General features: G+C 41.7%; 19 protein-coding genes across 19 annotated transcripts; 9 read left to right on the top strand and 10 right to left on the bottom strand.

The window, feature by feature from the left end:
* Positions 1-669: 669 nt before the first annotated feature.
* Positions 670-1,732, top strand: HO173_012224 (uncharacterized protein; the record flags this gene model as incomplete). Its single annotated transcript, XM_037314096.1, has 2 exons — positions 670-926; positions 991-1,732. The coding sequence occupies 2 exons, from the start codon at positions 670-672 to the stop codon at positions 1,730-1,732; spliced, it is 999 nt and encodes a 332-aa protein (XP_037158975.1).
* A 33-nt stretch (positions 1,733-1,765) lies between these two features.
* On the top strand, positions 1,766-2,527 carry HO173_012225 (uncharacterized protein; the record flags this gene model as incomplete). The annotated part of the gene is made up of 1 exon (XM_037314097.1): positions 1,766-2,527. One exon carries the CDS (start codon positions 1,766-1,768, stop codon positions 2,525-2,527), a length of 762 nt encoding a protein of 253 aa, XP_037158976.1.
* A 2,007-nt stretch (positions 2,528-4,534) lies between these two features.
* On the top strand, positions 4,535-6,187 carry HO173_012226 (uncharacterized protein; the record flags this gene model as incomplete). Its single annotated transcript, XM_037314098.1, has 3 exons — positions 4,535-5,251; positions 5,301-5,898; positions 5,952-6,187. 3 exons carry the CDS (start codon positions 4,535-4,537, stop codon positions 6,185-6,187), a joined length of 1,551 nt encoding a protein of 516 aa, XP_037158977.1.
* Positions 6,188-7,028: 841 nt separating this feature from the next.
* On the top strand, positions 7,029-7,971 carry HO173_012227 (uncharacterized protein; the record flags this gene model as incomplete). The annotated part of the gene is made up of 3 exons (XM_037314099.1): positions 7,029-7,209; positions 7,278-7,723; positions 7,774-7,971. The coding sequence occupies 3 exons, from the start codon at positions 7,029-7,031 to the stop codon at positions 7,969-7,971; spliced, it is 825 nt and encodes a 274-aa protein (XP_037158978.1).
* Positions 7,972-9,955: 1,984 nt separating this feature from the next.
* On the bottom strand, positions 9,956-10,487 carry HO173_012228 (uncharacterized protein; the record flags this gene model as incomplete). Its single annotated transcript, XM_037314100.1, has 2 exons — positions 9,956-10,211; positions 10,270-10,487. The coding sequence occupies 2 exons, from the start codon at positions 10,485-10,487 to the stop codon at positions 9,956-9,958; spliced, it is 474 nt and encodes a 157-aa protein (XP_037158979.1).
* Positions 10,488-14,952: 4,465 nt separating this feature from the next.
* HO173_012229 (uncharacterized protein) lies at positions 14,953-15,228 on the bottom strand (the record flags this gene model as incomplete). The annotated part of the gene is made up of 1 exon (XM_037314101.1): positions 14,953-15,228. One exon carries the CDS (start codon positions 15,226-15,228, stop codon positions 14,953-14,955), a length of 276 nt encoding a protein of 91 aa, XP_037158980.1.
* Positions 15,229-15,602: 374 nt separating this feature from the next.
* HO173_012230 (uncharacterized protein) lies at positions 15,603-16,235 on the top strand (the record flags this gene model as incomplete). The annotated part of the gene is made up of 1 exon (XM_037314102.1): positions 15,603-16,235. The coding sequence occupies one exon, from the start codon at positions 15,603-15,605 to the stop codon at positions 16,233-16,235; it is 633 nt and encodes a 210-aa protein (XP_037158981.1).
* A 587-nt stretch (positions 16,236-16,822) lies between these two features.
* On the bottom strand, positions 16,823-17,122 carry HO173_012231 (uncharacterized protein; the record flags this gene model as incomplete). The annotated part of the gene is made up of 1 exon (XM_037314103.1): positions 16,823-17,122. One exon carries the CDS (start codon positions 17,120-17,122, stop codon positions 16,823-16,825), a length of 300 nt encoding a protein of 99 aa, XP_037158982.1.
* Positions 17,123-19,133: 2,011 nt separating this feature from the next.
* Positions 19,134-19,502, bottom strand: HO173_012232 (uncharacterized protein; the record flags this gene model as incomplete). The annotated part of the gene is made up of 1 exon (XM_037314104.1): positions 19,134-19,502. The coding sequence occupies one exon, from the start codon at positions 19,500-19,502 to the stop codon at positions 19,134-19,136; it is 369 nt and encodes a 122-aa protein (XP_037158983.1).
* Positions 19,503-19,612: 110 nt separating this feature from the next.
* Positions 19,613-20,425, bottom strand: HO173_012233 (uncharacterized protein; the record flags this gene model as incomplete). Its single annotated transcript, XM_037314105.1, has 1 exon — positions 19,613-20,425. One exon carries the CDS (start codon positions 20,423-20,425, stop codon positions 19,613-19,615), a length of 813 nt encoding a protein of 270 aa, XP_037158984.1.
* A 1,395-nt stretch (positions 20,426-21,820) lies between these two features.
* HO173_012234 (uncharacterized protein) lies at positions 21,821-22,878 on the top strand (the record flags this gene model as incomplete). Its single annotated transcript, XM_037314106.1, has 3 exons — positions 21,821-22,160; positions 22,212-22,526; positions 22,586-22,878. 3 exons carry the CDS (start codon positions 21,821-21,823, stop codon positions 22,876-22,878), a joined length of 948 nt encoding a protein of 315 aa, XP_037158985.1.
* A 528-nt stretch (positions 22,879-23,406) lies between these two features.
* On the bottom strand, positions 23,407-23,858 carry HO173_012235 (uncharacterized protein; the record flags this gene model as incomplete). Its single annotated transcript, XM_037314107.1, has 2 exons — positions 23,407-23,803; positions 23,851-23,858. 2 exons carry the CDS (start codon positions 23,856-23,858, stop codon positions 23,407-23,409), a joined length of 405 nt encoding a protein of 134 aa, XP_037158986.1.
* Positions 23,859-26,427: 2,569 nt separating this feature from the next.
* Positions 26,428-26,993, bottom strand: HO173_012236 (uncharacterized protein; the record flags this gene model as incomplete). The annotated part of the gene is made up of 3 exons (XM_037314108.1): positions 26,428-26,747; positions 26,789-26,891; positions 26,937-26,993. 3 exons carry the CDS (start codon positions 26,991-26,993, stop codon positions 26,428-26,430), a joined length of 480 nt encoding a protein of 159 aa, XP_037158987.1.
* Positions 26,994-28,306: 1,313 nt separating this feature from the next.
* HO173_012237 (uncharacterized protein) lies at positions 28,307-28,612 on the top strand (the record flags this gene model as incomplete). The annotated part of the gene is made up of 1 exon (XM_037314109.1): positions 28,307-28,612. One exon carries the CDS (start codon positions 28,307-28,309, stop codon positions 28,610-28,612), a length of 306 nt encoding a protein of 101 aa, XP_037158988.1.
* Positions 28,613-34,082: 5,470 nt separating this feature from the next.
* On the bottom strand, positions 34,083-34,772 carry HO173_012238 (uncharacterized protein; the record flags this gene model as incomplete). The annotated part of the gene is made up of 1 exon (XM_037314110.1): positions 34,083-34,772. One exon carries the CDS (start codon positions 34,770-34,772, stop codon positions 34,083-34,085), a length of 690 nt encoding a protein of 229 aa, XP_037158989.1.
* A 15,320-nt stretch (positions 34,773-50,092) lies between these two features.
* HO173_012239 (uncharacterized protein) lies at positions 50,093-50,329 on the top strand (the record flags this gene model as incomplete). Its single annotated transcript, XM_037314111.1, has 1 exon — positions 50,093-50,329. One exon carries the CDS (start codon positions 50,093-50,095, stop codon positions 50,327-50,329), a length of 237 nt encoding a protein of 78 aa, XP_037158990.1.
* A 3,492-nt stretch (positions 50,330-53,821) lies between these two features.
* HO173_012240 (uncharacterized protein) lies at positions 53,822-54,022 on the top strand (the record flags this gene model as incomplete). Its single annotated transcript, XM_037314112.1, has 1 exon — positions 53,822-54,022. The coding sequence occupies one exon, from the start codon at positions 53,822-53,824 to the stop codon at positions 54,020-54,022; it is 201 nt and encodes a 66-aa protein (XP_037158991.1).
* A 1,042-nt stretch (positions 54,023-55,064) lies between these two features.
* HO173_012241 (uncharacterized protein) lies at positions 55,065-55,893 on the bottom strand (the record flags this gene model as incomplete). The annotated part of the gene is made up of 2 exons (XM_037314113.1): positions 55,065-55,275; positions 55,325-55,893. The coding sequence occupies 2 exons, from the start codon at positions 55,891-55,893 to the stop codon at positions 55,065-55,067; spliced, it is 780 nt and encodes a 259-aa protein (XP_037158992.1).
* Positions 55,894-56,226: 333 nt separating this feature from the next.
* On the bottom strand, positions 56,227-57,080 carry HO173_012242 (uncharacterized protein; the record flags this gene model as incomplete). Its single annotated transcript, XM_037314114.1, has 2 exons — positions 56,227-56,654; positions 56,732-57,080. The coding sequence occupies 2 exons, from the start codon at positions 57,078-57,080 to the stop codon at positions 56,227-56,229; spliced, it is 777 nt and encodes a 258-aa protein (XP_037158993.1).
* Between the last annotated feature and the right edge of the window lie 6,142 nt (positions 57,081-63,222).

Below are 63,222 nucleotides of genomic sequence, written 5' to 3' on the forward strand. Positions count from 1 at the left end.
CTGGACCGCATTGCGAGGATTGTTCATCCATGACTCTGCGGTCATGCTCGTCACCGAGTACTACAAAGCGTAGAGTCGAACGGGAAAGCCTCGACTGATTGCAAGGTTCCTGCCGGCTTTGGTGGGCCAAATCATCATAGCATACGTCTGCGATGTGGAGCATTTCTTGTTATACCTGCAACAGAGGGTCGGTTTGACGGCCTACGACAGTTCACCATACCTGTTCGGATCAAAAAGTGATTCTGCCCCTACAGAGGAGCTTTCCAAGGCGCTGGCTCAAATCACAACGGATCACCTGGGCCTTGAGATCACCGTGCAACCCTGGAGACACATGGCAATCTCACTCAACCGAGATGTACTTTTGAGGGAAATCCCGTGGATCTCGACCTGAATGATGAATCAGCGAGTGACGCGTAGGCCGCCCACAGTGGCAACATCCAGAGGGTACATTATGGCATCCGATCTGACCTGATCTGTGGCATGCATGCGAGCACTGTACTGAAATTTCGGGGCGTTAGCTCAACCTGGAACAAGGGCATAGCCAAGATGGACATTTATACTCAGTAGGAGGTATCTGAACCACCAGCGAAGACTTCAGCAAACCCTAAGCAACACGGGGTGCTTATACCACGAAGCTCAAGCCTGACAATCACAACACCTAGCCACGGAATGAGACAATTACCGGAAACGCCTATCAGTCGCACGGAACCTGGCAACATTACCACAAGCTCAAGTCTGGGGAGCCACACGCGACCCCGACGCAACTCCAAACAAGACATCTTCGCAGACGATCTACCGGTACCTCGACCAGATACAGAGACAATAGTATTGGAAAAGTTGAAGTTGATGAGCCCTGACTATACAACATTTCGTACGGAAGGGCAACGCCGGGCTTTGTGTGCTGTGCAATATGAGACTTGTGACCTGTTTATAGTACTACCAACTGCCGGAGGAAAGAGTATGCTATTTACAATTCCCTGCCCCACCCAGCGAAGACCGTGGTCCGGTTAGCCCATCCGTGGCTTTACTGGAGAGAACGATGAGAAAATGCCAACAGCGAGGCATATCCTGCATTCAATTCATGAGAGGCGTTAGAGAAGCGCAAACCCTGGTTTTCGTATCTGTCAAGCTGGTATCGAGTGATGATTTTACGGAGTACGTCAACGTCCTGACGAGTAGGAACCTGCTAAGCATGGTGGTGTTTGACGAGGTCTATACCAGAATCCTGGATCGAGAGTATAGGGAAGCGATGGAGGAGGTGAACATCCTGGCCCGTCTAGCCCCCCGACGTGTGGCACTTACTGCATCCATGCCATCTTACATGGAAACAGAATCAAGATCTGAGCTGCATATGAACTCTGCTGCAATGATTCGAGAATCAACTACACGAGCCAATATCTCCTACAACGTCCGGCGGATCGAGGGGTCAAAGCCAATGGAGGAGGCCGTAGAGATCATGAAAGGACACCTGAAGAGCCTGCAACCTGGACACAAGGCAATAGTCTTCCCTCGAATAACGGAACAATGCAGGTGGTTTGCGACAAAACTGAACGCCAACTGCTACTACAACGATCTACCTGGTAAACAAAACCAGCTGGAAGCCTGGCTGATGAAGACCGAACCTGCTATAATGGTAGGTTCACCTGGACTAGGGACTGAACTAGACGAGAATGGCATTGCCGTGGTCTTCTTTTACGATGCATACTTTGACGCATCTGGCTTTATCCTGTAAAGTGGACGGGCAGGTCGAGAAGGATGGCCAACAATGGCGACCTGTTTGTGTCTAATTCCTGAACAGAAGTGGCAAGACCTTACGAACCTGACAACGCCACTCGACGAGACAAAAACAATGGCTTTTTTCCTGAAGACGTCGAAATGCAGGCGGCAACCACTGTCTGCATTCATGGACAACGACCCTGATACACCTACATGCATGCTTTCGGGTTATGCTTGCTGTGATAATTGTGCCTATGCCGGCGGAAGCGTCGCAGCTGGGGAGCAAAGCCGTGTCAGACCCAATGGATCCTTCGAAGTCCCTGTACTGAGGCCGCCACTGCCATCAAATTTTGGCAACCCTGAAAACGGGTCCCTTCAACGAAGATTTAATCCTGTTTTTGATGTTGCTAGTCGAACGGGTAGTGGGGAGCAACACCAATATGGAGATGATGACACTAGAATGAGCGACCTGCAAAATGAGGGGCGTCTGCCCGCTGAAGACACCGCGTTTACAAGATTCGGTTCCGACCTGGAGACGACTGATGTTGATAACGGGCTTTATCATCTGAACCCTCTCACCCGCAAGGATGAAGGAAGTTCTAAAACTCCTTTGAGAGAACCTGCTGTGGATACATCGAGATCACTACCTGTACTACGGAGTAACCTGTCCTATAGAGATGGTAACATCTTGCGACCAGGCTTTGGCATAGGCCAAATCCCACGAACAGCTGGTGACTGGTACGGCGACCGGTCGACTCCCAATCCGAGCATGGGCTTCACACCGGCAAGCCACATCTCGCCATCAACGTAGCTAGGGGCGTTTAGCGCAAGCTTTGGTGGATTGAGACAAGCTTCCACGCCACAAATTGGTGGTTCTGGTGGGGACACAGGAGGAAGACCTGCAGCTACAAATATACACAACTCGGGCAATCAGGTTCCAGCGCCTTGCCAATTAACCTGATAGAAGGCTTGAAAGACACAAATCACAGAATTCATCTGCGGACGGTCTTCAACATCCTGAAGGGCAGGTGCCCCGTCTGCTGGTTGCAGGATGGTCCTGACGGTGGGAAGCATCAGTTCGGGAGACACAGCTGCAGTAGCCCACTGCTTACGCATGACCAATTTATGGATTTTCGTCAAGGCCTGAAATATACGGGCGTTTGTACAATCAATCTTGCCTGCTCCTCACCGACATTCGTGTGTAATCGGTGGAGGGATTCACTGTGTGGGTACAGAGATATCCTGTTACCTGTATGTATTTCAGCTGCAAGGTTGGAGAGCTACCAGCCAATTGTGCAAAACCTGTGTCCGGTTTACACGGAGGATGCGGCGTTCCTGAAATGGTTATCATTGGGGATCTACGATGGTACTGGTCCTGAAAATCGAGGAGAAAGTCCGAAACTGGGATCTGATAAGGTCGTACATGTGACCATACTGTTCGAGAAGATTACGCGCGAATGGGTAAGGATCCACCTGCAGTGAGTCATGGAGATATGATCTAAAATACCTGAGAAGACCTGTGTATAAAACCGGCGTGATGCATTTCCGCTCAATAATGTGAATAAATTTTTGGACCATAAACGAGAACGTAACAGTAATCATGCATACATGAAATAAGTGAAAAAGCTTTATCAGCATTTAGCGTTGTACTGTGGATGTTCTATATATATGCCAAGCGCAACTAGCGCAAGGTGGAACGCATATATATTATTCCTGTCTATATACGCCTACCATAGTTATAGATATTGGATGAGGGTTGACTAGCTACAAGCTGTGCGGGATATGAACGTATCTCTCAGCAGAGATAAGTTCCAGTGGTAGACTGTATCAAATCCTGTATGTAACAGACGGCAATAAAGACTAGGGAACTGAGAGACTGTAGTTGAGAGAAAGTAGCCAAAGTGCATGGATGAAGTGAGCGAAAAGGCACGTCTTTGAAATGGATCGAGAGAGGACGTAGTAAGGCTTTCCGCCGCCGCTCACCACGATAAAATCAACAACGAGTATACTGATAGGTCAGTGCAAGAGTCTAGTACTAGCCCCTTTACGATTGATATAAAGATATTACGATACGAGAGAATATTAAGAGTCGAGTACGGAGGCAAAATTGGAATTAAAGTCCGTGATGAAGACTTCAAGTGAGGCTGGAACGAACGGATAACTGAGCATACAGTGCTAATGGAGGTTCGCGCCGCCGGGCTTGCTTGTAGCTCCTCCCCCTTACGGCGAAGACAGAGAGCCTCTTCCAAACCCGATTACAAGTTGTCCCACGACAGTGTCTTGGATAAAGCCTGTTAACCGAGAAGGTAAAGAAGTAAGCAGTTAGGAATGAGCTGGTACTATGTCAAGGTGGCGAGGTCGACGGTGCACCAAGCGGAGGAACGACGATGATGCCATCGATTATGCGACGACTGTCAATAACAGAAAAGGGCTCGTAGAGTGACATAGTACTTTAACATTAGAGCGGGAGCTAAGCCGTGAAGTCGACACTCGGAAGTGAAAGATTTCTCTAAGGCTTGTGCTTTACACATCACAAAACTCTCTCATCAACAACGAGATCATAAAACCCACAAACCCATATCTTCAAGAATAGCGCCACCCTAATCAGAAATTCTGTTCATAGCCAACTGTAAGTGAACACGCTTGCTATAAAGTCTTCCAAGTGTGTCACTCATACTCAGTGCGTGAGCACAGGGATTCGTGTGGTACAACAGCCAAAGACCTGTTAACAGCAACTTCGGTATGCTGGAACTCGCTGTGAGGCTACATGACTACATACAGTCAGCGACAAGCCAGACTGACAGATCGTCACAGGAGAATGATGTGCGACACCCCGCGACTGCGGATCGAGGACCTGTCTCAGCGGTTGGCCGCGGCTCAAAATTCTGATCGACAGCGGAGCTCTACAAACCCAAATGCAACTGTCTCTCCCTGCTCTCAGCCCACGGACGGCGTTTCAGCTGGGACAATCTATCAACTCATGCCTGCGGACGCTCGACTCGTCCAACACGCTTCCGTGAACCTGCAACCTGCTCCTCAACGGCCCCTAGCTACATACGGATATGGTGTACTATACCCACCAACGCAAGGCTATGCCCAAGCAACAAGCCACCAGACTGGTTGGTCTTACCACACTGTGCCGAGCACGCATACCATGCCCACCTTTCATACTGCTACGCCAACCCATGGCACGCCCGCCGTCCACATCCCTTGCAACACTGCATACACTGGGTACAACTCCATGCGGCTGCCTGAACAGAATCACAGCTTCATCATGCCATACACGGTTCAAACACCTTCATCACGTGCACATTCAGTGAGTACTCCAACAACGATGATGCGAGCGATTAGTAACCAAACGCAGGGCGGTGTGGCATATATGCTGATGTCAAACATCTCAAAAACTGCAGCTGCATCGCCTGCATCATCTCCCAACGTTATTACTCCTGGAAGACCCGCAACATCGCCCATCAAGATGGTCTGCATCCGAGGAAAGTGGTATAAGGAGACCTTGGAAGGGAAATTGGTACCGGCTGTAACGCTCAGGATCACCAGTACTAAGTTTTATGCTAACGGGTCTGAAGGACAAGAAACAAAGGCCACAGGACCTCCAGGATCGAGCTGAATCGAGTACCCCTATACCTGACTCGCGGCAACCAATAAGACCTAAGCCGATGTACGCATCTGGACGCCTAGACCGCGGGGGTCCACTGACGACTGTTGGGTTGGAGGCAGCGGTGAAGGCATGGATGGCAGGGTTCCCCGAAAGAGGATATCCAAAGCAGGGAGGTGCAGATTCTCAACAGGCCTGGAGACCTGCCACGCCGACATCAGGTTTAGTTGATCTGAATACGGAAGGGGACATTGACTTGAACTGGAAGACAGACACTGCCGGTTTTGACGAATACCAACCTGAAGGGCCGACAAGGGGCACGGAAACACCTGTAATGGCAAAACCACATGGACAGCGGCACTATAACATCCGGTTTGACCCAGAAGGCGGCGAGTCCAATCACGACGGCATTAAGACCGAGGACCAAGAGGAGAATGGCCCAAGGCTCAATTCGTGGATCACTAATCCGCCGAAAACCTCGAACGACGGACCTGATTTTGAGAAGCGGAAAGGAGGAGCTCTACGGAAGAAATTGCGCGGAAGAGGATCGAAAGATAGAAAATCGCCTGGTGAATACTGAGAAATGTCTCTTGGTGCACTGGGATCTAAAAATTGCGAATAGACTGTGACGATGGAGTGGAGAACCTGAACGACCTTCAGCCTGACTGGGATGACGTGCAAGGGCCTTTACAGCGACTTCATTCTGAGCGGAGCGGCTCAGAAGACTCTTTCAAAACTGCGGAAGAGGGTAGACCGGCCGCAGAGATGAGGGTTAAGGCTCAAGAGGGCATGGTAAAGCCTGAGGCTGGAGGACTGAGGCTAGCTCACGGTGACCGAGACTGGTCACAGGGAGAATGATAGTGATGCTGGAGGATGGGACTGTGACTTGGAGGGTTGGATGCGAGGATTGGCCGTGTCGATACTGAACTCTCCACAAACTCACAATCATGCGATGTGTCAAGATATCAGGTAACTATGGTAGAATAAGTAGTGTGTAGATTGCATGAATTATTCCATCTCAGGACTCCCCTGGGCCAGTATTTGTAACCCTCACAAATTAGGTGGTTGTTCCAACAGGTGGCTGAGAGGAGGCTGGGAACCTTATTTCGACACGATGCTTGATGGCGGACCTGGAACCTGCAAGAAGCGGGACGGGTTTTGCTGACCGTTACGACTAGACTTAAAAGGTAATCACTAGTAGTCCGTCACTAACCAGTAACTTATACTAGTTGTAGGCTTGAAAGCGTGCGACCGCTTTCCCACACATATCTCTGCAGAGACGTGCGGTAGGTAGTTGCATTCTAAGACATGAAAGCTCAACTACACGAAACTTCAATTCCAAATTGTGATAATCACCCAAATGTACGCGCTTCCCGACACTGGTCAGCGTACAGCGCCCGCTCCACACCCTCCACCAGTGACTACTTGCAATCTTGGCCTCGTGACCTTGACACCTTCAAACCATCAACAGAGCAGCAAGAAGACTTTCTAAGTTCGTCAAGCGGCTCAGCACAGCTTTCCCTCGCCAGAGCGCTGTCTCGAAAGCGAATGGGAAGATCGCTAACGTATGCGCAGGAATATGGCCCAGTACACTCATCTAAGTTCGGGCTATGCCTACTACGTGAACCCTGATTCAAGCCGATACCCTGAGCCGGTTGGGCCATAAGCGCAAGCGACACAGGCTCTCGCACCTGGAGCAATGTACCCTTCACAGCAATATCCGGACGGAGTACCTGCAAACGCCTACGACCACCGACCCTCGGTACCTGGAGCGCCATACCAGTATCAAGCTGTGTCACCTGCAGATGACTACCAGTATCAACCACTACCGACGCATGTGGCAGCTGGGGTCTTACCAATGACAACAACGAATGCCATGAGTATTCAACAAACAGTCAAACACCACGCGTGTTCCAGCCCCATCAAGCCTATCACCTGCGTGTACCAGCAAATTCACATCTGCCGCCTCCTGGCACGCCCCTGAATCAACCTGTACGCCATGTTCAACAGGGCGATATTATAGTGAACGTACCTGCTATTGAGGATCAACAACAGATTGTTCGAGGAACAAGCGTTAGGATCAACAGTTCAATAACCAGCCACGACCCTGCAACAGTCGTGACAGGGATCTTCAAAGCATATGACCTGGAGAAGACCCTACCTGATAACCAGTCGACGAAACATACGGCGGAAGCACCGGTGCCGAATAGCAACACTTCGGAGGCTGGGCAGAAACCTGAGGACCTGAGAGGAGCACCTGTGAAAAACTTCAACGGTGTGTGGTGTCTGGAGCCACCGCAGAAGGGATACAACTTGAGGAGGTTGGAGGAAGCCGACTCATGCTCCGAGTTTTATGTCGCGGACGGAAATGGGTATACAGCCTGGAGGACCTACGTAAGTCTCCCCATATGAAGGTGTATTGAAGACTGTCTGACATCAAATAGCTTCAAGAGTTAGGGAGTCCGGTGAAACAATCGGGCTTGCAAGAGAAGGAACCTAAACATGCAAAAGAGAGGAATACTGGGCTCAGATCGTCCAATCAGTACGATACCGATAACCCGGCTCTACCACCTGCAAAGGCTCTGCAAATGGAGAGGCCTGTAACCCTGTCTATACCTGAAACTACCCAATCGAGGGAGTAACCAGAGAGGCCCAGAGCCTGATAAAATGTGGCTATCGCAAGTGGGATTCCACCCATGATGAGGTCACGCGCCGGGAAGACAAAACGTGGGATTATTCATGGACAGCCGCGAATCTGTCAGAACGCTGAATGTGGGGGCAACCACGACCTGATTACTTGCAACAAGGCCAAGATTTGCTGGGGCTGTGGGGATGATGCTCACTGGCAACCCCAATGCGAGTGGACGTGCGATGACTGTGGCGCACTTGGCCATACGAATGAAATGTGCTTTTCGATTCCCGTCGGCCAAGGCCTAGAGTCCAGACGAAAACACCAACCTAGAAACCTAGAGAAGCAGGCAGAAACTGTTCATGACTCATGATCGGGATGAATGCGAACCTGCAGATATGAAGACTCAGGCCGATCAAGGGGATAAAAGCCAGAGGAGGGATGAGGTCGTCGGTCGGTCCGAAAAGCCTAAACAACCTGGGAAGATAAAAGATGAAAGCTCAGCGTCGTCGAAGTAACCTGTGAAGCAAGCTACAAACAGCGAAGCTGAAAAAAAACCTGTGGCATCCTCTACGATACTAGTAAGAGGAGAGAGTATGGTCCGCCGAAGCGAACAGCGGTGAAAGACAGTCTCTCGGAGAGTGAGAGGAAGTTTTTCACTACAAATTGGTGGGTATGCAAGCCTGGGAGCAAATGAGGAGCGACGACTGGTCCCTGGGTCAGTGTCTTTACCTCACTCCGTTAAGGTACATAATCATGACGAATGAGGACTGAGGCTGACAAGTATGATCGCAAATAGAAGACGAAATGAAAATCAGCGTGGGGGATTGCATGAAAAGATCTCCAAGGAATCGTAAGTCAGGGCTTGTACGCTCGAGAATGAATATGATACCGCCACGCTGTTCCTTCTCGTACTTGTTGTGGTTTCGGGGTGCTGATGGCATGTGGGCAGGTTCTCGAGGAGGCGTCACACAGGTCCGCGTCGAATTTATGGACGATACCACCCGCTCCATCATCCGCAACGTCAAGGGGGCCGGTACGCTTCCATTCTCCTCCTTATCGCGCTCGTGATGAGCTTGGCGGATGAGTGCTGATAGGTGGGATGTCTATAGTGCGTGAAGATGATATTCTATGCCTGCTTGAGTCGGAGAGAGAAGCTAGGAGGTTGAGATGATGGGGTGGTGGATGGGAGGATTTGGAATGTTGGTGGGGTTATATGTGGAGGAGAGATGGCTACGGTTGCGTGAATGAGATCAGAGGCGTTGGCTGTAGCTTTGATTCTTGCGGCTAGCTGAGAACTGAATATATGATATGCCTTTGAAAGAGCCTTCGCGAATGCTATGTGAATTGGTATAACGCTGGTGAACAATCCTTGCTGTAGCTCCTTTTCTTGGTAATAATACAGATGTGTGATAATGCCGGTCAAAGATCCTCCCTCTTTCTCGCTCTTCCTGCAGATGATGTATAGTTGTCGTATGGCACGTATGGCAAATCCTTGCACTAACTCTCCGCGACTGGGAATGATATATCGTTATGGTGAAGCTTGTTGTATGTAGAGTGTCTGTTGTACGCTGAGTGACTGTGATCTGAGATGAGGAAGGACTCCAAGCTGCTGAGGGTCTTAATCGAGGAGGATTGGGTTCTCGTTGTCATCGACGTAGTTTCACTCTCTCCTGCCAGAAGTCCACCGGATTATACATGGTCCGCTTTCCCTTCATTCCATAAAGCGTAAGCACTAATCCCTGCAAGAATCTCGGATGGTAAGAGCCATTATTTGCGAGGGCGTTCGAAAGATTGTATTCTGTAGCAAAGAGGTCGAGAAGGAATCTTCGAAGCCGGAGTACCTTTCCAGGGTATCTCCACAGTGTGTTGACCGCGCCCTGCGCGGGAAATAGTCCTCCATCCCTTCTCTTCTTGATAACCGTGTCTACGTAAGTGTTTTGTAAACCGGGTATCCTAGTCCGTTCGGCGAAAGAGTAGGTCTGGATGATGACTTCCTAAGGTAGAGTCTTGTAGTTCTCTGATTCTAAAATGACGGTTTTGGAATAGAGCCATGTTGTAAAACGGCGAAAGACGTCTGGATCTTCGTTCTTCATGAAAATACTTCGGGCAGCGATGCCGCCCTCCGTTGTCTCGCTAATAGAGAGCTTCTCTTTGAAGAACGACGACGTACGCCAGAGAAGTCCACGATGAATGCCAAAGCTAGTGAGACTCTCGCCAATCTTGAAGTCGATGATGGTATCGTAGATTGAGCTGTAGCGTAAGTGCCTCGTCAGTCTTTGCAGTAAGCGTAGGTAGGGGAAGGACTTACTCTGACACCTTGCCCACCGACTTCGCCACCTTAGGCTCGGTCGGAGCACTCGTTTCTGTCTTTATATTTATACGCTTGCTGCTGTTTGGCGGTGGACTCGCTGGAGTTGTCGAAGCTGTCGTCTTTCGTTTCCGAGATGACGCAGAAGAGGCGCCAGACCCTGCTGTGGACGTTGAGGTTGTAGATTTCCGCCTATGAGAGGGCAAAGTTTGCGGCATGGTTTGAGCCTGCGGATAGATCTCAGTTAGATTAGATTACAATGGGTGTTTAGTGCTCGCAAACAGTGAGGCCATACAGAAATGACGCCTGCACAAGTAGATATGTAGATTCATGATTGGGCATATCCAACACTGGGGCAGCTAAGACCTTTCTGGACATGCAGAAAGGCGCCCCAGCGCTAGAAAAACTCCCAAAACAACCCAAGACGTCATCTAAAGAGGGCGAAGGTCTCGAAGAGGACTCCTGACGGTACCTACTGCAGCAAGCAGGGGGTACTGACAGCACTAGTGCGGACGGGCGGGAAGGTACTGGTGCCGTAGTGATGCTCTGAGTATGTGGGCTGGGTGAGTGACGATGTAGAGGCGGTAGGAATCTGACTTCCAACGGCCTAGCAATTGGATCTCGTCATTGCTAAGGCCGGCGTCACGTGCTGACGTTGCAGCCCCTCTGCGGAAGGAATGGCCTGAATAATGGCCCTCAACACCAAGTGACGTCAGCACCTCGCGGAGGTTGCTGGTGACGGCCTTCCTAGTGAAGGAGGAGCCCCCCAGCTGGAACAGCGGCGCATCAGGTGGGGCTTCCCACCTGAAGAGGTGACGTATGGCTTTGATTGCGCATGCGTCATCGCCAGATGCGGCCACCGTGAGTGTGATCCCACGGCGAAATGGGTCCGTTTTGGACGCTGGAAGCGTGAGTTCCAGGTGATCGTCGAATAGCCTCACCGAGCGACGTGTGAGGAACCATTCGCCGAAGTCCTCCTGTTGAAGGTCCCGCTTGCTGTAAGTAAACTCACCTACGCGTAGGAATGCTGCGAAGGCGAGGCAAAAGGAGGCATGTAGAGTCGCCCCGGCGTGGGTCGACTTATCGAAATAAGGAAGGATTTGAAGCAATAGATCCTTGGTGATTGGACGTCTTTCTTTGGTGTCAGCTTCGCCACGAAGACGGCGACTACCTGCAAAAATGCGTTGTAACTGGGGGCGATGAAACACTGAAAGATCATCGAACCCCATATCCACATGGGCTGACCTAAGGCCGGTGAGGTATGCCTTCATAGACTTCGACTTGACGCGGTGAGTGCTCAAGTCAGCAATCCAGCCCGTGAGGGCATTCATAGTTGCTGGAAAGGGAGGTTGGACCCCCTAAGTGCGCAATAGCTAGTGTAGAATCTCGCTGGAGTCGCGTATGTCTTCCTGGTTTTGGTAGCAAGCCCCCACCAGAGAAGTCGTGCGGCCTCTCGCAGCAGTGCGGTCTGATTGTACCAATATCCTGGTGGGTCTCGCCCTATTTCAGCGGAGACACGAGACCTCTCAGCTGTAAATATGCGTCAGCGATTTTTCGGTACCGAAAACGTGAAAGATCATCGGCCAGCTGGTTAGCCTTCGTAGAGATCCAAGTAAGAACCCCTATGATGTCATGAGTAGCTGCCAGCATAGCTATATCGCGCAACTGGGCCATGGCTGGCCCATGCATGGAGGATTTACGTAGTCCATTGACGCATGCGTCGTTATCGTAGTAGAGAACCAAGCGAGATCCTCACTGATCTAGCCACAGCTCCATCGCGTGATGGACGGCCTTCATTTCTTTGAATTGTATGTCTTTGGAACGATGACGTGTGGCTGTTTTGATGCTGAAAACGTCCTTAGGTAGAACCGATTGGATGTGGTCGGGATGGTCTAGAACGTAGCCTCCCATACCGAATTTTCCAGACGCATCAGTCCATATGTGCCACGTGACCCGACTGTCGACGTGGCGTATCAAGGCGACGCCATCCCAGTGCTTCAGGAAGGTGTCCCACCATAGCAAGTCTGCCCTCATATTGCCTGTGATCCGCACGATCACCGCAGGCCTTCGAAGGGCATCAAAAAGTCGCCTCAAGAATGCTCTTCCTGGAATTACGACTTTGGCAGCGAAAGAGAGGAAGCCGACCGCTGACTCGAGCTCCTGATGTGAGATAGTTGTTCTTTTTAGGAGGTCTTCCAGCGTGGTTCTCGCCCTGGCCAGCTTGTCCGGGGGGAGTCTCGCCTGCATGCGAATACTATCAAATTCGATTCCTAGGAACTCGGCTATGAAACCCAAAACATCCTTCGTGTGATTGATCTGAAGGCCCAATCCGCCACATAGGTGGTTGAATTGCTGGGTGTATGCAGTTGCGTCATCGCCTGGTGAGAGGATTGCGAAGGAATCGTCCAAGTAGTGGAGCACTACTCCCCATAGAAAGATCGCGATCAAGATCCAAGTGAGGGCCTTTGCGAAGAGATCGAATAGGAACGGTGACATGCGTAGTCCGAATGGTAGATATCGTTCTTTCCAATAGCGTCCATCGCAGTTCAAACCAAATAGCCATTGATCAGATGTAGCGACCGGTATGTGCCTGAAGGCGTCTTTGAGGTCTCTTTTGACGAATTGGGCCCCTGGGCCTTTCTGTAGCAGTGCTCCTACTGCGCCATCGTATGTAGCATATTCCAGTGCGCCCCAATCCTCCTGGATACCGTCATTGACTGAGTGGCCGTGTGGGAATGAGAGGTCGTGAATTCGCCTCCAACCTCCATCGTGTTTCGGTACCAAACCGAGCGGCGACCGGACGTACTGGGGCTCGTTTTGAGGGACAAACGGGTCAGGCGATGCTGTTGTAGCTGTTTTTGGAGGTCCGCCGGTAGTATTTGGGGTGCTTGACGTGCTGATAGGTGATAGTGGTTGCGGTAGGCTGGGATATGGCCTCGAAAACCTATTTATGAATTGCAAATTAAATAAGAATGCTTGGCAAAGCTGATTTAGCTCCGCCTCCGACTTTTTGTTAGCGTCATTATAGAAAATTGTAGAGAACGTACTTACCACTCTTGTAAAGGTCATAGAGAAGGTGGAGGATTTTGACTGATATTACGTAGTATTTCATTGTAACTACTCTATTATCTCCATAGTTAAATGCTCCAAATCTCGTTCAAATATATCAACTTGGCCGTTAAATATGTAGCCTGCAGTGCTCTGCTTGAAACCATCGTAAATCTATCACAGCCACTAACATCGATTGTATACTTTAGAAATCCTTCAAAATCGTTCTGAAAGACCGTCAATTCGTCTTGATACAGCCACGGCTTTTAACGCTGATAGTCAAGAAGAGCGTTTAAAGCAGCAGGTGAGAGGCTGCGGCATCGCCCTTGTGTATAAATATACCTGTCACGAGAAATCACGGTGTCACCATAGATAGCAAGGTTCCGCTCCCATCGATACGCCGTCGATACACTGAAATAGGCATCCGCAGCTACGGCTTCAGGTCGCCAATGGGATTCGAGTAAGAGTTGGGCACGCTGGCGTATATAGGGATCCTTTCTAAATGGTGGCATCGCGTCCGGAGTAGATTAAGGGCTGGCGATGTGGCTATTACACGCCTAGGTCAGAGGCAAAATACCAGAAAAAGCGTGTATACCCACTAGCTTCGATATCACGAATATTCAACTGAGGTAGCAGACGACAGTGGCTATTGCAAGAGTGGCAATTACGTTCTCTACAATTTTCTATGAATGACGCTAACAAAAAGTCGGAGGCGGAGCTGAATCAGCTTTGCCAAGCATTCTTATTTAATTTGCAATCCATAAATCTTGGCGCCCTTCCGAAGAATAGCCGAAAGCGTCTTGGCAAAATTCAGGTCCGGATGATCCTTCAACCATTTGGACCAACCATTGACTATCAACGGTCCTTGATAGAGCAGACCCGGGTCCAGTGGATCGTACAGCGCGTATGGGAACCCCTCAGATATGCACTGCACTTGGAAACACGATTGCCCAGTGGCAATTGATTGGAGCTACTCACAGCTGAGTTTTGGGCCTTAGGGCACTTATCTGACGAGTGATTTTGCTGACAGATTCAACAGATATGTGAGTAGATGCAACGCTCGCGAAAACAGCTACCTCTATTGGAATTCTTGCAAATGCCAGTTCCTTCGGCTGCAGCGGGCTTGTTGGGGCCAGACCCACCGGAATTTGGCTTGCTATTGCCCGCATGAGTCCTTTTGGGCACGAGAAGGTCTCTGCAGCTCGGATCGTCCGCTTCCCAGGCCTTAGGATCGTCCTGGCCACCCTGAATTATTGGACTTTATGGAGGATGAAGGATTGATTGTCTATGGGGTGGTATGTAGGCTACTTATACAAGTATACCATGTGAAGCCTATGCTAATTTGCCACCTGATTGCCACCATGAGGGGTAGCTACAACACACTATGGTGCTGCAGCAGATTCCAACATTAATGCGCGCAGTAACAAAGGCGAGGTGAAGTTACGAGGATGGAGTCAAATGTATAGGTGTTTACAACCGCAATAGGCGAATAGCATACAAATGGTGACTTTGGTAGAAGGTATATCATGCAACCTCGGACGGAACCAAACGACACTTGACACTGTTAACTTAATAAGCTTAATAAGGTTAATAATGATCAGTGGTCCGGATGGGGGAGCTGGTTACAATTTGGACTCACGTCCGCTCATCCATGATGCTGCTCTTGGGCGGAAAACTAAACATCCGTGACGGTGATGGAAAACTGGTGTACTGTTGGCGGTCATCGATAACGCCGCAATCGATGCCTTTAGCTCCCATTCGAGGAAGAGCCGGTAGCTCTTCGTCCTCTTCATTGGGACCAGCCCTACGGACAGAGATGACCCAACCGGACTCTAGTCTTGCTGCTGCCCGAGCTATCCAGCCAAGGAAACATCGCAGTACCTCTGTCCGTACAGATGATACGAGTTGCATGTCCACTGGTGTGTCACCTTACTCAGGCTCATGTTTATGCAGTTGCTAAGACTTAGACGGTACCACCTGCAGCAACGCTGACTCTTAGCGGCAACTTCAGCTCTGATAGGTCGGATGCGCAACACAGTATCTATGATGACCCAATAGAAGCGGCCCGCTAAAAATCCCAGGGTCCTGTGAATGAGGAACTCGTTGTTAGATTTGGCAGGCATCTTCAAGAGTTGAAGCGAAAGCATAAATAGGCCGAGTTGCGGGAGCATAACCTCTGTCAGCAGTGCGGGGATGCACCCAGTGAGCCAGTGGTTGCCAATTGCCTTCATGTGTTTTGCAGGGAATGCTCAACTCATTTGCACCACAGGGCAGCCGAACAAGATATGGACGGGGTAGCTTGCCCAAAATGCGAGAAGACCATGACGGAGACACAGCCTTGGGAAGGTCTGAAAAAGTTCCGGCAGGTTGCTTTGTGGGAGGCTGGTCGCTACGTTGGTAGGAGAGATGACCGGAAGATTAAGAAAGACTACATTGACCTCGAGGACGAAGACACAGATCCACAAGCCTCAACATTCACGGTCGCCCAGAAGGAATTTCTCTTAAAGTCGATCAACAGCTTAATGAGGCACAGGTACGGCGAATGCTTTCGAAACTGTCTCAGTCCCACCTCGGAACTGAAAGCTCTCCGTACAATGAGGGAAAAACTTCAGGATGGTCTTTGTCCTTCCATTGAGGTCCTCAGAGCAGATTTTGATCGAATGGAGCAAACGTATCCACTTGGGGATGCTTACCACCACATACGTACCGAGCAGGCTCGAAGCCTTCGGACTGTTTTTGAGACATGCATGGGCGAATACCCTGGAAAGTGTGAGGACTTGGCCCCTCGAAAGAAAGCGAAGGCGAGGAAGCCTAAGGCCCCGTCTGCTGGAACCACTGCGCGAGCAGAGGCGTCTTCCCCGCCGCGAGCAGCAAAGACTGCGATGCAGGGTAAGAGATATCCCAGAGACCACTGGTGATTCCGGAAAGTATGGTTTTAGCCTTGAAGCGAACGGCATGTGTAGAGTACGCAATCAACTACAGAAGATAATCCTCTCTGGTAATTAGATTTGGAAGAATATAGAAGCCAAGCATTCAACATATAGTGGCGGAGCAGCGTAGACTTTGAAATATTACCACTGCGTATAAGATGGTGATAGTAGATACGGCAGGAAAAGCAGAAGCTGAGAAGGGTTTCAGCCCCGAACCCGTTGGCTTTTCGGAGCCGCATGCAGTAAGAAGCAATTATTCAGAGAGAGGCATCAGGTCAGTTTAGCAAAGTAGTCGATAGATTCTACCCTACACGGGCAGCCATCATGCCAGGTTCGTGAAATCCTAAGCCATCCCGATCTAACTCTTCTGAACCACTGCCGGCGGCTCACTTGCCGACACATCTCCAAGCTTCCTGTTGGTAAGTACTTGGTATTGCAGTTACTTGTATAATGAGACTTATCACTAGATATAGTATTCTTAATGATGTCTAAGGAAGAAGGATATCTATATACAGGAAACGCCTTCATATACCAATGACTAGGCCGAATGAGTACTAGCGTAAGCGAGTGTTGAGTTACCGACACTTTCCTTCCTCCGGAAACGCCCTCAAGAGATCCATGAATTTATCAATCGGAGCCGCCAGCATCGCCGCGAAGTTCTCGAAGTATGGCTTGTTTGGCGCCGATGGGTGAGATCGTGTAGGAAGTATAAGCTTCGTCTTCTCGAAGTAGTTGGCAAGACTTTTGCTCTCCTCCCTTGTCAAGATTTCTTCGAGCCTGGGCATATCCTCATTGCTTTCATGCTCAATGTGCTTGTGCAGGTCCGTCATGAGGATGTCGAGAAGTGGGAAGAAGTCTTTGTTGTCGGGGCTCATGTCTTGGAGTTTGTAGAGGTTTTTCTTCATCTAGTGGCGGTTAGATATAGCCTCATCCCTCTGAACCGATACCAGGGCTGGCAATGGTGGACCAAGTAACTGGTCCACTACCCGTGGAACCGTTAGTTTCTCGTAGTTGATGGTGCGGTTTAAGGTCTACCAGTTGGTAGTTGATGTAGTTCTAACCTTAAAACCAACTGGTTCAACTGAACTGATAGTGAAGTAGTTTATAATAATTTTTTAAAAAGTCGGTAATAGGCTGACATTTTATAGGGCTGAAGTAGGGCTGAAATGGGGATTTTTAGCGATTTCGAAATAGATAAGATTACTTAGCAAAAAAATCGCGCTCAGCCTCCGACTTTGCTATCGGGCTAATTACCGAATCATACCCCGAAACTATGAATCCTTACCGAATCATACCCCTAATTACTGAATCATACCCCTACACCAAAATTTGGGGTATGATTCGGTAAGGATTAATTGCTTGGGGTATGATTCGGTAATTTACCAAACTTGCTGTGTAGACTATTGGGAGTGAAGACTGTGTGTGAGAGTCACAGACTGGGTGTAGACAGGCTGGGGGGCCAAATTTAGCCTACTGTCTACTTAGGTTCAAATAGGGGTGTCTGGCTGTCAAGCGCAAAAAAGCCTGGTCCCGGGGGTGTCTGCGCTTGACAGCTAGATACCCCTATTTGAATCTAAATAGGGCCCCCGTAGGGCCCCCGTGAGGGCTGCTGCTAACACCCACTCGGCTTTCGTCTGATGTATTTAAGCTGGTAGGTCACGATCGGAGATATTTCCTCTTTTCTATGGTCGGATGGCCCAGGTCGCGAATTTTCTCCTTTGCGATTTTTATCATAAATGGCAAATTACCGAATCATACCCCAAGTAATGGCAAATTACTGAATCATACCCCTAGGGGTATGATTCAGTAATTAGGGGTATGATTCGGTAAGGATTCATAGTTTCGGGGTATGAATTAGTAATTAGCCCCTTTGCTACCAAAAATACATAAAAATTCAGGAGAAACCATGTTTTTCTTATCTAGATTCATGAATTTTTATTATTCATTAATCTTGTTTATATTAAAGTTATACTAATTTATTAATTCTATTACCTTTTTTTTCAGATTAATTTTAAGAGAATCTTTTTAATAACCTTGATATTGTATAGAAGAGTACGTTTACTTCGTCACTTTACTTAATAAAAATAAAAATTCAATTTAAAAAAACTTGATAAAAAAAATTAATAGAACTTGTTAAATAAACTAGATTTTATATAGAAAAGACTTCTTAATAATTAATATTCATAAATTTAGATAAGAAAAACATGATTTTTTTTTGGATTTTTTGGATTTTTGGTGGCAAAGCCGGAGGGGGGCGCGATTTTTTTCATTTCGAAATCGCTAATTAGCGTATTCAAAAACATCTGGAATGCTTGGCACCGGAGATCTTTCACACCACACACCCAAAATCGGACTGTAGCATAGAAATCTCTCCGCAAAATTATTCAATAACACTGCTATCGTTAGTATAGGTCCTAAATGAAAAAGAGTGAGCCTATACTGAAGTCTTGGCATGTTCCTTAGCCCCCCATTTATCTATTTTTAAGCTTCTTAAGCAGAGGCTATTTCAGTAGTTATGGGGATGTACTCTAGTTCTTGCTGCGACGGCGAGTGAGGGGCGGCGACGGCGGCGGTTCGATGGCTGCTGCGTTATTGATGCGTTTAGGAGGCATGGCTGAGGTTTATAGCTTCAAAATTGACCAAAGGCGACTATTTGCGATGTGACTACTTGATTTGAATGATTTTGCGGAGAGATTTCTATGCTACAGTACGAATTTGGGTGTGTGGTGTGAAAGATCTCCGGTGCCAAGCACTCCAGATGTTTTTGAATACGCTAATTTGTCACGGTACGCCAAGGCCTCCTCCAGAGCTACCACCCAATTGGGCCTAGCGTGGCTTGGCACCGCACATATCTGCCCCGCAGGCACATAGAATAATGAACATCTTTTACACCACACATGAATTCATGACCCAGTCATCCTTTCCCTTGACAGCTAATTGGTTTTCAATATATGGTAGTTGGTGCAACTTCGATTTCCAAAATTCTAACAGTTGGTGCAATTTGCCCTCCAAAACCAACCATTTCCACCGTTGCCAGCCCTGACCAATACACGCACCGCCATATGCTGCTCGCGGTCCACGTCGGCCATCTCCTTCCCCTTTTGACTCTGGCAAGGTGCTCGCAGTCTTGATGTTGTCGGAGTACATGTCGATGGCTCCGTGGTCAGCACCAATGGCTTCGGAGATGGTTCGTTGGTTCTCGTCATAGGCAGGGTCGCCTGCCAGCTTTGCTACGACAGGTTCCAGTGCTGACATGTTGATCGTAGGTCGTAGGTGCTATGAAGGTGTAGAGCGAAAATGGAGATCAGTCTATCTTGAAGTCTACGGGAACTGGACCCAGTCTATGATTTTGCCAGTCCCCGTCCTCAAGTACAAATTTGATCCTCATTGTGCCTATTACCATCACCACCGCCGCCTCTACCGCTTCCGCCATAATATCCACCGCCATTATCACCCCTGTCCCCGCCATAGCTATCTGCTATCTGCCCATCACTCCGTGAACCTCCTTCTTCTACCACTCTACCTTCTTTCTCGGTGCCATTCTCCTCCTGCTCAGCATACTCCTGAGATAACCAAACTCCCAAGCCGCCTTCGCCCACAGGAACTTGAGTGGCTGTGCCGCCATTATTTTCCTTAGGCGGCACTCGGAGTCCCTGCCGTCGCCGGCCTTCTTGGGCTCGTCGGGTTAGGTGTCTGCTCAATTGGTAGTCGGTTCCCTTAGTTTCGGGCTCGTCGCGCCATAAGCCGAAGAGGTTAAGCTTGGACAAGACGGTCGCACTCGGTATTTCGGACTCGTGTTCTGACTCGACAGAGAGCACGGTTGGATACACTGCCGCTGCGCCAGAGGAAGGTTTTGCTGTATTGCTTCGATCTTGTACAGCTCTGGTCGGAGCATGTGGCCATGAGCTTAAGGACCTTGGGCAGCGCAATGCTACGGTTGGCGGGATTTTCAAGACAACTCGACCAAGGGATGGTACTACCAACATTTCGTTCAATCTTTCGATATGGAACGCTTGCAGTGTTATAAAGATGTGGAAGTAAGGGTTCAAGCCTGCAAATTTATGCATTTTCGAAATTTCGTGGGCCACGATAATGAGTATTTCCGGGTCAGATCGGATTTCTGTGAGCAAGTCTTGAGGTAACCACAGCAACATCTCATGACCCAGAAGGTTCAACATCACTATTACTACTGCGTGTAACCAGGTTTTCTTTCTAGTGCCCTTTTAAGTACCAATTTTTGACAATATTCTTCCAATGTTATTAGCTGATCCTTTGCCTATCAACCCACCTTAAGGCTATTGATTACTCTTGCATCATGGCGGCATCACGGGCAGTTTTCCGTTTTCCCGGCAAATCACCAACGTTGACGCCCTTCTAATCTGTTCATTGAACAGTTCCTTCTACATTTTGATGCTGTCCTACCTACGCTACGCCTCAACAGCTCGTGCTAAGCCTGGTGCCTCACCTCCAAAAAGAAGCTCCTTCACGGTGATCGAATACTACAAAAGAGGAGTAGTCTTCCGTTCGGGAAAGTATTTTGGAGAGAAGGGTCCAGGACTTCGGTGGAGTTTTCCGGTCTTCAACGAGGTTCGCAATGTGGATATGAGGACTAGGACCATCCAAATTCCATCCCGGGAGCTTATGACTATACATGTGGTTGTTGCTGCTTCTTGTAAAGGTTGGAGGTCCTTTGAACGCGCTCTGCAGTATTGAGATATTGCGATGCCGCTGTCAATGGAGCCGCTCAGGGATTCGGATGGCCCATTCTCTCCTTCTTGCCTGGAAATCTGAGAGACTGATCTGCAGATTTACGATAGACGTCAGTGCGCGACCAACTTTCCCGTGCAGTATTCGACGAAGTGTTACACGATCGAAACTGACAGCCAAATGGTAAGCATATCTTGCTTTAACGTTCAATGGAAGTCGAATGCACCGAATGCTTAATTACCAACCTCACTGATCGGAGCTGTTGCAACGTCATGTCTGCCACTCGTCACGAGTAATCCCTGAGATTACATCCTCCCCTACTAGACTTTTTCGTACCAGCGAAGACACCACGACACCGTCAATTCTCGTAGCAAGATTGAAATCCAAGTGTCCTCCTAGATACCCCTTCTTCTGGTTCGTAGCGAACTCGCCCGCAGCTAATCGAAGCCTAGTAGGTCCAAAGCGGAGAAGGCGTAGCAGGCCGTCCCCACCGATAGAGAACCGTGAGTAGATACGTAAAGTGAGTATGGCGTGAAGTGAATGATTCTTACAGCAAGGTGGTGAGATCGTAAAAGGACTAGTGTAGTCAGGCAGCGGCGGGTATTTCACCGCCCTCTCGCTCCTCTTCTTTCTCCTTCAATCTTCTTCACCCTCGCTCCTCTAACGACAAGATCTTTACGAGCTCCAAACTCTGCATCACATCTTCGTACGACAGCGACATCACCAAATCATCATCATCAGTGCTTCCAGCAACTTCTCACTCCAAATCCCACTGTACCTCCCCCAACTCACTTTGTTCTTGCTTGCGAACCTTCAAATCTCTCACCAAGGCTCGTAACAGCTCCTCACGACCCTTTTTTCTCATCATGGCAACCTCCTCCACCTCCGCTACTCTGCGAGATCAGCTGGGTCAAGCTACCATCGGCGGCGGCGGTAAAGACCCTAGAGAACCTGGCAGCTTCGACCCGTTCCAGCCTTATGAGAAGGACTCGGCCAAGATGACTCCAGCCCAGAAAGAACGCCGCCGTCAGTCGAAGAAGCTTCGTCGTAAGCAGTCACGAGACCTACGTCAGTCCTCGGATGCTGCTACTACGACTTCGAGCAAAGCTCGCACGAAGCCACCACTTCCTCAGAAGTGGACCGGAGTGGACTCTGAACCTGAAGATTTCACGACTCCGCGTGCGGCCTTGGCCAAACCAGCTCGCGGTAAGTCTGCAACTCTGCTGCGAAGCCTTTGCTAACCCGATGTTACCGTAGCACCAATGCAACCGACCGCTTCCGAGGTGGCCCTGCTTCAGGCGGACACCAAAAAGCTTCGGTCCATCTACTCACTACCAGTCACGCAAACCCTCATTCGGTGGCGGGCCTCTCGCGGAATCACCGGCGGCAATCACCATAGCTATTCTGAAGCCATGACCGCACACATTCGTGGTTACCTTGCCGCGACCCCTTGCGAGAGCTGTCAGAGAGGCGGCGGCCCCTTCCTAGATTGCGTGTTGATTGATACGAGCGACCTGAATAGCGCATGTACCTGTTGTTATTGGGGTGGTCAAGGTAGTCGATGCACTTTCCGTAAGTCATCATTGTTTGTTCGACATAGCTCGCGGCGAGATTTATCTAACATGAGATAGACGAGCCTTCACGCGCTCCTGCGGTTCCGCAACAACACATGATGGAGGGCTTCGCGCTGCCTGTAGGCCGCGACTACGACAATTCCCTGGATATCCTGGAAGTGGCTGAGAGAGCTGCGCTTCTTACTGCGCGCCTTTGCAACAGAGCTCGTCGGCTTGCCCGCAACGAGCCTGTGTCTGCTTTGGCTGCTCGTGGCCGCGGTCGTCACTCGAGCCGTAGCAGCGCTCGCAACACCTCTTCCGGCAGTGCAGACCAGGGCGACGAAGACGAGGTTAAGGAGGAGTCGGAGTGAGCTGAGGTCTTGGTTCGATTTTCGGGTTCGTGGCGAGCAGTAGTGGATAGCAAGTGGTTTTATTTTTCTTCTCATGGCGAGCTTTAACAACAGCTCCACAAGACACTTTCCTTAGGTGCGATCATGTAACTAGAACTAGATAGCATCATGCTATCAAGGACTTTCCTTCTCCCAACTTCTTTCTAGTGCTCTCTTGCGGACCCTCTCGCAATTTATGATCTTTCGTACCCGCACGCTCTCGCACACTAACAGACTGATCCGTAACAGATAGGTTCTCTGCCGCTACCTTTCCCCCCCGAGCTTTACCTTTCCTCTTACGAGTCTTTCTCGACTTCGAAACAGATAGCTTCTCTGCAGGTATCCCTTTTCCTATCGCGCGAACTCTCTCTCGAAGCTTTCCACTCATCCCCAGCAGGTCTCACAACATCCCCACCAGTACTCTGGCGGTCTCACGATCATCTCGACTCACTCTCCTAAGCTCCCTAATCCATCTCAAACCCATCCCCAACATCTATCAAGCTCTCTCGGTCATCTCCCGAGTCTGTCATACCATCTCCCTTGCTCTCTACGAATCCCTTCGAAGGTGTTTGTAGAGTTGCCGGCAAGGGGGGTTGCAGTTTTGCTCAATCCCGCGACGAGATGGTTGGTATTGGTCCTCGGTATTGGTCCTCTCCAAGGCGGTGGTCTAGGTACCTGAATAGGTATCGCCAAAGTTGGTACCTTGTTAGCTGCGGGATTGCTGGCTGCCGGGGTAAGTCGTCGCGCAGTCTTTTTCACCACCTGGCGAGCTTGCACGGCCTTCTTTCGGCCTCGTATGATAGTGTCTCGCTGAAGACTATTGTTAATATCCTCCCCTACTAGCGGTCTTTGTACACCGATACGATCAGTTCGTTCTGCCAATTCATTGTACGTGGGAATGTTGTCGCTATTTTCCAGGTTCAACTCGGCTTCGATTTCTGGTGATTCCAGTACCTTAGCATTTTCGCGGCCTAGTGCTGTCTCGCGTAACGTCCCATGAAAACTACACGCACAAATGAGTTCTAAATGATGATTGGCTGGGTCCTAAGGCCCAGCCGCACGCAGACAGCGGTCCACTATGCAGCTCAGCCCTAGGAAAACTCCCTCTACGTAAGGTAGAAGACCTGGAGTCTAAGTACAAGAAAACGCTAAAAAACAAGGCGCGGGTGGGTGGGAAAAGTGTAAAAACCTCTTCTTGCGACGAGAGGAACAAGAATGAAGAGCAAAAAACGGGGGGGAACACCGCCTATTTAAGGCTCTTTTAATATGGCAATCTCGGCTATCCTGCCATAAGTGTGCTGTGCCTCTCCCTCACTAGCCCCCAGTCAAGCTGTGGCGAGAAGGTTCTTGGCAGTATTAGCGTGTGCAGAAAACGTTGGAATACTTGGCACTGAGAAAATCACACACACACTATCAAAAGTAGTACTGAATAGATGAATCTTCTCCTATATCGCATTCTACCACCTTCCTCTACTATATATCGTGTTGCTATATAATTGGGGGTTCCTGATGCTTTAGTCAGAGGCTTTAAGGCAGACTTGAAGGTATTTAAGTCTTAATGGCGATAGGCGAAGGCCTTAATAACTCTGGGGTAGTAGTAGTAGTAGTAAATGTAGTTTAGTCTTCAAAATCTATCTGAATATCGCACTCATTAAGAGCTCTATTTAACTCCCTCATGTTCGCCTCATAACTTGTCGACCGGCTTTGGTACGAGGGCTTTTAGGTCTGGGAGCGGGGGTAGCTGCGCTTGGCTGACTGTTGCTAGGGCCCGGCTGGCTATTCTTAGCAATCGCTTGGGTACGGGAGAACGCCTTCTTAGGCCTCTTGGACTGTCTGGTCGGAGGGGAGGTCGGTAGTGGGGGGGGGGGACCTCTGACTGCGTCGATTGGGAGGCATTTTGAAATACTAAGGCAAGATATTAAGGATCGGCTAAGCGAGGGGCAAATTACCGATTCATACCCCAAAAGTATGGATCCTTACGGAATCATACCCCTAACGAGTAAAGGCCTATGAATTAAATTCATAATCATTTTTTTGATTAGGGCTATCGAGTAAGTAGGTGAGCGATCTTTAGTGAGCGAACTTTGGTGAGCGATATTTGAATTCCTTGCGCTTTAATAATTATAAGACTAAATTTTAAAATTCTTAAAAATTCGGAAAGCACAAACAGCGCTTCAAAATTTAAAGAAAAAATCTTAAAATTTTAATAGAAAACAAAAAAGTAATTCTATGTGTCAATAATGTATACCTATTTTTTTGATGAGGGAGGCGTGGGAGGGCGAGATTTTGATGGTTGCGGACGCTAATTTATTTACCCGCGATGAGTCAGCCGGTCTAGCCAAAAAGCGTAGCGAACCCGAATTGATGATTGGCTGCACATACAAATTCAAGGTTTTCAAGCTCAGCCCTACCTTATTCTTTTATATATACTGATTACTGAATCATACCCCTACATCAAATTTCACCTAAATATGGGGTATGATTCGGTAAGTTGTCAAAGTGGCCTCAAACTACGAAGGAGATAATCCGCGATCTGACTTATTCGATCATAGAAATAAGGGAGTTTCTCCGATCGCATTTGATGAGAATTCTATTAGCCTAAAAACATCAGACGAAAGCCGAGTGGGCGAAATTTCGAGCCCGGGGGTGTCCGCACTTCACGCTGTAGACACCCCTATTCGGGTCCCGTCGGGCCCCGTAAGGCCCCCGAAGGAATAATTCCTACTACGCTGCGCAACGGGGCGGGGTAAGCTTCGGGGGTCAAACCCCGCCCCGAACCCCCGCCCCGAACTCCGCCCCGAACCCGCCCCGTTACGCAGCGTAAATACCACCGTTATCAATAATCAAGTCGACGACTACTACTAAATGTGAGCTCAGTAAGCTTACCGCTACCATTATCTTCATTAAACTCTCTCATATCAGGAAGCTATTATTTAAGACCCTCATCAAATCATACCCCAAGCAATGGCAAATTACCGAATCATACCCCATATTTGGGTGGATTTTGGTGGAGGGGTATGATTCGGTAATTAGGGGTATGATTCGGTAAGGTTTCGTACTTTCGGGGTATGATTCGGTAATTTGCCCAGCTGAATAGCTGAATAGCTGAATAGCCGTATGGCTAGAATAGCCGAAATGGCCTTCGCAATGACAGATTAAAGTATGCAATGGCTCTGAAAGAGACGAAATCGAATGAAAAGCCATTGCCAGGTGCAAAATAGGTGGATATGCAGCTCGTAGCGAACAGGTGTCTCCTACCCCTAACAGGGTACCTGAAACTGGGCTATATCATAAAACTCACTAACCCCCCAGTCCCACTGTGGCGAGTAGCCTCGAAGCTATCGACAATGATGAAGTTGCCTTTCTTTTTCAACACGCCTATCTGTTGGACACCCGAGGAGTTTGAGCAGTAATGGCCGTTGATAGACAATTTCTAGGTAGCAATAAGCCCAATAACGCCCTCACTGGAAAAGACACTCAGTCATCCTATTAGTGGTGTCGCCTACCCAAAGGTAAGACCGTCAGCGGGTCTCATGGCCACGGGAATTTCTGTAGAGGCCTAATTGGCTGTGATCGTCGCAGTAGATCCTCCTCTTGTGACGTTATTGCAGTGATGTACCATATCAATGCAGTGGGGATGACAGGCCAAGTTGCAGTGGTGTTCTCCGCTTGCTGAGTGATGATTTGATGTGGAACCGTGGAGAGCATATGACGTGGGATCTTGGAGAGCTGAGCCGTGTTCTTGACGATGGTGGCCTTGTTGCCGCTTGGTTTCTCCGCAGTGTTCTCCGTAGTGTTCTCCGCAGTGTTCTCCGCATTTGCCTGTTGTAGTTCCTCCTCTTGCTCCTCCTCTTATAGAGTATCAGACTGAGTGGCTAGCTGAGTGGCTGACTGAGTGGATGACTGAGTGACTGGCTGACGATCTGACTGAGTGGATTGCTGAGCTGATAGGGTAGGTAGTGTTGACTGCTTGTGAATCCGTTCCGAGGGGTGGCCTGAGGGCGTCAGTAAGGGGTTCAAAAGACGGGCGGAAGGGATACGTGCCTTAGATACTCAGCAACATTTGGGCGAGGGGTATCGAGGGCGAATGTATTCATAATTGGTGGATTGGTAGAATCGTAGAAGAAATATGGCTACACAGATTATTAACCGATCCCGGACGCGTTTGGTGTGACTACGATATTTGAATGTCAATTTAATCCACTAATAGTAGGCCAAACTTCATTATTTTTACAGCGTTAGAAAGCGCACACTGAGCTCTATAATTTACGAAATTATGAAGAAATAGTATCCGTAGGGAGCTGGTTATTTTAGAGTGTAAAACTTCTACACACAAATTTTTGATGAGGCAGCTCGGGAGGGCTAGCGGGCTGACTTAGTCAGTCTAGCTAAAAGGCGTAATAACCCCGAATTGATGATTGGCTGCACATACAAATTCAAGGTTTTCTAGTTCAGCCCTACCTTATTCTGTTATATATACTGACGAGTAAAGGCCTATGAATTAAATTCATAACCGTTTTTTTTAATCAGGGCTGTCGAGTAAATTTGATGAGCGGTCTTTGGTGAGCGGTCTTTGGTGAGCGATCTTTGATAAGCGATATTTGAATTCCTTACCTTTGAAGAATTATAAGACCAAATTTTAAGATTTTTTTATATTTAATAAGTGCAAATTGCGCTCTATAATTTAAAAAAATAATTATTAAATTTTAATAGAAGATAGTAAAGTTATTAAAAGATTAAAAGTAGAAAGAAAGATTTTAATAGTTATGAACGCTAATTTATTTACTCGTGGTATCTAATTAAAAAGCGTAATTTAGACAATTTTCATAGAATATTTTCAATTCCACTCGATATTTTATATATAAATTATCGTATTTTAAAATCATCTCGTATAAAATAGACTAGCCTCGTTATAGGGCTTTTAAATTTTAAGATTCTATAAATAGAATATAAAGATATAAATTTTCAAAGAAAAGAGATAAAAGTTAAAAAATTCTAAGTTTAAAAAATCCCATACCTTTCCGGCCAGTAGCTGCACATACAAATTCAAGGTTTTTTAGCTCAGCCCTATCTTATTCTATTCTATATACTAATATACTAATAAGCAATTCATAGATAGAGCTGAGGTGGTCTTTTATCTAACTCGGAGGTTAAAAGCTTAATGTGTAGATCGTGCGCGAAACGCTGCATTAGTGTGGACGGGGGAACTGTTGAAGGGGGACTGTTCGAAGATAAGTTGGAAAAAGGCGATGGAGGCCTAAGACGAAGGTGCGTACTTCGTTGTTCAATTATCCTATTGTTAATCAAGTTAGATGAAATTCCACGTAACCTAAACGACGAACTCTCGTGTACCTGCGTTTTTTACCGGCAATATCGGCTACCGTACTCTCATCTCTGGCAGTTTAATCCCATGAATAACGCATTCGCAGATGCTGATTGGAAGAGGTGGGCCTACATGTTTGAAGAAGGTGGCCTTGAGACCTACGAGAGGACCACCAAAGAGTACGTCATCAAGGATATCTATGACGAACCCGACGGTCCCAGCAAACATATGCTGGACATTCGTGAGGTCCTCGATGAAATTAAGGCGAAATTCTACGAGCTTGAGACTGGGACTGCGGAGTGGGAGGACGATGTGAAGAAGCGGATTTCCGCCCACTGGGTCGCTATGTTACGTCAGATGACGGTAAGATCTGTTAAAATACCAGGTATGTAATGTGTAGAATAGATGGATTGATTCTTCAAAACCTCTCCGAGGCCAGAAGAAGCACGGTGGCTGGGATGCGTGGGGGCCATATCTCGATAAGATCGCCACGCTGACTGGGCCGCGTCCAGAATCGATATCGAATGATGTCCACCTTTTGCTTAGGGTAAATTATAAATTTATACCCTAAAACCTTAAATTCTTACAAATTCATACCCATAATTACATTTTCATACCCCTTTACTAAATCTTAAGGTATGAAAATGTAATTTACTATTCTTTGGGGTATGAATTTGTAATTTTTTAAAATACGTCTTTGAGTACCCGGCGTTCAACGCCCCTAAAGAAGCCCCTAGAAAATTGAACCCTAAATTTATCGCGGATTGAGGTGAGTTGAGAATTTAAGAGCTCGCCTTAGCCTCGAAGCGAGGTTTCGACAAGTTACACGGCGAACTCTAGAGGTCTTCAGTTCGAAGCTCCCGAGGCCGGTCCGGGCTAATTTCGCAGCCCCCGAAGACCTAACCTCAGCCCACTATGATAAACTACATTTTCATACCCCAAGCAATGACAAATTACCGATTCATACCCTATTGAGATATGAAAATATAATTAGAAGTATGGTTTTAGAATATGAATTTATAATTTACCTCTTTTACTTATCAAGGTCGAATTTAGACATCACGCAGCCGTCCAATAAGGCTTCGAACCGTATTGCTATCAGATGTGATTTCAGTAGAATAAACTAATTTTCTACTACTGGACATCAGCCCGGCTATTCGCCACAGTGGGACTAGGGTTAAGTAGGTCACATGACATTATGGCTCTGTTGGTACCCCTGTTGGTACCTCTGTTGGTACCCCTATTGGTACCCCTATTAATACCCCGGTAAGGGGTTGAGGACAGGTGTCCAGTACGAGCTATATAGCCACCTGTTTTGCACCTATCAATGGCTCTTCATTCGATTTCGTCTCTTTCAGAGCCATTGCATACTTTTTGTCCCATCCACCCACGCCTGTACATAGCTAGCTATCATTTCACTCCAGGTCTATATCATAGGCATGGGAGTTTTCTCGGCGCTGGGGTACGAATACGTCTGTTCAGGCCTCTATTCAGGTGTTATCCCGGCGTCGAGACGGCCCAACCACTTGATACCTTCATACCTATACGCCCTATATATGTGTAATGCGTGAGAATAAGAATACTAACTATTACTATAGTTACTATATATACGTAACTAGCTCGCTAAGACTCTTAACGAGCTACTCGAGAGATTACAGCTCGGACTTCTCTCATGCCAAGGCGCTACTGGCTATACTTCGGCCAAAATCGAATATCGAGACCCTCACATAGCCTATTACGGGGGTTTCAAAAAAGCCTACATATCTCAAAATCTACAAATCTATTATAACTTGTCAACGAGTGGTCATAACAAAAGGCTTTCGCTATATATGTTAAAGATTATATCGGAAACAATAATTCTCATTATAAAATATATTTTGTAAAGATAATATTGATGGAGTTATTTCAAAGAGTAAAATTAGCGATTTCGAAATGGATAAGATTGCTTGGCAAAAAAAATCGCGCCCAGCCTCCGACTTTGCTATCAAAAATATATAAAAATTCAGAAGAAACCATGTTTTTCTTATCTAGATTCATGAATTTTTATTATTCATTAATCTTATTTATATTAAAGTTATACTGATTTATTAATTCTATTACTTTTTTTTTCAGATTAATTTTAAGAGAATCTTTTTGATAACCTTGATTTTGTATAGAAGAGTACGTTCACTTCGTCACTTTACTTAATAAAAATAAAAATTCAATTTAAAAAAACTTGACAAAAAAAAACTAATAGAACTTGTTAAATAAACTAGATTTTATATAGAAAAGACTTCTTAATAATTAATATTCATAAATTTAGATAAGAAAAACATGATTTTTTTTTGGATTTTTTGGATTTTTGGTGGCAAAGCCGGAGGGGGGGCGCGATTTTTTTTGCCAAGCAATCTTATCCATTTCGAAATCGCTAAAATAAGGGGATGTCTTGGCGTGTGCGGGCTTTTTTGAAATCCCCGTGTGCCCACCACAATTCGAATCATCTTTCAGCCCTCGCCGCACCGGATATTCTGACGGCGGTCTTTCAAAATCAGCTACAGCAGGGCCGGTTGGATAAGGTAGACATCGGTCGGGGGCCTCGCTTCGTGTGCTCGCCATTGGGTTTAGTTCCGAAGCATGACGGCAGCTGGAGAAGGATCCATGACCTCTCTTTTCCCTATGGCTTATCAGTCAACGACGGCATACCCGCAGAGTGGGCAACTTATCTTCGGACAGTCCCCCTCCGACAGTCCCCCGTCCACACTAATGTGGCTACCGGCTATACCCGCAGCCACCCGGCTTGGCATAGGCCTTGGCATAGTGGATATCTGACTGGTGGGTGCATTGTCGATATTTCTTTCATTCCACGGTATAAATATCCAAATAGGACGTTACACCTTAACGAGTGAGGGAGACCTTATAGTATAGATTTCCAGCGATAACTTTTATTATAATTCTAGAAAGACTATAAGTTCTAACGCTATAATTAGTTACTATAGTAAATTCTTACGTATAAGACTAGTCTTGTTAGCAGCAGCCTCTACGGGGGCCCTACGGGTTGGTATTTAGATTTAAATAGGGGTATCTAGCTGTTAAGCGTAGACATCCTCGAGATTAGGCTTTTTTAGCTGAGTTGCTAATAAGTTCTTAAGACGTAGTCTATAGGATTGTAGTATCCTTAATAGGAAAAACCTCGCTACTGATAGGGATACGCTTATAGACAGCTGGGAAGGTGGCGAAAATACGCCTCTTCTTGTCTGCAACCGTCGTAGTATACTCGATGATATTCATAATATACGGATGGGCGAAATAGAGGCGAATATAAGTAGTCTTAGAAGTTGATTTTGAATAGGATGCGGGGTTAGTGCTCGCAAATAGTAAGGTCATATAGAAACAACGCATGTATAAGTAGATATATAGATATATAATTAGATATATTTAATACTAGAGTAGCTAAGACCTTTTTAAATATCTAAACTAAGTAGATAACCTCGAAAAAGACTCTCTAGCGCTAGAAAAACTCTTATATCTAAGCGATATACTCTAAAATAAAATAAAGCTATATATAAATATAAATGAAAGAGAGAATAATAATATAACTCTAAAGAGAATAATTTAAATAAAGAGCTTACTTCTAATATAGTAGCTATATAAATAGTACTCGCTATATTTATCTATCTCTCTACTATCGTATATTATATAATCGTATAATAATAAAATAACTAATTAAATAGTTATTAACGCTATAATCTTATAATAAATCTATTAATCTATAATTCTACTATTATAATTAATACTCGTAAATAGTAAGATTATATAAAAATAACGTATATATAAATAGATATATAGATATATAATTAGATATATTTAATACTAGAGTAACTAAGATCTTTTTAAATATCTAAATTAAGTAGATAGTCTCGAAAAAGACTCTCTAGCGCTAGAAAAACTTTTAAATAATCTAAAATATTATCTAAAGAGAGCGAAGGTCTTAAAGAAGAATTTTTAATAATATCTATCGTAGTAAATAGTAAAAATTAATAATACTAGCGCGAACGAGTTAAAAGATACTAATATCGTAGTAATACTCTAAATATATAGATTAGATAAGTAATAATATATAGACGATATGTTATAAACTAAGTTATAATGTAAAAAGAAGATATATTCTTACTATCTAGAAATCTACTTTAGAGAAAGCTCGAAGACGCTAATACATATTTGATCTAGACTCTTTAAGCCTCTTAGACCTAGTAGGAACGGCTCTATCAGAGACTTCTATAAAAGGTTTTCATAATATTATATTAGATATTAACGAAGAAAAAATAAGTTAACGTTCTCGTTGAGATAATAGTAAGAAATAAACGCTTATTAGTATAGCAAATGCATGAAACAAACGTTTAGACTTTAGAAGTTTTCTTTATTAATTCGAAGAATAGTTTAATATAGATTACTACCTAGTTAGTAAAGTCTTACGCGATCTTTCTCTTTCTCTTTTAGGCGTAGACTATAGTACTTATATAAGCTATTATAGTACTTATATAGACGGCTATAGTACTTATATAAACGGCTATAATACTTACGTAATTCTAGTATTAGTGCTCGCAAACAGTGAGGCCATACAGAAATCACGTATGCACAAGTAGATATGTAGATATATGATTGGGCATATCCAGACTGGGGCAGCTAAGACTTTTCTGGGCATCCAATAGCCCAGAAAAGCCCCCCAGCGCTAGAAAAACTCCCATGTCTGAGCGACATGCCCTGGAGTGAAAATGAAGCTATACATAGGTGTGGGTGGGTGGGAGAACAATGATATGGCTCTGAAAGAGACGAAATCGAATGAAGAGCCGTTGACAGGTGCAAAACAGGTGGCTATATAGCTCGTACTGGACACCTGTCCCCAACCCCTTGCCGGGGTACAAGCCCCACCTGATGTACCAATGGCTACCAATGACTGACATCAGGTGGGGCTTCCCACCTGATGTACCAATGGCTACCAATGACTGACATCAGGTGGGGCTTCCCACCTGATGTAAGGCTTTGACGCGCATGCGTCATCGCCCGATGCAATAGCCCAAATGGCTGGAATAGCTAGGATATCCCAATGGCTGCGGTAGCCTGGAATATGACTGTGATAGTTGGACTGGGATATCCCCATGGCTGCGGTAGCCCAAATAGCTGGAATAGTTGAAACCTCCCCATGGTTGCGATAGCTCACATAGCTGAAATAACTGAGACATCTCCATGTCTGCGGTAGCCCCGATAGCTGGAGTGACCGAGACATCCCCAGGGCTGCGATAGCCCAAATGGCTGGAATAGCTAAGACATCTTCATGGCTGCGGTAGCCTAAATAGCTGGGATAGCTGAAGTATCCCCATGGCTGCGGTAGCCTAAACAGCTGAAATAACTGAGACATCTCCATGGCTGCGATAGCTGAGATATCCCTGTGGCTGCGATAGCCCAAATGGCTGGAATAGCTGAAACATCTCCATGGCTGCGGTAGCCCAAATAGCTGGAATAGTTGAGACCTCTCCATGGCTGCGATAGCCCAAACGGCTGGAGTAGCTGAGACATCTTCAAGGCTGCGGTAGCCCAAATAGCTGAAATAGCTGAGACATCTCCAAAGCTGCGGTAGCCCAAATAGCTGAAATCACTGAGACATCTCCAAGGCTGCGGTAGCCCAAATAGCTGGAATAGCTGAGACATCTTCATGGCTGCGGTAGCCCAAATAGCTGGGATAGCTGAAATATCCCCATGGCTGCGGTAGCCCAAGTAGCTGAAATAACTGGGACATCTCCATGGTTGCGATAACCCGAATAGCTGAAATGGCTGGGACATCTCCAAGGCTGCGGTAGCCAAAATAGCTGGGATAGCTGAAATATCCTCATGGCTGCGGTAGCCTAAGTAGCTGAAATAACTGGGACATCTCTATGGTTGCGATAGCCCAAATGGCTGGAATAGCTAAAATATCCGCATGGCTGCGGTAGCCCAAATAGCTGGAATAGTTGAGACCTCTCCATGGCTGCGGTAGCCCAAATAGCTGGAATAGCTGAGACCTCTCCATGGCTGCGGTAGCCCAAATAGCTGGAGTAGCTGAGACATCTCCAAGGCTGCGATAGCCCAAATAGCTGAAATAGCTGAGACATCTCCAAAGCTGCGGTAGCCCAAATAGGTGGAATAGTTGAGAGTTCTCCATGGCTGCGATAGCTGAGATACCCTTATGGTTGCGATAGCCTAAACAGCTGAAATAACTGAGACATCTCCATGGCTGCGGTAGCCCAAATAGCTGGGATAGCTGAAATATCCCCATGGCTGCGGTAGCCCAAGTAGCTGAAATAACTGGGACATCTCCATGGTTGCGATAGCCCGAATAGCTGAAATGGCTGGGACATCTCCAAGGCTGCGGTAGCCCAAATAGCTGGAATAGCTGAAATATCCACATGGCTGCGGTAGCCCAAATAGCTGGAATAGTTGAGACCTCTCCATGGCTGCGGTAGCCCAAATAGCTGGAATAGCTGGGACATCTCCAAGGCTGCGGTAGCCCAAATAGCTGGAATAGCTGAAATATCCACATGGCTGCAGTAGCCCAAATAGCTGAAATATCCGCATGGCTGCAATAGCTCAAATAGCTGAAATGACTGAAATATTCACATGGCTGCAATAGCTCAAATAGCTGAAATAGCTGAAATAGCTGAAGTAGCAACATGGCTGCAATAGCTCAAATAGCGGAAATAGCTGAAATAGCCACATGGCTGCAATAGCTCAAATAGCTGAAATAGCTGAAATAGCCACATGGCTGCAATAGCTCAAATAGCTCAAATAGATGAAATAGCCACATGGCTGCAATAGCTCAAATTGCTGAAATAGCTGAAATATCCACATGGCTGCAATAGCACACATAGCTGCAATAGCTGAAATAGCTGAAATAGCCACATGGCTGCAATAGCTCAAATAGCTGAAATAGCTGAAATATCCACATGGCTGCAATAGCTGACATAGCTGAAATAGCCACATGGCTGCAATAGCTCAAATAGCTGAAATAGCTGAAATAGCCACATGGCTGCAATAGCCGAAATAGCTGAAATAGCTGAAATAGCTGAAATAGCTGAAATAGCTGAAATAGCTGAAATAGCTGAAATAGCTGCAATGATTGAAAACATCCACATGGCTGCAATAGCCCAAATAGCTGAAATAGCCACATGGCTGCAATAGCTCAAATAGCTGAAATAGCTGAAATAGCTGAAATAGCAACATGGCTGCAATAGCTCAAATAGCTGAAATAACTGAAATACTCAAATAGCTGCGATGCCTGAGATAGCCGACTTAGCTGAAATGGCTACATACCATATAGCTATAATAGCTGATTATCCTTATAGCCGTATGGCTTTACTAGCTGAAGTAACTGAAATATCAATGTAGCTGCGATAGCTGAGGTGAATAGTTATAGGTGGAATGGCTGAAGTGTGTATCCAAATGGTAGTTGCATGGTCGCATGGCCGTACGGCTGCAAATGGCTGGAATGGCTCCAATGGCTGGCATGGCTCCAATGGCTGAATAGCTGCATGATCTCTATGTGACTGCAATAGCCTCAAATAGCTGGTATGCTGGACAATTCCATATGGCTGGAAATGGCTGAGTAGCCTCATGGCCGCATGGCTGCAATAGGGCTGAAATAGGGCTGAAATATCCATGTGACTGCAGTGATCATGGCGGCATGGCTGAAATAGTCGAAATATCCTTTCGCAATGACTGATAAAAGAAAAATGATATGGCTCTGACAGAGACGAAATCGAATGAAGAGCCGTTGACAGGTGCAAAACAGGTGGCTATATAGCTCGTACTGGACACCTGTCCCCAACCCCTTGCCGGGGTACCAACAGGGGTACCAACAAGGGTACCAACAGCGAACGGCTGATCAAACAGCCACCAACGCTATGGCCTCATAATGGACCCACTAACCCACAGTCCCACTGTTGCGACTCTTATCTATCTTTTATCTAGTAGGTGGAATGAGTGCTAGCTTACGTTCGTAATTATTTACTAGCTCTATTATATTAGATAAGTCCTCGATTATATACTATATATTGTATTCGTAGTCCTAGTCCTTCTAATATAGTAAGTACTTAGGCTTTTCACGTGTAATTCGTTTATCTATAATTATTTTAACTTCGAAGTTATCTCCTTCGTTATAAATAGATAACGATTCTATATTAATTCTTCTCTTATATAAATCTGAAGTTTCGACTATAGTAGTAGTAGCTAACTCTAGCTAAGCGATTAATATTATTAAATAAATTCGTATAACTAATAATAGCTTTAATTAATATATCAAGTAATCGATCTTTACTAGAATCTTAAAGGGATCGATACGTTATTATAAGAGTTTCCTATTTAAAAGACTTAAAATCGAGTATCCGTGGTATAGTCTGAGAAAGACGTTATTCTCTTTCTTAAGATTTAGCGCTAAATACTTCGTATTGTATCTTGCTTTTATAATAATAGATGAAAATACTATAGCATCGTTCGCCTCTTCTCTTTTAATTAGGCGAAGCTTATAAAAGGCTTTCGTAGATACTAAGAGATTCGTAAGTAATATATCTATAGCATTATTAATCTTAAAATCGTAGTATAATTCGTTAGATGCTAGGTCTATAATGTTACTCGAAGAGTTATTAAAAGTAGCCTAAATGTATAGTAAGATTTTATTCTATTTATCGTTAGAATTCGCAGTAAGATAAAAACGTAAGGCTATCTCTACTATTTAGTTAGTTCGCTTGGATTAATTATTCGTCTATAAATAATAGGCTATAGACGTTAGAAACTTAACGTGTAGTCTACTAAAGATCTCCTTTCAGAAAGTAGATATAAAACGTAGGTCGCGATCGCTAATAATATATCTTGATACGCCTTAGTTATATTATAATAACGTACGAAGTATTATCTCGATCTATTAAATAGTAATTTAAGTCTTCTTTCTTAATATTAGAAGATTTCTTTTAGTAACCTTACACGTAATAATAAGTAAATAGTTATATTCTACTTTAATAAGAGATAAGATAACGATAAAGTCTATAGCTATAATATAAAAAGAAATAGCTAGAGTAATAATCGAAATAAGAGACTTATATAGCTTATATCTCTTAATCTAATTAAGTTAATACTTAGAATAATATGCTATATAGATTCGTAAGCGCTTAAATAGATGTTTAATGAAAATCGTATGAGATAATCGATCGTAGTATTTATGATAATCTCTATAGTTGAATAGATCGTAAGCTTGCTCGAATATCTCTTACTCTATAGAAGGTAAAACGCTAAAATACTATCTATTCTCGTCGTTGATATAATAGATAAGACTTTCTCTTAGTATAAATGGAATTCTAGGAATACGCTTTATAGACTCTACTTAAGTAATATTTATAGCTGCTAAAATAGCAATAGCGTTCTCTATTAAAGACTTTAACATCTATAATAATCTCTTTTAATAAAGGTCCTTAGTATAATCTTGCTTTAACCGCTACTTAAAATCGTCTAATATTTTCATAAGGGTAGTATAATAGATTGCTACTGGTTCGGTAGGCGTAATACTTAAGGGCTTCGGCTAGTATTTTATACTCTTATATAACGCATCGAGTGCTTTCTTAGATTTCGTAAATTGCGTGATAAAAGTCTATAGTAAACGCGATAGTGCGTTAGATACGATATTAGATTTATTTATTTTATAGCGAAGCTTAAGATTAAATATCGAAAGATATTAAAACGTATAAATTAGGCGGAGATTAAGTTTATTAATACTAATAATATTAAATATAATTTGCTTAAAAATAAGAATTATAGCTAAATAGTTAGTGTAGACTATTATAGGCGGCTTTAAGCTAGATTTAATTATATATCGAATCTTTTTTACGATCTATACTATGTTAGCGACTTCTAACTTCGTAGACTAGTAATTATACTTAGCTGTATTTAAGCACTAGCTTAAGAATATAATTAATTAAACGTCTATACGCGCTATCTTATTTAAGCTTTCGAGAATTTAATTCTACTTATAATAATATATTATAGTAATAAATCCGAAGCTTTTAGAGGCGTCTAGATCTATAAATAAAGGTTTTATAGAGTTGTAATATACTAGAAAAGAGAGGTTAGTAAAGGCTTACTAAAGCTTACGAAAGACTTTTACTTCTACTTTGATAGGGGTATAGAATAGTACTCTAGTAGTAGATCGTTTACGTGACGGACTCTTAACATCAGCTTCTAAGCTCTTGATGAGAATAATTTTTCGTTCTTATAGCGGATTAGCAAGTTGCGTATAATAAGAAATTAAAGAATAAAGCTATCCCGTAAGTTTAAGGAAGATTTCGAGATCTCGCAGTGTTTCTAGAAATCGTAGATTAATAATTACGTGAATCTTCTTTTGAGATATAAATATATCTAGTTTATTAACTCGTTAGCTTAGTAGAGTAATTAATAAATAATTAATAAATAATTTAATAGGCGATAGGCTTACTCGCTTACTGCGAAAGAGCTTAAAGATCTAACGAAGATGGCTAAGGTGCTTTTATAACGTATATAAGAAGATAATGATATTATTTATAAATACTTTCGTAAAGGCTTTAAATGGTCGCAGTATAGTATTCGTCTATCTTTAAATATATAATAGAAAACTCTTATACCTTATTAAGGCGATAGTAGACTTTTTCTATCTTCTATAATTAACTATTATAAATTTATAGCGATTATTACGCGCTATAAGAAATTAATAAAATTAATCTACGGCGTCTATAGTTAATAAATACGCGTATTTTAATAGTAATATTATAATTTCTAACTATAGAGATAATAAGTAAGAATCTATTTCTATTATCTTATTAAGCTCGCGTATATCTATTATAATATATCCCTTACGACTATTAAGAGTATTCTTTTAAACTATAAAAACTAAGTAGCTATATAATATAGGTTATCTAGATTACATTATTTTTCTTTAATCGTATAGCTTATTAAACGTAGCATCGATAACTTTCTTATTCTTTTATCCCACCGAGTATATCTTAACAAATTTAGATATTATATTAAACTTTAAGAGAATAAATATTTATTTCTTCTCTAATATATTTATCGTTTAATATTAATTAATAAAAAGATTCTAATACTTATTAAGTAAATATATTAAGAATTCTACTACTTTAAACTTTCTATAGATTATTACTTCGTTTAATATAATATATTTTAAAAATAAATCGATAATAATAGCTATACTATCGGATAAGGTATTCGCGGTAAACTTTCGCAGACTAGTCTAAAGGTCGAGTACTACTACTACTATTATAATAATTACTATCGTAATAATATCGCGTATTAACTTAATCTTCTAGTTCCTCTATTCGATAATAGCGAGATTAGTATAGTATACTTCGATAGAAAAGTATCTATCTTATTCGTATTCGCTTAGCACGTCTAGTCGTATCTTATAAGGAATAACGACGAATAGATCGATATTATTTCTTACTTAGACTGCTTAGAAAGATACGTTTATTATGTGGGCGTAGACTCCTTCGATATAGCTTAGCGATATTAAGTATTACGATTTAAAGAGTAAGTTTTTATCTATCGATAGCTCGTTAATATAAATTATTAATACTTATATCGTAGTATAAGAAGATAGAATTATATAAGATAATAACTTTATAATTTACTTAATAGACTTAGAGCGAATATATAAATTTATAGATATAATTATATCTCGATAGCTATCTATCTTAATAAATTAGATAGTAAAGTTAATAATTATTTATTCTAATATTAGAATATCGACTTCGATTAGTATATTAGCCTTAAGGTTATTAATAACGTAGATCTCTCGAGTAATCTAAGTAAAGGTACGCGTGCTATCTAAAAGTACGCCTTTTATATAAAAGATAAAGATCGCGTATTTATTAAAATAATAAATCTTAAATTCTAAATCTTAAATTAAAATTTTAATAATTATCTTCTTAATTTTTATAGAAGTAGAAATAAAAGTTTAATTAGCTATAGTTATAATATAGCTAGCGTTAATATAAAACTTCTTCTTCTCATTTACTAGCTTTTAATTAATATAGGTAATAATATAGTAATAGTTTCGAAAGGTGTATTCGATCTCTAATATAGACTCAGATACTAAGAAAATAATAAGAGGCTCTATAGTAGACTTTCTAGACTCGAAGATTAGAGTATTTATAATAAGATTCTTATTAGTACTTATAAAAGAAGTAGTACTTATAAAAAACTTTTTTTAATACTCTTCTCGAAGATAATTAAAAAGCTTATTATGAGAGGTAGTCTTATATCGGTAGTACTTATATTAATAGTCTATAGTAGATATTATCTTTAAAAAATAACCTTTAATAAGATCTTTATAATTATCGTAAGCGAAATTATTATCTACTTCGTAATTATAGTAGCTCTCGAAGCTTTCTATTAATACTACTTTAAGTATTTTAGATTAATATAAAGTATAACTGATATAAGTATCTTAGCTAGTTTCGTAGTCTTATAATAAGTCTAACTTATTCTTATTACCTTCCTTAACCGCTACTTAATACGCTCGCTATAAGTATAATTAAAATCTATTTCAATTCTAATTCTAATAGTTATTATTATTTAAACGAAGCGATTAATAATTAAGCGATTTTAAATCTAACGCGTTTTCTTCTACTATCGAAGGCGCTATAATCTATAATCTTATTAGCGGCGCTAATAGCGAGACACGAGCGTCTTTTTAAGTATTTTAATACGTTTATAAGCGTTACTAATTACTTTGATAGCCTTAATAGATCGAGAGGCGTTGATTACTTTAGTAAGCATTCCCATATATAAAAGACTTTTACGGGCGTAAGTATTACTAGTTATTCTAATAAGCTTAAGATTAAGATTAATACTAAAATTAGAGTTATCGAGATAAATATCTATAAGAATCTATTTTTTTTATTACTATTAAGAATATAAAGCCTATCGCGAATAGCGACTGATATACTCTTATTATTAATACTTTCGCTTATTAAACGATTTTAAGAATCGATTATAATTAATAGCAGCTTCTAGCTCTAGAATATCTCGCTGAAATTTTATATTAAGTTTATTTTAGATAAGTAGTATATAATCCTTTATTACACTTATATCCGCGTTTTAAGCTACTCTTATAAGAGTTTAAGTATACTCTTATAGCTCTCGGTAATGGGCGGCGTCTTATATCGAATACTTTTCTTATAATAGAATTACTATATCTTAAAAACGCGATGGTTTTTAACGTGCTAGTAACAAACGATATTACTTATTTATATTATAAATAATTAAGCGTTTATCGTTCTCAGTTAGCTTAGTAGTAAACTAAGTAAGTATAGTTTCTCTTAGATAGATTTAAAGGTTCTATCGTAGTAGCACGTTACCCTTAGCTCGTATCACATCCTTAACTCAATCGATAAAAACGTATATATCCCAGAAGAAGGTACTCTTATTAGTATATTCTATTGCCGAGGCGATATCAACAGACTTACTCTTATAGAACGAATTAAAAAAACTAATATCATCTAAGTTAAATCGATCAACTTCACTACTATTATTATCGCTATTTCTAACTAATTCTAGTTTATCTAATAGTTCTAGATCTTTTAAAGATCTAAGTGAGTCTAGTACGATACGAAATTCTACTATTATAGCCCGTAGCTTAGCGAGCTGTGCTTTTGTAAATCCTTATATTATGATAGTAGATAGCTAAGGTCTAATTAGTCGATTATAGATAGCTTTATCTATTAATATAGTAGCGAACTCTACTTACGTAGTTAGCTCGATAAGTAGAGAGATAGATCGTGATAGCATAAGTATATTATCTATCGAGAGAGACTTATAATGTCTAAAGAAGTGCTAAATAGCTAGTATAGCTCTAAGATCTATCGTATAATCGTCGAAGGCTTTAATAGAACGCCGAAGTAATAAGAGGTCTATCTTCTAATATATAGAAAAGAGCTCTTCTAATGCTTGCTTAGATCTTATAATTACTAGCTTCGAATATATATAGATAGTCGTAATATAACGAATAGTAATTACTATCTTATAAGGGATCTCTTAAGCTCGATTAATATCTTCTATAAATGCTTAAATTTAATATATAATACGTATAAGATTACTAGCAGAATAAAGAGTAGTTAAGATACTTTTAAAAGCTAAAGTAGTAGTAATTATAGTGTCTAAGAAGGCGATAGAAGTTAGCTTAATATAGCTATTAGTAATAACGTAATCTAGACTAATCTAAAAAAGACGTTATTTAGAGAAAGAGATCTAAGTTAATATTAATATTAATAAGATACTAAATCTACTTATAAGTATAAGCTATTAATACTTATAAGTAATTAGAGTATTATTATTATATTATTATAAATTAAGTTATAATATAAAAAGAAGATATATTCTTACTACCTAGAAATCTACTTTAGTAGAGAAAGCTCGGAGACGCTAATACATATTTGATCTAGGCTCTTCAAGCCTCTCAGACCTAGCAGAAACGGCTCTATCAGAGACTTCTACAAAAGACTTCCGTAATGCCATATCACGATAGAAATCTAACTTTTAATAACTTAACAAGTAAAGGCCCATATTAAATTCATGAGTTGGTTTCTAAGTCAATCAATTTTGCCTAGCCCTAGTCAATCGAACTCTGATCGCTTGCTTCGTTTTGACCTTACAGGCCTTGTGCGGAGCGCGCTAAGCCTATTAGGAGGTGTATTAGTGTGAGGATTGATCCGTAATAATTCCCTAAACAGAGAAAGGCCACGTCCTTATGGCAAGTATCGAATACCGGAAAGAAATAGACAACGTCCATTAGTGTGTGAATCCCAAATATCTCCTGCCGCAGTAAATCTTTCGAATAATGAATAGCTGTAAATCGGACGGTTTCATTGTCCAAATATGTATCGTCATGTTCCTCCTGTAGAGGCCCAATTCTGTGATAGTAGATCCTCCTCTTGTGCGTTATTGAGTATATACTATTAATGCGTGGGGATGACAGGCCAGTTGTGTGGTGTTCTCCGCTTGCTGTATGATTTGATGTGGACCGTGGGAGCATATGACGTGGAACTTAAGCTGAGCCTGTTCTTGACGATGGTGGCCTTGTTGCCGCTTGGTTTCTCCGCATGTTCTCCGCATCTGCCTGTTGTAGTTCCTCCTCTTGTCCTCAATGTGGGGGATGACAGGCCGTTTTTTTTATTTTTGCGTTGGGTTTTCCGCTTGCTGTTATTTATTACGGCCATTCGGTCTCCGCTTGCTGTATTTTAACCGTGGATTGACGTGGGAACTTAGAGCTGAGCCGTGTTCTTGACGATGGTGGCCTTGTTGCCGCTTGGTTTCTCCGCAGTGTTCTCCGATTTGCCTGTTGTATTCCTCCTCTTGCTCCTCTTGGGATCGGCCGTTGGTGGGTTCTCCGCTTGCTGTGATGTTTATGTGGAACGGCCAGTGCTGTTTCTCCGCTTGCTAGTGATGATTTATTAACCGTGAGCATATGACGTATCTTGAGCTGAGCCGTGTTCTTGACGATGGTGGCCTTGTTACCGCTTGGTTTGATTTGCCTGTTTAGTTCTCCTCTTGCTTCATGGTATGACGGTCGTTGTGTGGTGTTCTCCGCTTGCTGAGTGATGATTTATGTGAATCGTAGAGCATATGACGTATCTTAAGCTGAGCCGTGTTCTTGACATGGTGGCCTTATTACCGCTTGTTTCTCCCTTCCGTTCTCCGCAGTGTTCTCCGCATTTGCCTTTTAGTTCCTCCTCTTGCTTTTCATGAGTGGATGACAGGTCAGTTGTGGTGGTGTTCTCCGCTTTAATGATTTATGTGGAATCGTAGCATATGACGTATCTTAGAGCTGAGCCTGTTCTTCTGTGGCCTTTTGCCGCTTGTTCTCCGCGATTCTCCGTATTTCTCCGCATTGCTTGCTGTGGACTTCTCTTGCACTGGCTGAGTGGATTGTGGAGACCGTGGAGAGTAGGCCTGTTTGTCACTGCTGCTGATGACTGTCTCCGCATGTTCTCCGTAGTGTTCTCCGCATCGCCTGTTGTAGATCCTCCTCTTGTTTAACTGAGTGCGAGGATACCGAGGGTAAATGTGTTCATATGGTGATTGGTAGAATTGGTAGAATTGATATGGTGAGAGAATGGTTACACAATAGGTGAGGATTATTATCCGATCCCGACGCGTTTGGTTAACTACATATTTAAATGTTAGTTTAACCCATCTATCGCTGGCTTGAGGGAGTTGTAGGGGAGGATGTTCCGTTTGGGCTCTTTTAGGGCTTTCTAACGCGTTTATGAGTAGTAGTAGGTAGCTGTTGGCTCGCTTGCGGCCTCGATTGCCAGTAGTAGCGGATTCGTTGGGGGTGGCCTGGGGGTGTTAGTAGGGTCTCTAGAGGCGGGCAAAGGGGTGTACTGCCTAACCGTTATTTTTTTGTTTGCTGTTCTTAGCGTGCCGTGGCCTGGCGTCTGGCTCTATTTTTTTTTATTTTCCGTTTACTCTACTCCTTTTAATTTTTAATCCAATGCATTTATTTGTTGCGTGTTTATATAATATATGCTTTAGTGTATTTATAAATTTATAGCGCTTCGCTACTCCTTTTATTTTTATAATGATAATTAAATCTCGTTATTACTAAGACCGGCGTTATATATTAATATTATAGCCTCTCTATAAAAGAAATAATCTAAATAATAGTTTTTAATATTAAATAACGTTAATATCTCGCGAAGGTTATTAATAACGATTTTTTTAATAAAGAAGAAGCTCTTTAGCTAGAATAGCGATATATTAAATAAAACTTTTTATCTAAAGAGATAATATAAAGCTTTAACTATATATACGTTATTATCTAATATAATTATCGTAAATATAATTTTACGATAAAATAGATTCGTTTTAAATATTAAAAGTATAAGTTTTAGATAATTATTAAATAGTCTTATTGAGTAATATATAAGAAATTATTCGTCGAAGTTCTTCTATTAAAGGTCTCGCTTATTATAAATAAATTTATTTACGCGTAGAAATATCGCGAAGACGAGATAAAAGAAAGTATATAGAGTTACTCTAATATAGATTAACTTATCGAAATAAGAAAGAATTTAAAGTAATAGATTCTTAGTAATTAAACGTCTTTTCTTTATATTAGCTTCGCTATAAAGATATTAATTATCTATAATAATACGTTATAATTAAGAATAATAAAATATTAAGAGATTATTAAATCTTATATTTATATAGACTAATCTAAGATCGATAAGATATATCTTTATAAATTTCGATTTAACGCGACGAGTATTTAGATTAATAATTTAGCCTATAAAAGTATTTATAGTTATTAAAAAGAGAGGTTAGATCTCTATAAGTGCGTAATAAATTATATAGAATCTTATTAAAGTTATATATATCTTTCTAATTTTAATAATAAACCTCTATTAGAGAAGTCGTATAGTCTCTTAAAGTAGTATAATCTAATTATACTAATATTCTAATAAATCTCGTCTTATTTTAGCGGAGATATAAGATCTTTCAGCTATAGATATACGTTAGCGATTTTTTAATATTAAAAATATAATAGATTATCGACTAGCTAGTTAGTCTTCGTAGATATTTAAATAAGTATTATTATAATATCGTAAGTAGTTATTAGTATAGCTATATCGCGTAATAGAGCTATAGCTAATCTATATATAAAGAATTTATATAATCTATTAACGTATACGTCGTTATCGTAGTAGAGAATTAAGCGAGATTCTCGTAACTAATATAGCTATAGCTTTATCGCGTAATAAACGATCTTTATTTCTTTAAATTATATATCTTTAAAATAGTAATATATAGCTATTTTAATACTAAAAACGTTTTTAAGTTAAATCGATTAAATATAATCGAAATAATTGAGAATATAGTCTTCTATATCGAATTTTTTAAACGTATCGATTTATATATACTATATAACTCGACTATTAATATAATATATTAAGGCGACGCTATTTTAATACTTTAGAAAGATATTCTACTATAGTAAGTTTGCTCTTATATCGCCTATAATCTATACGATTATTATAAGTCTTTAAAGAATATTAAAAAGTCGTCTTAAGAATACTCTTTTTAAAATTATAACTTTAATAATAAAAGAGAGAAAGCTAATTACTAACTCGAGCTTCTAATATAAAATAATTATTCTTTTTAAAAGGTTTTTAATCGTAATTCTCATCTTAGCTAGCTTATTCGAGAAAAGTCTTATCTTTATATAAATATTATCGAATTCGATTCTTAGAAACTCGACTATAAAATCTATAATATTCTTTATATAATTAATTTAAAGATCTAATTCGCTATATAGCTAGTTAAATTATTAAATATATATAATTATATTATTATCTAATAAAAGAATTATAAAGAAATCGTTTAAGTAATAAAGTACTACTTCTTATAGAAGAATCGCGATTAAGATTTAAATAAGGGCCTTTATAAAGAGATTAAATAGAAATAGTAATATACGTAGTTTAAATAATAGATATCGTTCTTTTTAATAGCATTTATTGTAGTTAAAATTAAATAGCTATTAATTCGATTTAGCGATAAGTATATATCTAAAGATATCTCTAAGATCTCTTTTAACGAATTAAACCCTTAAATCTTTCTATAGTAGTATTACTACTACGTTATCGTATATAATATATTTTAATATATCTTACTTCGTCTAAATATCGTTATTAACTAAATAGTCGTATAAAAATAAGAGGTTATAAATTCGTCTTTAATCTTTATCGTATTTTGATATTAATTCGAATAGCGAATAGATATAATAGAACTCGTTTTAAGAATTAACCTCGATTAGGCGATACTATTAAAGCTATTTTTAAAGATTCATTAATAGTATTTAAGATACTTAACGTATTAATAGATAATTTTAATTACGATAGACTAAGATAAAGTCTTAAAAATCTATCTTAACGCCCTTTTAAAGAATAGTTAAAATAATCTTAATAAATATTAGATTCGAGTAATCGTTTAACTATTTAAATTAATTATTAATTATTAATAATTCTTAATAAAGTAAATTCGAGTTTAGTAAGTTATATAGCGTATATAAAAACTTCTTAAATATATATTATAGCGATTATAGTATTTATAAATATTTTAAAAGTTATTCTAGTCTAATAATATAATTATCTAGTAATAATTAATTAAAAATACTTATCGCTAGATTTTAGATCTTAAAATATTTATCTAATAAGTAATTTTATTAATAGATTAAATAGATATATAAATAAACGCAGCGCTCGCGAAAATAGCTATCTCTATTAAAACTTTTATAAATTCTAGATTCTTTAATTATAATAGACTTATTAGAGCTAAATATATTAATATTTAACTTACTATTACTTATATAAATTTCTTTAAATATAAGAAGATCTTTATAGCTTTAATCGTTCGCTTTCTAAATCTTAAGATTATTTTAATTATTCTAAATACGTATAGTAATAAAGGCGAGATAATAAGCGAGAATAGAGTTAAATTTATAAATAAGAGATAGTCGTAATAAGCGAATAGTATATATATAAAGAGTTTTATTTAAGTTTTTCTTTACGCTTATATAAATAAAGCGATTAATAGCTATCGAGTATATAAGAAAGTAGTATATTATATAATTATAATCGTTAATATTTTTATTCTCTTTAGTCGAGATAATATATATATAAGCTAGCTTAGCGAAGTTTTTAGTCTTAAAAATTCTAAAGAAGATTTACTTAAAGTATTTAACGTTTATACTTTAAAATCTTTTAGTAATATTAAGAAAGAACTTCTTATCTTTTAAATAACGAAATAGAATCTCTCTTCTTTTCTTCTAATTCGACTTAAAGTCGAAAGAGTTTATATTCGATATATTCGAGTAATAATAACGATAACTACGATTATAGCGATAATAATAGCGATATAACTTATAAATCTAATTCTTATAAGAAACTCGGCCCTCGTAACGATAGCGATAATTTTATTTCTCTTAGACCTTAAATAGCTAAGCTATTAATTTTATAAGGTCTACTTTAAACCCCTTAATAGATGAAGGTATTTCGTCGATCTCGTTCGAGATAATAATTCTCGATAGCGTTTCTAATATAAAGATTTTATCGCGAGGGGGAGATATTTTAACCTTAATAGCCTTTTTAATCTTAAGAGCCTTAGAGGTCTTATTAACGACGTTAAAGGTCTTTTTAATAATCTTAAAGGCGAGTATAACTCGTATAATCGCTTTTTTAAATCTAATAGTAGTAGCGAGAGTTATTAAGAAGTATATAAAAGTATAAAGTATATTTATAATAGTTGAAAAGTGCTTATAATAGTTAAATAAAGGCTAATATATATAGACTTAACTACGAAAAGAAGAAGAATAATAATATAGCTCTAAAGAGAATAATTCGAATAAAGAGCCTACTTCTAGTGCAGTGGCCATACAAATAGTACTCGCTATATTCATCTATCTCTCTACTATCGCATATCGCATAGTCGCATAATGGTGAAACGGCTGATTAAATAGCTATCAACGCTATGGCCTCATAATAGACCCACTAACTCACAGTCCCACTGTTACGAGTATGGGAGAAAGGTGAATATTTATCTACTTATAAGGCCTATTAACACCGATCTTCTCACCGATGCTAGCGGTCTAATTATAGTAATTTTTTAGAAAGGTAATAGTAAATAGTATATTAACACTCTTACATATATTAGCGAATTTTGATATATACGGCTAATATTACGGCTTAGCAATGGTTATATGCGGTGCGGGCCCTTATTCTACTACTATTGCACTGCCTTTAACCCATTTATAACGTACTCTAAGCATTACGTCGTCGCTCTAAAGGATTACTTTAAAATTAATGAAGTGGGAGGAATTTATCTGAACTTGAAGTCTCTCACAATCGGATGTATAGGGCTAGCGTAACCTTTTACCAAAATTAGGTGGGGCCGAAAGCTTAACGTGTAGATCGTGCGCGGGAGGCTTTTTTAGTTTGACGGGGGACTGTCGGAGGGGGACTGTCCGAAGATAAGTTGCAGAGTGGGGTGCATTGGAATATGCTACATTCGACGATGCGGTGGCCGCACTGCTCCAGCAAGGCCGAGGGGCCATGCTTGTCAAGCGAGACCTGAAAGACGCATTTCGACATATACCGGTAACGGTGTCAGACCGATGGCTATTGGGCTTCTCATGCGATGATTCCTATTGGATGGAACGATTTCTACCATGCGGCCTACGGATATCGCCTTTCCTATTCGATCTATTCGCCAAAGCAGTCAATTGGATCATGGTGGCGGTCCTTCACTGGGCAATCGTGCTCCACTACCTCGACGATTTTTTCGCTATCCTATCTCCGTGGGCCGACAGCGTGGCATATGGCCAGGCCTTCGATCAGGTATGCAATGATTTGGGCCTCATGGTGAACCATACCAGGGACATTATGGGTACTATTACGAATTTTTCTGGGAATTGAACTAGACAGCAACTTGATGCAAGAAAGACTCGCCCCGCACAAGCTCGATCGAGTGAGAAGCACGGTAGAAGACCTCCTAAAAAGGGCAACAATCCCACATCGAGAGCTCGAGTCAGCGGTCGGTTTCCTGTCATTTGCTGCGAAAATTGTGATCCCAGGAAGGGCCTTCCTGAGCCGCCTTTCTGACGCTATTCGGAGGCCGGTGGCCTGCATACGGATCACGCCCGATATGAGGGCCGACCTACTATGGTGGCAAACCTTTCTGAAGGACTGGAACGGCCTGAGCCTACTCCGTAACGTCGCCGACCGTCACACATGGCATATTTAGACTGACGCATCGGGGAAACTCGGTATGAGCGGCTACATAGTAAAACACCCGAACCTATCGCCATCCCTTCAGGACGTTTTCAGCGAACAAGTACCCAAACGGGACCTCCGTAAGGACATTCAGTTCAAGAAAATGAAGGCCGTGGGCCATGCGATCCGGACATGGCTGGATAGGCTCCATGGATCTCGTCTGATCCTTTACTGTGATAATGACGCTTGTGTAATGGACTTCAGAAGTCTTCCATCCGAGGGCCGGCGATGATACCACTACGGGATATGGCCATGCTCATGGCGACGTACGATATCCATATGGTCCCTACATGGATACCCACCAAAGCGAATCAATTGGCTGAGGATCTTTCACGTTTTCGATATCGAAAAATTGCTGACAATAATCCACAGCTGAGACACCTAGCTACCTTTCTGCCTCGCTAGGGTGGGACCCACCAGAATCATGGTACAGTCAGACCCCTTTGTCTAGAGAGGCCGCTCGTCTCCTCTGGTGGGGATTAGCGAGTAAAACCCGGAAGACTTACTCAACTCCAACTAACTCCTACAGTGCTCACTGTGCGATGCATGGCCATAGCGCCCCATGTCCAGCCACTATGGCCTCACTATCCAGCTGGGTCACCGCCCTTAACGCCAAGCGGATCAAGGCCAAAACGATTAAAGCATACCGCACCGGCGTCAAATCCACACATGTGGACCTTGGGTATGAAATCTAGAGGTTTTTCAGAGCCCAGAGCTCGAACGGATCGTAGCCGGTGTTCGCTGGCTACGAGGTGAGGCCGGTACAAAAGAAAGGTGTCCATTGACAAAGGATAAGCTCCTCAGGCTACTACCTCAGTTCGATCAGTCCACAAAGGAGGGGTCGATTATGCATGCCGCCTTTTGTCTGGCATTTGCCGCCTTCCTTCGGATAGGCGAGTTTACCTACTCAATGCGTGACCGGCAGGACGAAGATTTCAGCAAATAATTCCTTACCCGCCGGTCGGTGAGGCTATACGAGGATCACCTCCAAAACGGACCCAGTTCGACAAGGGATCACCCTTACCGTGGCCGCTACCGACGATGAGGCGTGTGTAGTGGGGGCACTGCGACACTTGTTTCAGGAGTGGCCGGCGTCACCCACGTCACCGCTATTCAAGCTAAATGGTCAGTTTACTAGGGATCTAGTTACCTCTACCCTTCGTCAGGCATTGAGATCTATCAGTGTGGAGGGCCATTTTTCAGGCCATTCACATCCGCACGAGAGGCCGGCCTCAGTGACGAAGAAACTCAGCTATTGGGAAGGTGGAAGTCGGACTCCTATCGTCTATACATCGTGACTCACCCAGCCCAAATACTCACTGCATCTCGTCGGCACCAGCATCTTCCGTACCTACAGCGCTAGTGATGGCGATTCTCGCCATGGACGTCCTCGGTAAGGACGTCACTTGGGGTTTGGGAGTTATTTTGCGCTGGGGTACGAGAATATGCTTGTTCAGGCCTCTATTTTGGCCTGTTCAGGCCTGCTGTCCCCGGCGTGAGGCAGCCCAAGCACTACCTACACTATTGGTCCCCTATGTGTGCATGTACTATTTGCAGTGATGGCACACTACGACCTAGACTGTGAGCAAATGAATATTATTACCGTATTCCTTAATGCACTGCTGAAGGAAATCATCTATGTGGAACAGCCCAAAGGGTATAAGAAGAAAGGCAATAAGGTATGTCTGCTGCTTAGAGCACTATATGACCTAAAGCAGTCGCCACGAGAATGGTACTTCACCCTACGGGACTTCCTTGTATCCAAAGGATTCAAACCTACCGAATCCGATCACTCACTCTTTGTTAATGAGAAAACACGACTCATCGTTAGCGTGTATGTGGACGATATCTAGATTTATGGTCCAAAAGGATCAAAACAGATATCGGAACTCAAATAAGACCTCCACAAGCGATTCGCCAAGACCGATCTCGGCCCATGCTCATACTATTTGGGTATGGAAATTCAGAGAAACCGCAAGCAGAGGAACGTTCGGATCACCCAAACGACGTACCTAAAGAAGGTACTGTCACGATTCAACATGACTGACTATGCATCTACCCCTACACCAATGATAGTGGGCACTCAGCTACAGGAGGAACTGGTCGATAAGGCCAAACCAGAAGTTATTCAGGATAGTGCCTTCTCGCTTAACGTCCCACGAAAACTACACGCACAAATGAGTTCTAAACGATGATTGGCTAGGTCCTAAGGCTCAGCAGCACGTAGACAGCGATCCACTATGCAGCTCGGCCCTAGGAAAACTCCCTCTACGTAAGGCAGAAGACCTGGAGTCTAAGTACAAGGACACGCTGGAAAAAACAAGGCGCGGATGGGTGGGAAAAGTCCAAAAAACCTCTTCTTGCGACGAGGGACACAAGAATGAGGAGCAAAGAACAGGAGGGACACCGCCTATTCAAGGTCTCAGCGTAGCACAGCAGTGGTGATAGAAAGCATGTAGATTCAGTGGTGGGGCCATCAGCTATTATGTAGCTGATGGAGAACAAAGCACTGCTATCTATGGCTAGCTACATGAAAGGAACAATGATGGAATATGCATGGAAGGATGTAGAAGGGACGCATGCATAGAACATGGAAGGAACTAGACACGCTGACACAAGGCTCTTCCAACATGGCAATCTCGGTTATCCTGCCATAAGTGTGCTGTGCCACTCCCTCACTAGCCCCCAGTCAAGCTGTGGCGAATAGGGCTGAGAACTTCGGCTTAATAAAAAAACCAGGTCTGAATGCTAATTAGACACCCATTGAGTCAGTGTAAGGGTGGAAGTACTCGGAGCGAACTGATAGGCTCGCTTGCGTCGCTTGCCAGGCTGCAAGCTACGCAGCTAGGGCGAGTATCCAACATGCTTGGCAAAGTCTTAAATACTTGCGAGTCCCCTTTCCCCTTCTTCTTTCTTTAGTTATTAGTTCATCTAGCAACTGATCTATCTATTCTATCAACTACGCATCCAGACCTCGTGATTGCATAGCTGCTACGCAGTTCCATTGAAAGAGGCCTTGCTACCTCACAGTCAGGCTGAATCGACTGATATCTCTCGATCTATATGTCTAGTTGAGCACTGCATGCAAGGACCGTCAATAGAAGTGAGCTTAGAGGGAGAATAGGTGGCAGCAATGCATGCAGCGGGGTTGCCCTCGGGCGTTTTAGGTAGGCGCTTTTCATCACATGTATATAGCCAGCAATCACTTCAAATGGACGTGGGGCAAAGCTCGTTCCTATGCTATCCTATCGCAAGCAACCCCCCGAGACAGCTCCGCAGGCATGACTGCATGCACATGCCACACCGCACCGCTCCCCCCACACCATCCACCACGAAAGAGACGAGACCGCCAGCAGACAGCACCGAACCAGGCCAACACACACCATCCTCCCTGCCGCCAAATGGCTGCATGCAGCCCAGGATCGGTCCAGCTCGGGCGAAGGGGGGTTCAGGGTAGAGCACACCGGAGGAGTTTCCAAAAAAACGGGCACCACGGACGGCGAAACCAGTGCCATGGCGACTGCTAGGAGTCTCCGTTTGCACGGGCACGTCGAGGTAAGCTCCACCTCCGGGTACTAGCAGTGGCACAGTATGAGACTTCACCTCTGCGTCGGTCATGCCTTGGTACTTGGCGATGTAGTTAACGTCCTCGTGCTTGTATGCAGTCTTTTTGTGGTTTAAGTTACCACCAGTAACCACCTTGCCGAGCGGTGACTCCTTCGAAATGCGCCTATTGATGCCGTTTTTGACATCCCGAGAGTCTCGGGACGAGGAACCCGACTTATCGAAGGACGTGCTCGCTGCTGACAAGTGGATTGTGCTTGGTTACATTCGTGGTTTCTCACAGGCCTCTCATGATGCTACTAAGGCAATCGAAGACCACAAAGCTACCTTGGAACAAATCCTTGCCACCATGGATTTCTAGCTCAGCGTTTTGAGAAGGCCATAGAAGAATTCGAGGATCACGCTTTCATGCGGGAGTCTCTTCATGCCGGGTTCACCAAGCTACTAAAGTACTAAAACAAGACCGAAAGATCACCAGCATACATCGCGGCAATTGTCCTTGATCCTACCAAGAAATAGTCCAATTTCGAGCGGTGGAATCCTACCTAGCAACCGAAGATGAAGGCTACAATAGAGAGGTGTTGGGGGACCACATATCTATCCTCTACCGATTTAGCCAATTACACGTCCACTTCCACCTATGCTTCTACTGCAGCAAGCGACAATCAATTTATTCAATGGCTGAATGAACAGGATGAGGAGCAGTCTGTTGTTAGTGACGAATTTGATAGATATAGTGGTGAGTTTCGCATACGCCGCAAGGAGGGACGGACAGCACTCGATTGGTAGCTGGAACCAGAGCAACGGGAGCGATTCCCTCTACTATCAAAGATGGCCATTGACATCTACTCTATACCTGCCATGTCTGCGAAGCCGGAACGTGTATTTTCAGGGGCTAAACGTACGATTTCAGATCAAAGAGCTAGTCTTAAGGTTAAGATTATAGAGCTATTGGAGTGCCTAAAGTCATGATTTCAATTGGGTCTCTTTACGGAGGAAGATCTACATGCTATTGTCAGTATTCTGGAGGAAGATGCTTTGGAAGCTATGGAGGAGTAGCTGGACTAGTCCGTGGACTGGTCTAAATCTACTTGGACGGTTTAGCATTGGACGGACTGTGGACTGTGTGAATAGCTTCATTTTAGACTAATCTAGGCCTGTGGACGGACTAGTTAGACTATTGGGAGCATTGCCCGAGCCCCATATACTGCGTTGGAGCGGTCTGCATGCTGACCAGCTTGCTTCCAGGTGCCTAGCAGTAGACCCAGCGGATCGAGGCGACGTTTCGTAGGCGTTCCAGGCATGGCAGCATAGGTGGGGTGATTGCTAGCAGTCTCGAAGGGGGGCTGGGGCGGAGGCGGAGTACGAAGGCGCGGAGGGTTAAGGGTCGGCTCAAAGGGGCCCTAGTCCATCAGGTCGGGGTGCTCACGAGCGAAGCCAGAATGGCCAGAGAGATCGGGGACAAAGTTGTCAGTCTCCATGGGGTCTCCTTCGTCCTCGGAGTCAATGCAGAAAGGATTGGATTGAGAGCCGGGGATCCCGGCGCCTTGCTTGCGTGCGGTGTCGTACTCATCAGGCACCTCTTCGACGCCGGCAATATAGTATTTAGGGGCACTGCGTGCAGCTGTTAGCATGCTCGCATCAAAAGAGAGAAAGAGAGTACTTACGGCGAGCACTGCTACGAGTTGGGATGAAGGCTTCGGGTGAGCCCGGCTCCGCGAAAGGGTTCCAGACCTGCTTGGATTTTACCCTCCATGCATCCTGCAGGCGTGCGAGACCGGCATCGTCCAGACGCCAAAGAATCTTCTGGGCAGTGTTCATGAGAGCCCATGTCGGGATCTTACGGCCTTGAGTCTTTGCACTGCTAGCAGTGCCACCCCCGAAGGAGTGGGGCATGAGCTCAGTTGTGAAGTGCGAGCAGAGCGCACGACGGTCAAGAACAGGACCATTTGCATGCAGTCCGAAGATAGCAAAGACGTCAAGGTTGGCCTCCCCTTTAGCTAACTGCTCGCTGAAGTAAGCTCCGTTGGCTTTAGGGTCAACATTGATAGGCGTGAATTGAGCCATAATGAAGGATAGCAGCTCAGACGAGGATAAAGCAAGAGGGAGAGACAGTGTAGGACTGCTAGCAAGGTGATGAAGGCTGAGGTAGAGGATTTGAAGGTAGTAGTGGTTGAGGTAGGAAGGTATGGAGCTGGAAGATATGAAGAGTAAGTGAGGTTTGGGCGACATATTTTATGGGTCTGCTAGTAGTCTAGCCCTTCTATACTTAGCGCACTTGGGCGTGAGCGCTACGTAGTCTATAGAAAGGTGCGTCTTTACTCTACAATAATAAGATATTATATGGTTTTACATCAAAAGAGATAGAGTACGGAATAGGATAGAATCTACAATGGATTAGTTAGGGCTGAAGTGTTTAACTGAGGGTCGCTGAGTCTTGGTACGAAGAATATCAGAAGGCGTCAGAAGATGTGCAGCTGCATGTTCCGAGCTTTCATATTGCGTCTGAGTTGACGAGATCGCTGCTGCCTTCTGGCAGAATCTTGCTACGGGACTTCGCACCAGCTAGGTTACTCGTTGCTTTTGATATTGCTGGCTTCGCCTGAGAGGATGGTCCAGTCTTGGACTCGTCGTTTCTGGTATTGCTGGCTTCATCTGAGAGGATGGTCCAGTCTTGGACTTGGTTGTGGTCTTGGGGGACTTCCTAGGCTTCTCATCCGCGCCCTCACTACCATCCGCCTTCTTTCGTTTGTTCGACTTGAGCTTGGATGTTTTAGGCTTCCTGCCATTACCCAACGCCAGTCCTGGTTCGTCATCTCCTTGGCTTGCATCTCCTTGGCTTGCAGATTCATCATCGGCTTCCTCGTCCTCGCTTGATGACATCCTAGCTTCGAAGTCCTTGTCCTTTACCGTGTCAACCACTCTGACTAACAGATCCTCCTCCCTACTCTTCCCTCGTTTCTTGGCCGCCTTCTTCCTCTCACGTTCCCCATCTTCCAATTCGCCAAAGTAGCGGTCCAGAGGTGTGAGCTCTCCTCACTCCCATCGACTAGATCTTCTTCCAACTCACTTAGGCCCTCTGGCCTAGGTGCTTCATCCCCAGTCCAGTTGTGTCGTTCGCAAAAATCGAGGGCTCTTTTCAGGCCTCGCTCTTCGGGTGGGAGGTCTCGATCATGCACAAGATCGTCCAATGCTTCTGCAGCGGCTTCAGCGTCGAACTCGGGAGGATCTTCGTTCCGTTCATCTCCGATCTCAAGGTCCTCTGAAGTAGTTGCTGGCGGTACGTCTTGTGGTACCTCACTCGGGCCCTTATCTTTGAGAGTATCAGCTGGTGAGACGAACATTTGCGGAGTGTTGGTTAAGCTTTGATATATCTCCATGGTGTCCAGGTGCGATCTCGTAGGACTCAACACGACCATGGTTCGAGATGAGAATCAGTTGAGTTTTGATCCAGAGTCGGAGGTCCTTGAAGGTTGCTGTCTGTCTTTTCTTCTCTTGCTTCCTTGACCTCAATTCTTATTCACTATGCCCCTTATCAACGCCAAAAGCAAAAACAGCAAACAAGTCAACGCAGTCGTGCAGAAATGTGTCGGAAAGATGGAGGTTTCATTCAGGAAGGTTCACTCTTCACCTCTTCACTTCTGGTGAACCCTAGCCCTAGCCTCGGGTAACTCGCGCTGAAAGTGAATGAAGCATCGATGCCTACCTTATGTGCTCGCATCAGGAATCGTGTTTCTGTCGAGTGCTGATCTTTGCGCCGTTGGTCAGGTTGGTTGCATCAGGAGGCTCGTAGATTCGTAGGGCTCGAAGATATAGAATTCGTTTGGCTTATGAGTGGGTTGCTGTCCTGCCAGGAACCTTGGGTGGAAATAGCCATAAGCAGGCGACCCATATCGCGACGATAATTTGGTTGATTCCAGCATGTAGCAGCACCTTGAGTAGTAGTAGTTATTCATGGATGAGGCCCGAAGGCCAGCATCAGGGTCCCAGCCGAAGGCTATGCCCCACTAGGAGAGTTCCCCGGTCACGGGTGCCACCCCGGGGCCTATTTCTCTGTCCTAGAGCCACTTCTGAGGACCAAACGCCTATCAAGCTCGGTGGAAGACTTGAGAAGGTTCCCTGTCGAGGCGCCCTCGAGGAGATTTCTCTCAACCCGAAGACTCCTCTAGGTACTTCCGTCGACTGTCCCCTTTGTCCCTTTTGTCCCTCGTCCCCAGTAGCGACTAAAGAAACGACTGAGAAGTAGCTCTCGTCCCTGGCGGTGTGTGCATGGGGGTGACCCCCCTTGAGTGTCATGATGCCGGTCGGGGTAAATTACCGAATCATACCCCGAAAGTACGAATCCTTACCGAGTCATACTCGTTTCCACCCCCATTTGCACGCTCTAAAATCCGACAAATCCGACATAGATAGCCACTACAACCATAGCTACTACTATTATTTATTTAAATAATCTATTACTATATACTATTATAATAGCTAATATTATAAGATTTAAATAATTTACTATTATATTCTATTATAATAGACAAGTTTAGGCCTATAAATTAAATTCATATAAAGTAATTAATTTTTAAATCTAGTTTCGAGATTGAATTCTAATTTCGAGATTGAATTCGACTCTCGAAGAGTAAAAATACTTTAATTTAAAATTTACTTAGAATTATAAGATCGAATTTTATAAATCTTAAATTATTAAAAAGTATAAAATATATTCTATAATTAATAAAAATAATAGAAAATTTAATAGAAAAAAGAGAAGTTATATTAATAATAAGTTTATTAGAGAGTTAATTAACTTTAAATTAATTTAGATTTAATTAATAAGAAGTTAATTTTAATATCTATTATAATTAATTTATATTAATTATTATTATTATTAAGATAATTTTTATAGATTTTATAAATTTACGATTATTAGAATTTTATAATTTTATAATTCTTTAGCGAGGGAGATTAATAGATTTAGATCGAGAACGAAGTAAAATAGTTTTAAATTTTATTAAAATTATTATTACTAAACTATCTAAGTTTATATTAAAGAATATTCTTAATAGAGTAAATAAGTTTTTAATAAGTAATATTTAAATTTCTTATCTTTAAATACTTATAAGATTAAATTTAATAACTTCTTTTTTATTAAAACGTATAAGTTATATTCTATAATTTCTTAAAAAAATTAATAGAAAAAGAGAAGTTATAAACTTATATAAATGATAAGTTTTTAAAGAGTTAATTAAATTTAATATCTATTATAGTTTATTTATATTAATTATTCTTATCTTTATTTTTATAATTTATAGAATTTTTATTAATTTTACGAATTTTACAACTTTACGATTTTGAGATTTTACGATTTTACGATTTTATTATTTTTTAGCGAGGGAGATTCATGAATTCGAACCGAGGGCAGAGCGGAATAATTCCAAAATTTATTGAAATTATTATCACTCGACTATCTAAGCTTATATGAAAAAATATTCTTAATAGACTAAATGAGTATTTAATAAGCGATATTTAAATCTACTATCTTTAAACATTTATAAGACTAAATTAAAGAATTCTTGTCTTCTTAAAAAGCGTAAATTATATTCTATAATATAGAAAAGAAATCTTAAAATTTGAATAGAAAATAAAAAAGTTATTCTGAAATTAAATAATGTGCACTTATTTTTTAATCAGGGCTGTCGAGCGAACTTTAATGAGCGATATTTGAATTCCTTGCGCTTTAATAATTATAAGATCGAATTTCATAATTTTATCATTATTGAAAAGTGTAAATTGCGGGCTATAATTATCTAAAATTTTTAATAGAAAATAGTAAAGTTATTAAAGGGTTAATTAAAAGTAGAATAAGAGATTTTAATAGTTGCGAACGCTAATTTATTTATCCGCGATAATCGATAACTTAGTCGATCTAACTAAAGAGCGTAGCGAACCCGAATTTATAATTAACTATATATATAAATTTAAGATTTTATAGCTTAGCTCTATCTTATTCTTTTATATATACTAATAAGATTATAAGATTATAATTACTATTTATAAATTTAATATAATAGATATTTCTACTCTAGACGTAGTATTAATAAGAGAAATATAAAAATATAATAATATATATAAAAGAATAAGGTAGGGCTAAGTTAAAAACCTTTGAATTTGTATATATAGCTAATTATAAATTCGAGTTCGCTACGCTCTTTGATTAGATCGGCTAAGTTAGCTCGATAGCCCTTCTAAGCTCTCTTATTAAAAATATAGATGTACGTTATTAACACATAGAATAAATTTTTTATTTTTTATTAAAATTTTAAGATTTTTTATTAAAATTATAGAACAAAATCTAGGCTCTTAGATAAAAAAAGAATTTCTAAATTTAGTCTCATAATTATTAAAGCGTAAGGAATTCAAATATCGCTTATTAAAGATCGCTTATCAAATTTACTCGACAGCCCTAATTAAAAAAAATGATTATGAATTTAATTTATAGGCCTTTACTCGTGTAATAATATAATAATACGAGTAAAGGCCTATAAATTAATATTATAATTATATTTTTAATTAGAGCTATCGAGTAAATAGGTAAGCGAACTTTAATAAGCGATATTTGAATTCCTTGCGCTTTAATAATTATAAGACTAAATTTGAAAATTTCTTTTTTCTCTAAAAGCCCATATTTCGTTCTATAATTTTAAAAAAAATCTCAAAATTTTAATAAAAAATAAAAAAGTCATTCTAAAATCAAATAATGTATACCTGATTTTTGATAAGGGCTATCTGGCTATATTTTTTTAATGATTACGAACTCTAATTTATTTATTTACGATAACTTAGTCGATCTAATTAAAGAGCGTAGTAACTTTAAATTTATAATTAACTATATAACTAATATATAAAAGAATAAGATAGAACTAAGCTTGAAAATCTTAAATTTATATGTGCAGCCAATTATAAATTTTATAGATCTACGCTTCTTGGTTAGACACCGCGGGTAAACAAATTAGCGTTCGCAATTATTAAAATCTTTTACTCTACTTTTAACCCTTTAATAACTTTCACTAGATTTCTTTTTTAAATTATAGCCCGCAATTTACGCTTTTTAATAATAAGAAAATTACGAAATTTAATCTTATAATTTTTCAAAGGTATTAAATTCAAATATCGCTTATTAAAGTTCGCTCGCCAAATTTGCTCGACAGCCGGTAGCCCTAAGTAAAAAATAGGTGTATATTATTTAATTTTAGAATAACTTTTTAGTCTTCTATTAAAATTTTAAAATTTCTTTTTTAAATTATAGAACGTAATTTAATCTTTTAAATAAAAAAAGAATATTTAAATTTAGTCTTATAAATATTTAAAGGCAAAGAATTCAAATATCGCTTACTAAAGATCGCTTATCAAATTTACTCGACAGCCCGAGGCGGCCCTAATCAAAAAAAATGGTTATGAATTTAATTTATAGGCCTTTATACTGTACTAAGATATAATATTATAATAATAAAATAATATTAGTATATATAAGTTTAGACCTATAAATTAAATTCATAGAAAATAATTAATTTTTAAATCTGATTTCGAGATTGAATTCGACTCTCGAAGAGTGAAAATACTTTAATTTAAGATATACTTAGAACTATAAGATCGAATCTTTATACTTTTTAAATTATTAGAAAACGTTAGATATATTCTATAATTAATTAAAATAATAGTAAAATTTAATAGAATAAAGAGAAGTTATACTTAATAATAAGTTTATAAAGAGTTAGTTAACTTTAAATTAATTTAGATTTAATTAATAGAAAGTTAATTCTAATATCTACTATAGTTTTTTTATAATAATAATAATTATTTTTATTTTTACAATTTATAGAGTTTTTATTAGTTTTACGATTTTTATAATTCTACGATTTTACGATTTCTTAGGAGGGAGATTCATGAATTCGAACCGAGGGCGGAGCGGAAATAGTTCCAAAATTTATTGAAATTATTATCACTTAACTATCTAAGCTTATATGAAAAAATATTCTTAATAGACTAAATAAGTATTTAATAAGCGATATTTGAGATCTACTATCTTTAAACATTTATAAGACTAAATTAAAGAATTCTTTTTTTCTTAAAAAGCGTAAATTATATTCTATAATATAGAAAAGAAATCTTAAAATTTGAATAGAAAATAAAAAAGTTATTCTGAAATTAAATAATGTGCACTTATTTTTTAATCAGGGCTGTCGAGCGAACTTTAATGAGCGATATTTGAATTCCTTGCGCTTTAATAATTATAAGATCGAATTTCATAATTTTATCATTATTGAAAAGTGTAAATTGCGGGCTATAATTATCTAAAATTTTTAATAGAAAATAGTAAAGTTATTAAAGGGTTAATTAAAAGTAGAATAAGAGATTTTAATAGTTGCGAACGCTAATTTATTTATCCGCGATAATCGATAACTTAGTCGATCTAACTAAAGAGCGTAGCGAACCCGAATTTATAATTAACTATATATATAAATTTAAGATTTTATAGCTTAGCTCTATCTTATTCTTTTATATATACTAATAAGATTATAAGATTATAATTACTATTTATAAATTTAATATAATAGATATTTCTACTCTAGACGTAGTATTAATAAGAGAAATATAAAAATATAATAATATATATAAAAGAATAAGGTAGGGCTAAGTTAAAAACCTTTGAATTTGTATATATAGCTAATTATAAATTCGAGTTCGCTACGCTCTTTGATTAGATCGGCTAAGTTAGCTCGATAGCCCTTCTAAGCTCTCTTATTAAAAATATAGATGTACGTTATTAACACATAGAATAAATTTTTTATTTTTTATTAAAATTTTAAGATTTTTTATTAAAATTATAGAACAAAATCTAGGCTCTTAGATAAAAAAAGAATTTCTAAATTTAGTCTCATAATTATTAAAGCGTAAGGAATTCAAATATCGCTTATTAAAGATCGCTTATCAAATTTACTCGACAGCCCTAATTAAAAAAAATGATTATGAATTTAATTTATAGGCCTTTACTCGTGTAATAATATAATAATACGAGTAAAGGCCTATAAATTAATATTATAATTATATTTTTAATTAGAGCTATCGAGTAAATAGGTAAGCGAACTTTAATAAGCGATATTTGAATTCCTTGCGCTTTAATAATTATAAGACTAAATTTGAAAATTTCTTTTTTCTCTAAAAGCCCATATTTCGTTCTATAATTTTAAAAAAAAATCTCAAAATTTTAATAAAAAATAAAAAAGTCATTCTAAAATCAAATAATGTATACCTGATTTTTGATAAGGGCTATCTGGCTATATTTTTTTAATGATTACGAACTCTAATTTATTTATTTACGATAACTTAGTCGATCTAATTAAAGAGCGTAGTAACTTTAAATTTATAATTAACTATATAACTAATATATAAAAGAATAAGATAGAACTAAGCTTGAAAATCTTAAATTTATATGTGCAGCCAATTATAAATTTTATAGATCTACGCTTCTTGGTTAGACACCGCGGGTAAACAAATTAGCGTTCGCAATTA

Source organism: Letharia columbiana (genome assembly GCF_014066305.1).
Source record: "Letharia columbiana isolate WasteWater2 chromosome Unknown Sc0000076_s0, whole genome shotgun sequence".
Lineage (NCBI taxonomy): Eukaryota > Fungi > Ascomycota > Lecanoromycetes > Lecanorales > Parmeliaceae > Letharia > Letharia columbiana.